This window comes from Lissotriton helveticus, chromosome 5_1 (assembly GCF_964261635.1).
Source record: "Lissotriton helveticus chromosome 5_1, aLisHel1.1, whole genome shotgun sequence".
In the NCBI taxonomy this organism is placed as follows: Eukaryota; Metazoa; Chordata; class Amphibia; order Caudata; family Salamandridae; genus Lissotriton; species Lissotriton helveticus.
The window spans coordinates 1,855,860,893-1,855,932,981 of NC_136065.1; positions in this window are offsets into that span (position 1 = coordinate 1,855,860,893).

Below are 72,089 nucleotides of genomic sequence, written 5' to 3' on the forward strand. Positions count from 1 at the left end.
TGGATGGGAATAATCTCCGCACCTGCCCACGTTTGCGGGGGTGTCAGTCGGCAAAGAATTGCATTAAATAGGCACTGCAGGTACGGACCCCATACCACTGTTTCAGATTTAAACAAGTCTCCGGGGATCCTATTCAACCCTGGTGCCTTATTTGGGAGGAATTTCGACAAGGCCGCTGTAACCTCAGGCAGTGAACAAAGAGGAATATCTACCTGGGGTACAGAGATAAGGTCAATATTCGACAAGCCCGTTGGTATAGCTTCCTCTCGAGGCTTGGAATACAATGGCTCAAAGTGAGAGCACCAAACCTCCTCCCCGAAGTTTGGGTCGATGGCATTCTGCCATCAACCGTACCATTCTTTACCAGATTCCAAAATCCTCTAGTGTCCTTAGCTTCTAGGGCTTTCTGCATGGCCTGCCATCTGTCAATTTCCCATTCTGCTTTTGCTTCTAAAATAAAAAATTTTAAAGTTTGCCTAGCCACCCTTATTCGTACTGGGTCACCCTGTCGCAAGTGGGTCAGCAGGGCTTTCTTTGCCTCTTTACATGTCCTATTATGCCAGAGGTTATCAGTTCTATTAGGGATTCTTTTACTGGTAGATACTCAATAAAAGAACGGCGCGAGAGTGTTAACCATAGCTACATGGTTTTCCCCCAGCGCTTCTAGCAAATCGATGGCACCATTACTATCTGCAAGTACACTTGCCTTATCTAAAAAAGGTATCATTGAATTATACAAAGACGCCTTTGCCTCTGGGGATTGCAAAACAGTGCCCCAGCGAATCCTTCTGCCACCATCAACGGAAAGCATTGCATGAGGAAGAGAGGACGTAGAGGCCTGCCCCTCTGCCAGATAATGCCATTCCAAGGTGACAACCAACGGGTTGTGATCACTTTCAGCACTTGGAAGTACTGTGAAGTTTACAATCCTATCCCACATCTCTACTTTGATCAAGATGTAATCTATTGTGGACGAGTGACCTATCCTCTCAATGGTATTTTTCCCTGGGTTATCAGCGGATAAGCGTCCATTACATGCTCTCAGGGAATAACTTAGAGTAAGTGTGGTCAGTTGCAGAGCTAGTGGGGTCCAAGCTCTTACTGGGTAATAATTACACACTGGAATACCCCACAACGAGTCCTCATAACACGTAACAGAATCAAAAACATTATTATGGGGTTCAAAACGGCAATTGAAGCCCCCACCAATGATGGGGACAACACCATCCGGTAGTAGAGAAAGAAGGTAGGAGAGGTGATCTACCACCTGCGAGGTCTGGCCATACCTAACCGGGCGAGAGTAAACGTTAATAATCGCCACCTTTGGGAAATTAGGGAGTGAGAGGATAATACAAAGTATATCCGGGCACTTGGTTTCCATGGTTTCCATAATCCTAACTGAACAGTCTAGGTGGCCACCAACCCAGATACCCAGCCCACCCGATGGCCTTCCCCTCGTACCCTGAACCGCAGGTTTGCAACATGTGACAAACCCCACTCTATGCATAGGCTTCAGTGCCCATGTTTCCTGAAAGAGGCAAATCTCATGAAGGTCCACGAATTCACCCCAATCAGGAAGATCCATTTTGGCACTCAAGCCAGCAATGTTCCACGAGAGGATTTTTAGCCCATGTACTATGGGTACATTATTACATTGAGGGTCTACGGTTGAATCCACTGTCTCACTCTGTATGGCCTGGTCAACCACGTTATCAGAGATAATAGTTTCAACAATGTCCTCACAGTGGGGAGAGATAAATCCGTAAATAAGATTTTACTTTGTACCTGCGGGGTAAGGAGTTCAACCAATGGATGCATTTGTTTTTAAGTTCAGAATAGGTCTCCTCCCTGTCATGTTCCAGGGATGGGACCCCAGCAAGCACAACAACATATAGGGACGATGCGGGGGTTAAATCTAGATTTTGTAGCGGCGCTTTCTTAGTACCCTGAGTCCTTAAACTCGTATGCAGAGCTTGGGTTCCAACTCTGTTACTAGTTGCAGGAGCTACCCCAACCTCACAACCAGTCGTAATCGTTCCAACCATGTTCTCAGTATCATTTACCCCCACACGTGGCCTACAGGATGAATCTTTAGTTGTCGTAGCCCCAGTGCTCCTGTTACAAACTGCTGGAGGTAAATTAGTCTGGGCTAGGAGGGGTGGGCTGGAGGGATCAGGGGACATGCACAATGCATTTGTTGGGGCCTCAGAGGACCCAACATCCCTCCCACTTAGATTAGTATGATCAGCAACATAGAATGTCTCGTAACGTAGGAGCCTTTCCTCCAAAGAAGAGAGTCTTTCCAAGAGGGGAGAGAACGATCTAACCAATACCTCCTCCATTTTGACCCAGAAATCCACACCAATCTGGCAGCGTTGGACATCATCCAAATTTGGTCAATTCATAGACTCTAAAATGGGCACAGGACATTGTTCTAATGTTATTTCCGCTTCTGATTAAACTGTCGCTCCTGTATTCATTGGTTTGCAAATTTTGGCATTTTTGTTTCTCTGGGAACCCCCACCCCGCTTTCTCTTGGCAGCTATCTCTCGAACTTGTGCCCCTGTTTGCAGTGAATTACTGGCAGACCTAGTTAGTGTACAGGAGGCACTAACAGGCTTTTTGATTACATTTGCAGTGTTCATGGGCACTGTTACAAGCTCCGGAGATGGAGAAACGGTCACAGAGGTATTCACTATAGTCTCTAGTTGTAATGCATTGCGTGGAGAAGTGTGGCTCAGGGGTTAGAGGCACCAGACCCGGAAGCTGAGATCGGTCCTGGACCAGGGTTCAATTCCCCGCCTCGGCGGGTCTTGGGCTAAAAATTCCACGGACTCGATAATTCTCGCCCCGGTGCCTCCTCGACTCACGGGTTCACACTCTGCGACTCTGGGCAATAGCTTGCTTAATCTCCACAACGGCCCCTCATGGCGGGATGCCTGACTTTCACCTTGTGGATACCCTGCTATCTCACAGGGGAATACCAGGAAGGGTTCCCTAAGCAAGCGCCGGGAAACCTACTGCGGGTAGCTGTGCGCTATATAAGCTCAACTACATTTACATTTAGGTAGCTGGCCGACGCCTCCTATAGGGTCTGATGGAACACTGGCAAAAGCTGGAGATTGTTCGGGTGACCTTGCATACGCTAGCACACCCAAGGACGAGTGTTTAGCTAGCAAGGGATCTAGGGTTAGGCGTCGTTCTGTTAACTTAATTTCGTGTTCCAAGACCGATGTCGCTCTGCTTAGAAACTGGTCCACAGTTCCCACCACTGATCCACTTGTAGTAGATGTCCTCCTATTACTTCCCCTGTTGGCCATCGCTAATTTGGAACCAGCCTCAAATCATGAACATCCAACAGTAATACTTAAGGGGTATACAAATAATGTATGGTCACCAACCTGACAGATCAGATGTCAGAGAGGAGGCCCAGCCCAGCCTCTACCGGTCTCGAACGGGTGCAAACGGGCCCGCCCCGGGCAAGCCCGCGCGCGTCCCGCGCTGCGGGAGCCCCAATGTGCTTAAAAGCGCCGCCTGGCTCTACCCCCATGACGCGTGAACGTGCGCCACACAGGGTGAGCTGGGAGTTGGAGTCCGGTCGGGTTGCAGATGGTCTGGTGGCCGGAGCGGGTGCAGGTGCAGCCGGTCCAATGGCGTGGGCAGGTACGGCTGATTCAAAACAGCAAAACAGCAAAGTTGTCCCGCGCTGCGGGAGCCCCAATGCGCTTAAAAGCGCCGCCTGGCTCTACCCCCTTGACGCGTGAACGTGCGCCACACGGGGGGAGCTGGGGTCCGGTTGGGTTGCAGCTGGTCCAGTGGCGGGAGCGGGTGCAGCCGGTCCGATGGCGTGGGCAGGTATGGCTGATTCAAAACAGCAAAACAGCAAAGTTGCGAATATCATACGCGATTAACAAAAAATCTATTTTGGACATATAACTTGTGTCACTAACACCCATTTCACAAACATGGGGTCAGAGTATCTCCACCCTGCCCCTTTATGTTAGCTTTCACACAAATGTTCGATCCCGGGAATTATTTCCGGATGATTACAATGGCAACCACAACTTTTTTTCCAGGTTGTGACCAGCCAATCAGAGCATTCCCATTGGCGAGCACATTCGCAATTAATCATGATAGTTGTGAAACATCTGCAGCCAGGCTATATCTGTAAATTTTGGCTTAAATTTCTCAAAAACTACTGGGTGGATTTGCACCAAATAACAAAAAAGCAAATCTGCGTAACAACATCCACCTTTCTGCCAAATTTGGTGGTGTTCCGTCCAGTGTTTTGGGCTGTAGATTTAACTATGTGTTCCTATGGGAATTAACATTACAAATGCACCCTTTTTTTGCACCCCTATTTCTCGGTCCCCACTGCGTAGATTACCCCCAAACTTTTCATGACACATAGAACCTACTCCAACAAATGTCATGAAGATTTGTCAAATTATGCCAAAGTTATAGGCAAGTCAAAAAATGCTTTTCCTAAGGAATCTAGGTCCTAACTATAACTGCATACTGCTGACCGCCACTTAGAGGCTCTTACTTCCACCCACTTAAACCCACTCACAGACCCATCTGGACAGTCATGTACCCACTCACAGACCCACTCAGATACTTATGCATCCACTTGTAGACTCACTCTGAGAGTCACCAACCCGTGTACAGACCCACTCAGAGACTCAGGCACCCACTTAAAGGCCCACTCTCAAATACATGCATGTACTCACAGACCCAGTGAGACACTCACACACCCAATGACAGACCCAATGAGACACTCATACACCCACTCATAGATCCACTCAGACATGCGTGCACCCACTCACACACCCATACAGTCAGTCACATACTCTGTCACAGATCCTGTCAGAGAGTTATGTACTCAGTTTCTTACTCACAGACTCATAGACTCACTCAGATGTACATGCACCCACTCACTCACCCACCCAGACTTTTGCATCTACTTACCGTCTCACCCAGACACTCGCCCTCCCAGTCACAGACCATCTCAGACACTCACGCATGTACCCGTTCACTCACCCACTCAGAGACTTATGCTCTCACTCAAAGGCCCACTCAGACATACACACATCTATACAGTCATTCACATGCCCACTCAGAGATGTATGCAAAATCACTCATACACTCAGAGACTCATGAACCCACTCCCAGTTGCAGAGACTCATGTACCAATTCACAACACCACTCAGACACTCACCTTCACAGTTATAGACCCACTGAGAGACTCATGCACTTACTCGCAGACCCACTCAGACACTCATGCACTCACTCAGTCACCTCCTCAGACACCCATTTAGAAACTCATGTATCTACTCACAGGTCCAGTCAGACAGTCATATACTTACAAATACACAAAGGCACTCATGCACCTACTCACACACTCGTGCAACCAAACACACACCCATTGAGACACTGATGCACCCACTCATAGATGCACTGAGAAAGTCACACAGTTTGTTAAAGTACCATTGATAGACTTATGCACTGTGTCACAGATCTACTCATATACTTATACAGTGAATGAGAGACTTACTGATTCAGTGATGAACACAGTCACAGATTCCACTGAAAGAGTTAAACACTGTGTTATAGAGATATTGAGAGAGGTATACATGCTATTATAGAGTCATTTAGATAGTAAATGTTGCAGTTATACATTTTGAATGTGGTGGTGGTGGACATTCACTTAAAAAACTAATGGTTACAGCAATGTTATATTAGGAATTAGCATTTAAAAAACCTTAGACATGCACTTAAAAAACGAAAAGTTACAGGGACACTATAGTTAGGAATTAGCATTTTAAAATAACCTTAGAAATTCACTGAAAAAAACTAAGGTTACAGGGACATTAAAGTAAGGAAATAGAAATAAAAATCCTTAGAAATTTGCTGAAAAAAACAAAGGTTACATGGACATTATCGTTAGGATGACATTTCACTCATACCAACCAGAAAAATTCAGCAGTTATAGTTAGGTAAGCTAACTATAACTCTCACCCCCGCAATGCACTGCTTATGACCTCTCATATTACATCACTCATGACAGAGTCAGTGACATCACTGATGAAAGACATCTCAAATGACATCACTGTTGACATCACTGATGGCATCATCCAACGACTGTGAGTATTTTTAAAAAGTGTATGAGAGTTAAATATATATACACCAAGGTGTATTGATGAATCAGTGGGTGTTTGAGTGCCTGTACGGATGATTCGGCGGGTGCGTGACTGACTGTATAAGTGAGCGATTAAGAGCTTTGAACACAACTACAGCACAAACTGCTGGAGAAATTACACAAAATTTGAAAGAAATGTAGATTTTGGTTTGCAGATCACACTTTCAGTTATTCAGCGTAAATCCGTTCAGTTGTTGTTGAGAAATGTCTGGATATCCGAATTTGTATATCTGTGGCTGTGATGACTTTTCAAATAATAACACGCTTGTGCAGGGAAATGCAGAGTTCTTATTGGCTGCCAACACTTCAACTAGGAACTGTTGGTAGCCATCTTGGGACTCGGCATGGGCCAAGTCCCACAAAAAAAGTTAAAAAAGAAAAGGGGGCAGAGTAGGAATACCCTGATGCCCAAGCCTTGGTCTTAGGGTCCCCCTGGGATCCCACCACATATGAAAGCTTTCAAAAAACTATTACTGAGAGGAGGGGATGTTCTTGCATACAGTTTGGAGTTGCACAGTGATGCAACCCTTTTGGTGCAGAATTAGGTCCTGCCTCCAGTAGGTACTCACGTGGGAACTCCCGCTTGACCTGCGACAGCACAGACGTCATTGAGGGAAATAAGTATAAGCAACATTTACTGTTTTAAGTGCTCATGATTGCCAAGAGAGACATAGCACAACTGTGGAAAGGGATGTCTCCTCCGACGCTGGGTAAATGGAAGCCCGAAATGGATAGATGTAGGGGGTCCGAAATGGCAGTATTGTTAGCTCGTGGTTGCCCCGTTAAACATAGGAAAATCTGGACCCGATGGGCGTCATATCAAGGAATTGAGCTTCCCCCTTTGCCGCCTGCGGACCCCTGATTAGAGCCCCAGTTCCTAACGTATATTGCTTGGATAATCCTGCACTATCTGATAACGAATCCCTATTCTAATTTATCATGCACTCATGTCTTGAGATGTAATAAAGTCTGTAAACAACAGGGAGGGACATTGGGAGGACAATATTTGACGGGGTCCAGTGTGCGTGTCCCATCAGTCTATATAGCAAAAAAGATGCACACGGTTCCCCAGGGGAATGGTATTAGTACAGTGAAGTAATCTTTCTTCCTCTCTCTAAGAGATACACGTGTGTAGGTATATCAAAATGAATCAGGGAAAGGTATCCCTTTTCGGAACTAGGGATGCCTCACACAACAGGCTGGCTTAACGGCTGTTGTCATATCGCCAGCTAGTCGTCTCGTGTCATCATCGACTTCCTGCTCCAACCTCAAGCCGGCGCTGCAATGCCTGACGGGTAGCACACAGTGCTACACTTTTGTGGAGATCTTTTGTTCCTGGCCGTTGATCGAGTGGGTGTGAGGGCCCAAGGTTGGGAAGTAGTGAGCGTGGGGGAATATGTGAATAAAAAAGGTTGGTATAGTCTACTCCATTCAATTTATTCATGTAGTTAACCACCTTATTAAAACAAGAGGGGTGCTGGGACACAAACAGGCTATGGAGATTGGTCGCGTTCAACCCTCGTCTGTGAACAGGTCAACATGTTTCATGCCCAGCCGGCTGCTCTACGTGTCAAACCACGTCGGGGCGTGGGATTAGGTGGAGAGGCTACTCCGCTGCGCTAATGAGACAATTTTCTCACAACGCAGGTCCCACGAGAACAGCCTTGGGGCACTAATACCCATCATTGAGGGGTAGACCTATGACGCAGGAACCCTCCCTGCTCGAGTCGGCAACCACACAGGTTGTATTCTCCATACTCCTCAGCCCACTCTGGGCTTATCACTAAGTTTATGAGCACACCCTAGGTCCTGAAGAATTGCCGATAGGGCATGAAACATGTTGACCTGTTCACAGACGAGGGTTGAACGGGACCAATCTCCATAGCCTGTTTGTGTCCCAGCACCCCTCTTGTTTTCATAAGGTGGTTAACTACATGAATAAATTGAATGGAGTACACTATACCAACCTTTTTTATTCACATATTCCCCCACGCTCACTACTTCCCAACCTGGGGCCCTCACACCCACTCGATCAACGGCCAGGAACAAAAGATCTCCACAAAAGTGTAGCACTGTGTGCTACCCGTCAGGCATTGCAGCACCGGCTTGACGTTGGAGCAGGAAGCCGATGATGACACGAGACGACTAGCTGGCGATATGACAACAGCCATTAAGCCAGCCTGTTGTGTGAGGCATCCCTAGTTCCGAAAAGGGATACCTTTCCCTGATTCATTTTGATATACCTACACACGTGTATCTCTTAGAGAGAGGAAGAAAGATTACTTCACTGTACTAATACCATTCCCCTGGGGAACCGTGTGCATCTTTTTTGCTATATATGTAATAAAGTCTGCAATTTGTTTGAATTGTACCTTTTGCATGCTCGGCAGGTGTTGGAAATTGGTAAAAATGCTAGAATTATCGTGATATTAATTATTTTTCTCCTACAGGTCATTGCAGGGCTGTCGCCCATCTTTCCACCAAAAATCAAATAAAATGGCTCCCATGCTTTTTAAAATGATAACCCCCGGGGTGGGCCAGGTCTACTATAAAAATGGAGGGGTTAGCATGGGGCCCCCCTCCAAGGGCTTAAAAATACCCTGAGGCCCACCATCTCCCAGGGCTTATAATTATAGTAAGGGGGACAAGACGGACGCCTGGATCCTGGGGACCACCACCTCCCCAGGGCTATAATTTTAAAATGTTATTGGTGGGCCGTGCTGACCCCTCCTGAGTCCCAGGGACCACCACCTCCTCAGGGCTATAATTTTAAAATGTTTTAGGTGGGCGGTGCAGACCCCTCCTGACCCCCAGGGACCACCACCTCATGGGGACTACAAACAAATTGACTTGGGGGGCCACGCGGTCTCTCGCCAAACCCCAGGGACCATCACCTCTCTGAGGCTAAAAGAATTATGGAGCGGGGGCCATGCAGATGCCCCACGACTCTTAGAACCACCATCTCCCTGGGGCTTTCTTATATTTAAAAGAAGGAGGGGGGCCTCTTGGCCCTGGGGAGCACCACATCCCACGGCTATGTCTTGAGGTACCCACCCCTGGGCCATAGCTGGTTTCTATGACTTAGCAGGAACTTTGACAGCTCCCACCAAGTTAAAGCAAACACTCCACTTCTAGCAAGCAAGAGGTGAGAAAATTTTCTCGATTGCTAGAAGTGGAGGTTTTGTCTGTCAAGCGAGCAGGGAAACAGACAAAATGATTGCTCCTGCACTGAGTGTGCTGCCTTTCAGTAGCTCCCTCCGTACAGAAGCAATGCCGGCTCTCGCAAGAGGTGGGGAGCTGGCAGGGACTGCTGGGGCCTTGAGGCTCCTCCGGCGGTCCCATTGCACACTGCTTGCCTGGGACACTCAGGAGAGATGTCTGAGCCCCAGGGTATGTGGTCCTCAGGGCCGAAATCAGCCCAGGAACACATGGCCATATGCAAATCAGTCTGACCCAGTGTCTCATGGGTAAGAATGATGATGGATTAAACAAAGATCAGTTGACTGGGGGTGAGTGCTTACAATGTTTAACACTAAGTCCACCATCCCCTTTGGTTTTGCTTTGTTCGCCCTAAGTTGGCAAGGTATGCACAGACGTGGGTCCTTTGCTCACTTTGCCACTGGATTCAAGCTAGCCTGGCTGCTGACAGCTGATTACCCAGAAACCGGTCCCAGGATGCTTGTTTCCGGTCCAGGGAAGACATGGCTTGACAGTTTAGCTGGACTGTTCCCATGAGGCACAGGGTCAGACTGATTTGCATTTGGCCAATCTGAACTGGGGTGGCGGAGTGAGTTAAAGAATGATGATGGATTAAACCCAGATCAGTTGACTACGGGTCAGTGTTTGATTTGCTCAAACGCTCCGTCCATCATCCCCTTTGGTATCTCTCTGTTCGCCATAAGTTGGCAGGGTATGCCCAGACGTAAGTCCCTTGCTCACTTTGCCACTGGATTCAAGCTAGCCTGGCTGATGACAGCTGATTAGCCAGAAACCAGTCCCGGGATGCTTGTTTCCAGTCCAGGGAAGACATGGCATGGCAGTTCGGGCTGGACTGTTCCCATGAGGCACAGGGTCAGACTGATTTGCATATGGCCAATCTGAACTGGGGTGGCGGAGTGAGGTAAAGAATGATGATGGATTAAACCCAGATCAGTTGACTGGGGGTCAGTGTTTGGTTTGCTCAAACGGTCCGTCCATCATCTCCTTTGGTATCTCTCTGTTCGCCATAAGTTGGCAGGGTATGCCCAGACGTAAGACCCTTGCTCACTTTGCCACTGGATTCAAGCTAGCCTGGCTGATGACGGCTGATTAGCCAGAAACTGGTCCCAAGATGCTTGTTTCCGGTCCAGGGAAGATATGGCTTGGCAGTTCGACTGGACTGTTCCCATGAGGCACAGGGTCTGACTGATTTGCATATGGCCATGTCTGAACTGGGGTGGGGGAGTGAGCTAAAGAGTGATGATGGATTAAACCCAGATCAGTTGACTGGGGGTGAGTGTTTGATTTGCTCAAACGCTCCGTCCATCATCCCCTTTGGTATAGCTTTGTTCGCCCTAAGTTGGCAGGGTATGCCCAGACGTTGGTCCCCTGCTCACTTTGCCACTGGATTCAAGCTAGCCTGGCTGATGACGGCTGATTAGCCAGAAACCGGTCCCAGGATGCTTGTTTCCAGTCCCGGGAAGACATGTCTTGGCAGTTCGGGCTGGACTGTTCCCATGAGGCACAGGGTCTGACTGATTTGCATATGGCCATGTCTGAACTGGGGTGGTGGAGTGAGCGAAAGAATGATGATGGATTAAACCCAGATCAGTTGACTGGGGGTGAGTGTTTGATTTGCTCAACCGCTCCGTCCATCATCCCCTTTGGTATCGCAGGTCATTGGAGGGTGCTAAGAAACATTATAGCACTGGGTGCCACAAGGGCTTAAACCGGCCTTGCCTGCCGTGGATGGCAATGAGCTAATCCTATACTTAAAAACTTTGATAGAAAAGCAGCCATTTTAGGTGAACAAATTCAAAGTGTCGCTCGTGTTGTAGGGTGCTCAATACAGAAGCTGCCCTCCACCTAAACATACGAACTACCCAGAGCTCTCTGCTTCTTTATTGCATATATATATATATATATATATATATATATATATATATATATATACACACACAAACACATACATATATATCTATACATATATGTGTGAACTAGGGAGCCCTTGGTAATTCCAAGTTTGGAGTGGAGAGCAATTCCTTTATATGGGTAACGGTTAAAAACCACCGACACACTAATCTGTTCACCTCAAATATCCATTTTTCTAGCACAACATTTAAGCGTAGGAGATGCATGGGAACTTTTCTAGAACTGAGTTAAGAAGAATGACTGGGGATTTGGGGATCATTTAGTGGAATTCAGTTGTAGTTATAATTTGGATTCTAAGATCTGAATTTTTGGATTCCCAATTAAAACAATCATACTTTCGAATGCATTTAACTTTTTTCACTATAACTTCTTTGCAAGGAACACAGCCAAATTAAATACTGCCTGATGTTGAATATTGGGTCCACTGAGCCATTTTGATCAAACGTCAGATTAATATATAGCGCTTGAGCTGCGCTTAATGATCTTGGTCAAAGTACAGCCAGTGCAGTTTTCCTGCCGTGGCCACTTATCGGCCATTGTTATTCGGATGGTGCAGAGCACTTAAAAAATAAATGGCATTCGATGGTGGCAAAGAGACCGAAAAGGATTCAATACAAAATAAAATAAAATAAGAGCCGTAAAACCCATAAAACATGTCCGTTACTATAAAGCCAGCCGATAAATCCTATCTTTCCCAATAAGTTCACCACCATAAAACAGCTTTTTCCATTATTTCCATCATCAGTTTGAGAGAAAATGCGAAGAAATTAAAAAAGGTGACTTACTAATTGCCAGTAAAAATAAAAAGCAGCGGATACTTTTATTACGGTTGAAGGAAGTCAGTCATATTAAGGTAAGATGTCAATTAGCAATTGATTTTTTTCTGACATAAAGGTGTGATTTATATCCTCATTTTAGTTACTATGCGGGAGTCATTTTTGGAAGTTCTGCAAAGTATAAGGTTAGAGAAATGATAAAATTGTGGATGAAATCATACGTTTGCGTCTACTTTCCACATACTAATGGGAGCAGTTGGCACATGCTAAGGCGGCAGTAGAACTTCCCAGCTAAGGCACTCTGAAACCCCAAAGAAATCTTGCAGTACTTGTGAGTCGTCGCCATTAGGGATGTTTGTAAACAGTTTGATTCCAGGCACCACTGAAGGGCAGTCCCCCGAAATTCATTTAGGCTATGCTTCAAAAAAATATTATTAGAATTCTTAATGGTGAAAATACTCAGAGCAACTATACATTTAGGCCCATAATTATCAAGGTTTTGCATCACCCTTACACCACGCAAGGGGACACTAGGGTGATGCAAAACCTAAATGAGATTTTTCAAGCCGTGCAAGGCCGCCTTGTGTGGCCCTGCATGGCTCGATAAATCCAAAGGGGCAGATTTACAATAACTGGCGCATCCCCAGGGATGCGCCAGTTATTGTGCGCCGCAGCTCCGCCACCCATGGTGCGCCGCATTTACAATGTGGCACACCATGGGGCAAATACGGCACAGAGGCATGACGCATCTTTGCCGTAAAGGCGGCGCATTGCTGGAGTTGCGTCGCAAGCACGACGCAGCTCCAGCAATGCTCTGGGGGGCAATATCTGTCCAATGCTGCGTCAAGCCTTACGCCTGCTTCAAGCAGGTGCAGGGTTTTGACGCAGCATTGGCCTAAAAGTGCCTGCGTGAAATCTTGTAGATTTCATGCAGGCACCTTTGCGAGGCGCACCTGCCCCGGAAAGCCCACCCTGCGCCGGAACGCCCAGAGGTGGCACAGCGCTTTACAACGTGACGCATCTGCCTAGATGGGTCACGTTGTAAATGGGTCGCAGGGATGCGCCACGTTTACACTGCTGTTGCGTGACGCAACGGCGGCGTAAACATGGCGCAAGTCCGACATAAATCTGCCCCAAAGTACTGTAATCCAACGCAAATCACTGCCTTGTGTTATACTGAGACAGGGAGGAGTGCCATGGGTGGAGCGTGGGTGATCCCATGCATCCACCCTTGCATTCTGATACATTCTCAGATTTACCAACAATGGTAGACCTGGGAGTGCGTCAGAATTGTACGTCTCCCCACCAGAGGTGAAATTAGGAGAAATATCTTTATTTCTCCTCGCTGTTTCCTCTTTTTCCAAGTGTGCTGTGTTCTACAGCACACTTCAAAAGAGGAACATGCTGCTGAAGATTGCTTTTGTGAAGAGAACTGGCACTTCCTGCATAAAAAAGAAATGTGCCTACAACGTAGGCACCCTTTGCTACGGTGCCTGCGTTGGCGATAGGCAGCAGTTTATGAGCCAGCACAGACAGAGAGCAGAAATGCGTAATATAGTGTTAAATACAACACATTCCTACCCTCTCACTTTCACGCAGCGGAGCGGAGCACAGCAAGCTGGCTTGCTGCGTTGCATGAAAGATTGGTAAATATGGGATATAATATCTTAGATAAGTGCTTTGAATGTATGGCCACTTGGCTAAATCCATCTGGTACGACAAAAAATGCACCCTCTAGTGATAGTGTCCACAAATATGTTCTTATTTATTTTCCGGGCTGAAGTAAATGAATCTTGTCTGCACACAAATGTGGAATATATTATGATAATGCAGTATTTAAAGTGTGAAGTGCTCATATTAAAAGCTGTGATAAAAGAACTTTAACTATTTAATGACTTCTTAAATTAACCCTATTTGTCTCATTCACGAATACGTCCGCTTTACGCATACATATCTAAAGCATACTTTAATTACCATAATGCAATATAGCCTATATCTCTCTGTTAGTGGTCCCAAAGCTGAGATGTAGACCCAGGCTGCAGGCGAGGGCCTATAACAAGAGAGAGGGCTTTTAACAACCGGTATAGCCCAAGGCAGAGGGGCTACAAGGTAATTAGAAAACGTTCATGGCACCAGACAGGGAGAATCTATGTCATATTCTGCCTAATTCCCAATCCCTGCTGCATTGGGTACAGAACAAATAAAGTTATAGGTACAAAATCTCTCTCGCACCAGTCAGGCAGATTTCGATGTGTTCCTCAGCGCCAGGAAGCCGCTTGGCCACAGAGCGCTTTATAAATTTCTTTTTCATTTCATTTCAAAAGATCAACAGATAAGAGGCGCAATTATAATTCAACTTATTTGCTTTCTCATAGTTGTGTTTTGTGTAGCAAGAAACAATGATACTTCATATCAAATGCTCCTCCGAATTATACTTTTACTCAATTACTTTTCTGGTTTGATCCCTGTGAGGAAAAGGAGACAAGGAGAACAAGTGTTAACACCTTCTTTCTTTAGACCTATTGGTTTTCTGGAGTCGGAGGGTAACGAAAGGAGGTGAGTGAGGTTATGCCTTGGCCACAAGCAAGCCAAGATTGTGTCTTCTTCCATAGTCTTTTGTTTCAGCCTGGTATGTGCAGGTCATCTTTCATCCTCTTATGCGCAGGGTGCAAACTATGCACTGACGTGGTGCAGGAGTGCTGTATGAGGTGTGTTTGGAAAGAGCCTATTGGCAAAAGTGAGGCACGGGTAAGGCGTAGGTTGAACGCCTCTGCTCAGAACTGGCCTCTAAACTCAACGGAGTAGAAAAGAAGATTTAGTGTGACATTGTTTATATGTATCTGCAGTAAACAACAAAGAAGAGTCTTTGTAAAAGCATGTGTATCTACAATGTCAACAAGAGTTCAGAGGCAAATAAGGTAAATCCAGATAATTCTGTATGCTACAGGTAGGGAAAATCCCATTTAAATCATCATGGTGGTCTCTTCCTGTCACATTTGTGTACTCAAGTATACATGTTGAGAAGGCTTGCCAGTGGGATCCTCTCCTCTGTCCCTATATCTTTAGTGCCTCATGTCTTTGCTCAGTCCCCTTTTAATACAGCTTCGGTGCTTGGCCTGCCTTCCCCACTCACCTGGTATAATGGCAGCAGAGCCTGGTCTCTTTCCACCTTTACCACTTACTTTGACTTTACAGCTTGGCTTCTACAGATTTCCTCTTTCTCACTGATGCTGTGCCTACTCATTCTGGTCCTCTCACCACGATACAGAATTTTAATTGTGTAACAGCTCAATATAGTCTCCACTCTTACATGACACAAAAGCACTTAGCACTATATATTCTGTGTGCCTTAACTTTATTCACATGGAGTGAAGCATTCAATGTACTTCTGAAGTGTATTCACAATAGAAAACTAGAGTCTTATAACATGTGCATATTGATGTTTGGTTTAATCATAAACACACGTAGTACTCACATATATTCACACTCATGTTTAAGTCGTACTACATTTGTTGAATGTGCGTTGCATTGATAACCATGAAATCATTTATTTACTTGCGCATTTATTGTTGTTGCATTTATTTTAAAGCTATACGTGCACATAAATTTATGTAGTCGAAATGCACCTTGTAGAGTTTAACCAAGCTAATTCAACTAGGCCTGAATTTCGCAATGTCTTTTCTTTATTGTTTGACTTGCATGCTCTCTCCTTTGCAGGTGAAACTTCAAGGCTCCGTTACCTAGAGAAAGTACTATTGTGTATTAGTGATGTGAAGGCATGAGAGAGAAAATCTAGGAAGAGAAGTGGAGAGCTAGCAAGCTTAAGAAGCTTCCGATTCATCATATATCTAGAACGGTGGGATACTCAAGGTTGTTTTAAGTGTCCAGGTTTTGTGGGATGAGTAGATCTGGAAATGTTGCTATTGCATAATATGAAGTTCAACACTATTAGTTCTTGGAGGGATGGTGAGATATGAGTGATGGTGTGTTTTAATTAGTGTTAACACTGTTAGAATTTAAAGCAGATCCTTTTGGACTTAGAGAGGGACAGACCTCTCTGCTTGCTCTATTCTTGCGAGTGTACACCTATTTGATGAACGATGGTTCCCTTAAGAAGACTTCTACTGAAGTTTTCACTATGATGACACCTTCCTGCATTTCTGAGTTCCCCTTATGACATTTCAATACAAAACATCCTTATTCTAGACTTCGAGCTTTACTGGATGACTTTAGAAAATATTCATGTTTAGGAAGGAGGAACTGAGTTTCTCAGAGGAACACCAAGTCATATTCTTCTGTGTCTGGATTATTCTGATTTCAGCTTTTATCAGCCTTCTGTTGGCAAGCCAGCATGCATATCAATGCATTAACATACTTGTTGTAATGCTTCATGTTCATGCTACGTTTCTATTCTGGCTATTCAGTGGATTGATAATTAATATGTAATAAACCCACTTAACTTTAGTTATTGATTTTTGGTCGTTATTGTGTGGCCAAATGGGTGACACAAACTTTAAATTGTTTATTTGAATGCCATCTCCCTTTTGCTTCTCAGTCAACCAGAAAGATCTATCAGGTGAGAAATGGTAACTGCTTCCTGCGCCCTCCCAATTGAGTTCTAGAAAAGTTCTCCAAAGGACTATGGGGCATATTAACAACGCTTTGCCGCAAAGCGCGCTTAGCGAGTATATTTTCATCTCGGCTATCGTTGAATTCCATTGACGAGATAGCACGTTATTAGCAACGGCTGTCTCCACAGCGATGGAAAACCCAGCGATAGAGGCGAAAAACTGGATTATCGCATGAATTACAGCAATGACCAAGCGTTGGTGGTCTCAGCCACACAATCCACCCCCCATTGAGTTGAATGGACAATTCAGATTTTGAGCAGGTGTAAAAAACCTGTGATAACAGCGGTTAGCACAACTTTCATCGCCGCTAACCGGGTCCCACGGTCGCATTGCTGATAGGAGTTAGGTGTGTTTGCGAGTGGATTCCTGTTGTTTTCGTGGGGCGCGCCTACTTTGCATGTCATTAGCGATAAACATTGCAGACATGCAAAGTGGCAAGGGACCCGGTCGCTGTCACCGGAAAGCTGTCACTAACAGCTGTTAGCGACAGCTTGTTAATTGGGCGATAATAATATTGCTGCTTTAGCAGCACTAAGTACCTCTAAAGCGGCGTAAGTGCCCTTGCTAATATGCCCCTATATGAGTAACAGAATGTGTTTTATACAGCAACAATGTGATGGTGCTGTTGATGTCAGAACTGAGGAGGCTTGTCAGAGCATGGGCAACATGGATGCAAGTGTGTCCCGCTGTCAACACTGTAGTCTGGCATGGCATACTCTGAAAGGTAACATTTGGCAGCACCAAAGAATAATGTGTTGTTGCCTGGACTTCAGATTAGGATCAAGAAGATGGCATGGTTTATACCGTACACAAAGTGCAGACTTGGCACTTTTTGCAGGGTTATCCTCAAACCTTTTGCTTCTTCCTCCTATTTTTTCCTGACATGTTTTTGCTGGCTTTAGGATTCTGGGCACTTTACCACTGCTAATCAGTGCTAAAGTGCATATGATCTCTGTGTAAATTGTGTTTATGGATTGGTGCTTCCATGATTGGCATATTTGATTTACTGGTAAGTCCCTAGTTAAGTGCATTGAGTGTGCCAGGGTCTGTAAATCAAATGCTACTAAGGGGATTGCAGCACTGATTGTGCCACCCACATGAGTAGCCTGTAAATGTATCTCAGACCTGCCACTTCAGTGTCTGTGCGTAGTTTGTTAACTGCCATGTTGACTTGGCAAGTGCAACCACTTGCCAGGCCCTAATCTTCCCATTTCTTACATGTAAGGCACCCCTATGGTAGGCCCAAGGTATCCCCCTGTGGGTGCAGTGTATGTTAAAGGTAGGACATGCGCTGGTGTGTGTGACATGTCCTGATAGTGAAATGCTGCCAATATCGTTTTTTCACTATTGAAAGGCTATCTTGCCCACAGCCTAGAACTGGAAATGCTTTGGAACATCTTACAAGCATAAATTCCTATTGGGACAAGATAGAGAAATAACGGTTAGGCTCTCTGAACTCACAATTTAATAACACATCTTTTAGTAAAGATAGTTTTTAAATTGTGTATTTGAAAATGCCACTTTTAGAAAGTAGGCATTTTCTTGTTTAACCATTCTGTGTGCCTCTGCCTGTTTGTGTATTGACTGTCTGGTTTTGGAGTGACAGGGGCTGGGAATTTCTCTGCACCTGAATAGGGCCTGTCTCCCTTGCACAATGCTGTCTCCACCCCCTGTGATCATACTGCACTAGAGAGGACAGAACTGATTTGGACTAGGCTCAGAGATCCTTGCACAAAGAGAACAAAGACATGGTGGGGTATAAGTATTAGACCTAAAACCACAGAATGTTAGACTACTTCTGGAATCAAGAGGAACCTTTGCCAAGAAGAAGAGCTGCAGAAACTGGAGTAGGCGTACTGACCTTTTGCTGTGCGCTGTCTGGGGTTGGCCTGCAGTAGTTGGTTCTGCAAAGGAAAGGACAAGGACTTTGCTGTGTGCTGTGTCCCCCTGCTTGAAGAAAATCTCCAAGGGCTTGAGTAGAATTTGACTCCTCTTTTGAAGTCTCAGGGACACAAATACTTCACCCCCAGCTTCCCCCAACTTCCTTGCTGGTAATTCTGAACTGCCAGGAGGTGCCTGTGCCTGTGTTGACTAGGGGACAATGTTTACATTGTCAGCATTCTGTCCATCATTTATTTGCTGTAAAGCTTTTCGCCCTAAGAGGGATGGGTATGCCCAGACATGTGTCCCTTGCTCACTGTGCCACTGGATTCAAGCTAGCCTGGCTGAAGAAGGGTGACATACCCTTTAACTGGTCCTAGGATGCTTGTTTCCGGCCCAGGGAGGACCTCGCCTGGCAGTTCGGTCTTGACTGTTCCCATGGGGCAGAGGGTCAAGACCGATTCACATATGGATGGGTCCAAACTGGGGTGGCGTAGTGGGCAAAAGAGCAATGGATTTAACCCAGATCTATTGACTGGGGGGAATGTTTGCATTGTCAGCATTCCGTCCATCCTTTGTGTACTGTAACACTTTTCGCTCTAAGTGGGATGGGTATGCCCAGACGTGGGTCCCCTTCTCACTGTGCCACTGGATTCAAGCTAGCCTGGCTGAATAAGGTTGACATACCCTGAAACTGGTCCTAGGATGCTTGATTCCGGTCCACAGAGGACCTGGCCTGGCAGTTCTGTCTGGACAGTTTCCATGAGGCACAGGGTCAAAACTGATTTGCATATGGATGGGTCCAATCTGGGGTGGCATAGGGGGCAAAAAGAACGATGGATTTAACCCAGATCTTTTGACTGGGGGAGAATGTTTGCATTGTCAGCATTCCAGTGGTGTAGCAAGGGGGGGCGGAGGGGGCGGTGCACCCTGGGCGGCACGAGTTTTGGGGGTGGCGGCAGCTGCAAAAACTCTTCGCCAGCACCCTTCCCCCCACTCTTCAGCGTGGCATGCGGCCTGTGGCGTCAAAAGGCATGGACCGCCATGGGGGGCAGAGTGCCGAGGTACACACCTGCAGCATTCCGTCCGTCATTTGTTCGCTGTAACACTTTTCGCCCTAAGTGGGATGGGTATGCCCAGACATGGGTCCCTTGCTCACTGTGCCACTGGATTCAAGCTAGCCTGGCTGAAGAAGGGTGACATACCCTGAAACCAGTCCTAGGATGCTAGTTTCCGGTCCAGGGAGGACCTGGCCTGGCGGTTCGGTCTGGACTGTTCCCATGGGGCACAGGGTCAAGACAGATTTGCATATGGATGAGTCCAAACTGGGGTGGTGTAGTGGGAAAAAAGGACAATGGATTTAACCGAGATCTTTTGGCTGGGGGAGAATGTTTGCATATACAGCATTCCGTCCATCATTTGTTTGCTGTAACACTTTTCGCCCTAAGTGGGATGGGTATGCCCAGACGTGTGTCCCTTGCTCACTGTGCCACTGGATTCTAGCTAGCCTGGCTGAAGAAGGGTGACATACCCTGAAACCGGTCCTAGGATGCGTGTTTCGGGCCAGGGAGGACCTGGCATGGCAGTTCGGTCTTGACTGTACCCATGGGGCATAGGGTCAAGACTGATTTGCATATGGATGAGTCCAAAGTGGGGTGGCGTAGTGGGCAATAGAACAATAGATTTAACCCAGTTCCGTTGACTGGGGGAGAATGTTTGCATTGTCAGCATTCCATCCATCATTTGTTTGGGTGTGCAGTCTAAATATCGAGTTTTTTATTTCGAATGGACATAATATCGACTCCAGAATATCGATATGGCATTAATATCGAGGTAAGTAATATCGAAGTTTTTTTTATCGATTTTTATGTATGTTAAAAAATATCGATAGATAAAATATCGAGTATGTAATATCGTTAGTAAAAAATATCGATTTTTTTAGTAGTTAAAAAATATCGAAAGTTGTGTTATCGACAGTCATGATATCGACTGTCATGATATCGACTAATAATATGGATATAAATAATATCTAATAGTTAAATGTACACTGTTTTTATGTTTTATAAATACATTTTTTGTTAAAATATATGTTATTTATTTATTTATTTATATAGAAATAATTTAAAAAATAATTAATAATTTTAATAAATAATTCAAATACTATAATAATTTCTAGGAGCGGGTAGTGGGTTTTTAGGGGAATAAGGTGGGAAGTATTTTAAATATAATTAATTAAATATGTAAATTTATTAATCGGTATTAATATTTAATTAATTGTTAATTAAAAAATTTTTTGAATATATAATATTTAATTGGTAATTAATTAAATTAAATACATTAATTGCTAATTATGCTCATTCAAATAATTTATGTTATGTAGCGGGTTGTGGGTTTATAGGGGAATAGGGTGGGAAGTAATTTAATTATAAATAATTAAATATGTAACTTAATTAATTGTTATTAATATTAAATTAATTGTTAATTAATTAAAATATGTTATTTATATATAATTTAATTGGTAATTAATTTAATTTTATTGAATAATTGCTAATAATGAAAAAGTAAATATTTTATGTCATGTAGCGGGTTGTGGGTTTATAGGGGAATAGGGTGGGAAGTAATTTAATTTTAAATAATTAAATATGTAATTTTCTTAATTGGTAGTTAAATTTAAATAATTGTTACTTAAATCATATATTTAAATCATATAAAATTTAATTGGTAAATAATTTAATTTATTAATAGCTAATTATGTGCATTTATAAATGTTATGTCATGTAGTGGGTTGTGGGTTTATAGGGGAATAGGGTGGGAAGTATTTTTATTATAATTATTTACAAAAGCTTAAATTATTAATTGGTAGTAATAATTTAATAATTGTCAATTAAATAATGTATTGAAATTATATAAATTTAAATTGGTAATTAATATAATTTTATTGAGTAATTGCTAATTATGTTATTTTAAATAATGTATGTGATGTAGGGGGTTGTGAGTTTATAGGGGAATAGGGTGGGAAGTAATTTAATTATAATCAATTAAATATGTAAAATTATTAATTGGTAGTAATATTTAATTAAATGTTAATTAAAAAATTAATGTTAATTAATTAAAATATAATTGGTAAATTATTTTATCTAATTGATTATTAGCTAATTATGTTACATTAATTTTTTACTTTTCTGTAGTGGGTTGTCTGTTTATATGGGAATAGAGTGGGAAGTAATATAATAATAAATAAGGAAAAAATAATATTTACTTAAGGTATACAACGTTTAGCACACAACTTTTAAAATGCAATACCTTTACAATTAAACTTTTACAACGCTAAAACCATAGCAACGCATGTATTTAGATCAAATGTTTTTAGTTTGCAGGTATTTTTACAACGCATACCATTACAACGTAAGTGTTGGTAAGTATATAATTATATTTAAAATCTTATAGCTTTGGATTGTTGGGTAAAGGGGTATTTTTAGGGTTCTGGGTCAGTTTTCAGTGTTTGGGTAAAGGGTTTTTTTTAGGGTTCAGGCTCAGTTTTCTGTTTGTCGTTAAAGGGGTATTTTTAGGGTTCAGGGTTAGTTTTCAGTTTGTGGGTAAAGGGGTATTTTTAGGGTTCAGGGTCAGTTTTCAGTTTGTGGGTAAAGGGGCATTTTTAGGGTTCAGGGTCAGTTTTCTGTTTTTGGGTAAAGGGGTATTTTTTGGGTTCAGGGTCAGTTTTCAGTTTGTGGGTAAAGGGGTATTTTTAGGGGTGAGGGTCACTTTTCTGTTTCTTGCTAAAGGGGTATTTTTAGGGTTCAGGGTCACTTTTCAGTTTTTGGGTAAAGGGGTATTTTTAGGGTTCAGGGTCAGTTTTCAGTTTGTGGGTAAAGGGGTATTTTAAGGGGTGAGGGTCAGTTTTTAGTTTTTCGCTAAAGGGGTATTTTTAGGGTTCAGGGTCAGTTTTCAGTTTGTGGGTAAAGGGGTATTTATAGGGTTCAAGGTCAGTTTTCAGTTTGTGGGTAAAGGGGTATTTTTAGGGTTGAGGGTCAGTTTTCAGTTTTTGGGTAAAGGGGTATTTTTAGGGTTCAGGGTCAGTTTTCAGTTTGTGGGTAAAGGGGTATTTTTTGGGTTGAGGGTCAGTTTTCAGTTTCTTGCTAAAGGGGTATTTTTAGGGTTCAGGGTCAGTTTTCAGTTTGTGGGTAAAGGGGTATTTTTAGGGTTGAGGGTCAGTTTTCAGTTTCTTGCTAAAGGGGTATTTTTAGGGTTCAGGGTCAGTTTTCAGTTTGTGGGTAAAGGGGTATTTTTAGGGTTCTGGGTCAGTTTTTAGTTTTTGGGTAAAGGGGTATTTTTAGAGTTCAGGGTCAGTTTTCATTTTGTGGGTAAAGGGGTATTTTTAGGGTTCAGGGTCAGTTTTCAGTTTGTGGGTAAAGGGGTATTTTTAGGGTTGAGGGTCAGTTTTCAGTTTCTTGCTAAAGGGGTATTTTTAGGGTTCAGGGTCAGTTTTCAGTTTGTGGGTAAAGGGGTATTTTTAGGGTTCTGGGTCAGTTTTTAGTTTTTGGGTAAAGGGGTATTTTTAGAGTTCAGGGTCAGTTTTCATTTTGTGGGTAAAGGGGTATTTTTTTGGGTTCAGGGTCAGTTTTCAGTTTGTGGGTAAAGGGGTGTTTTTAGGGTTCAGGGTCAGTTTGGGGTTTTAGGGTAGAGGGATAAAGGGTAGAAATAAGGTCAATTTAAATTTTCATTAAATTAATTAAATTTTAATACATTTTATTAAATTATTTTCTATTAATTTACATTAAATAATATATTATATAATTATAAATACTTATGTTGTAATGCTATGCGTTGTAAAGGTATTTGCTTTGTAAAAACATTCGTTGTAAATAAATGCGCTGTAATGCTATTTGCGTTGTTAAAATTTTGTTGTAAAGGTATGCGTTGTAAAAGTATGTGTTCAAACGTCATACATCTTTTATTTTATTGTATTTAATAGAAAAAAAATTACATTTAATTTATAATTATCAAAAAAATATTGGTAATTAGTTGTAAATTAGTATTAATAGGTAAGTAATAGAAATAACGATAGTTATTTAGTAATTTGGATATATTAATTATTATGTTAAATTAAATAGTTAATCATTTGTTAGCAAAATTATATTGATAATATTTTGTTATTTATTTATTAATATATGAAGTATTTACTTTCCCTACTGTTGCACCCATTGGAGTGGAAATAGTAATTAGTATGGGTTCAGTGTCCAGCACCTTCCATGACTTTACAATTGGTGAAATGGGAATTGTAATTTGTATGGTTTTAATGTGTAGTATGGTTTTGTAAGTTTATAATTGGTGCAGTGGAAATAAGAAAACATTTTTTATATAAAAAATTCGTATTAGTAGGATACTATATTAAAGTTTTTACATTACATAGAAAAATGTTGTTTTAATTATAATTATTGTTATTGTAGTACTTAAAAGATTAATACATTTTTACAAATATTAAAATTTAAAATGCATTTTTATATAGAATATTTCATATGCAATTTATATTTATATACAATAATAAAGAAGGAAACATACACAGGGTTAAATGCAATAAATGAAAAACAGTTTATTAACATTTAAAAAATAAATTGTAAGTAGAGATTTATTTTTTATTTCAATTGAAATTTTTAACTAAACAGTTTTTATTATCCCAAAAAATATATGAAGTGCATATATATGTTTTTAACACATAAATGATATTAACATAATTTTATGTTTATTAACATATATTGTAATTTAAATAGTTAAAGAAACAAATTGGTAATATGTACTTTTCATTTAATAACAATTATTTTATTCACATACACATTTATTTATTTTATTTATTTTATGGAGTTTGTAGAGCGCGCAGCTACCCCCAAGGGGGTGTCCCGGCGCTAAAATCCAGGGGTACCCAAGTGAAAAGGGGAAGTGAAAAAGAAGGAGATGAAGGGGAAACTAGAGTCCGAAGAAAAGCCAGGTTTTAAGTTTGGCTCGGAAGATGGTTTCAGAGGGACAAAACCTCAGCTCAAGCGGAAGGGAGTTCCAGAGTCTGGCAGCAATGACACCGAAACCTCTGCCACCGGTTCTGGACAGTCTGAAACGGGGCGAGATCAGGAGGCGGAGGTCATTGGATCTCAGGGATCTGGTGGAGCGGGATATCGAGACCCGATTTTGCAGGTAAGTAGGACCGAGGTTGTTGACGGCTCGATAGGTAAGAGTGAGGACCTTAAACTGGATGCGGCTAGCCACAGGGAGCCAGTGGAGTTTCCTCCGGTATGCAGAGACAGATTGACGGTACGGGATATTACCGATCAGTCTGGCTGCAGCATTCTGGACGATCTGCAGCCGACCAATCAGGTACTGGGGGGCCCCTGCATAGAGGCTATTGGCATAGTCCAGGTGGGACGTGATAAGGGCCTGGGTAACTGTGCGGCGGGAATCCATGGGGAGGTACGGAAGGATCTTTCTTATCATGCGTAGTTTCATGAAGCAGGCGGAAGTAACTTTGTTGATCTGAGTTTTACATGACAAGGAGTCATCAAATTGGAAGCCAAGGTTCCGTGCCGAGTGAACCGGGGATGGGGCAGGATCAAGAGCCGTAGGCCACCACCAAGAAGAGGGGATAGGGGTTTTCTGATTAAAAAACAGAACCTCTGTTTTGTCTGCGTTCAATCTAAGGTGGTTCGTAGTCATCCAGCCACTGATGTTAAGGAGGCATTGGCGGAAGTTGAGAAATGCGGAGTCCGAGTGGTCCCGAAAGGAAAACACCAACTGTGTGTCGTCAGCGTAAGAGACCACCCTGACTCCGTAAGATTCCACCACGTCCGCCAAGGGGGCCAGATAGACGTTGAAGAACAGGGGGCTTAGGGCGGAGCCCTGCGGCACCCCACAAGAAAGAGGTTTTTTCTCTGACTTAAAAGGGCGTAGCAGTACCCTTTGACTTCTGGATGAGAGGAAGGACTCGATCCAGCCGAGGGCAGTGCCACCGATGCCTATCTGCTTGAGACGATCCAGGAGGATGGGGTGCGAAACCGTGTCGAATGCCGCGGACAGGTCGAGGAGAACCAACATGGCCTCCTCGCCCCTGTCCACGCACTCCCGGATGGTCTCAGACACCTCCAGCAGGGCCGTCTCGGTACTGAATCCTGCTCTGAAACCGGATTGGGATCCATGAAGCAGAGAGTGGTCTTCTAGATAGTCCGTAAGTTGGAGCTGTACGGCTTTCTCCAGGACCTTGGCGGGTTTAGGAAGAAGGGAAATGGGACGGTAGTTGGAAAAGACAGCGGGGTCTGCGTCTGCCTTTTTCAGAATGGGAATCACCAATGCCTCCTTCCAGGTGGTTGGGAAGAAGCCATGGTGAAGGGAGGCATTCCAGACGGAGAGGAAAGGGCAGGCCAGTGAGGGCGCCAATTCTCCCATGATTTTAGCGGGGATCGGATCGGAGGGGGCACCAGATTTACAGCCGATGAGTAGTCTGATAGCCTCGTCCTGGTTGAGTTTATTGAATGCAAGGAAGGATGGAGACTCAGGGGGACTGATAGGGGAAGATGGAGTGACAGACTCTGTGGGAAAGGAAACACAGAGTTTGTTAATTTTATCCAGAAAGAAATCTGAGAGTCCCTCGCAAAGAACCTGACAGGCGGTGTTCTGGGGGGCCCTAGCCGGAGGGTTGATAAAGTCTTTGACGATGTTAAAGAGCGTTTTAGATGAATTTTTGGCTTTATTAATTTGAGCGGCAAAGTGGTCTTTCATCGCGCATTTTTTAAGTTTAAGAAATTGTTTTAGGGCCGTTCTGTAGAGATGTTTGGCTTCAGGGTCGTAATTAAGTCTCCACTTGCGTTCTAGAGCCTTACATCTGCTTTTCTCCTCCCGAAGGGGGGTGGAGAACCAGGGAGCCGAGGGTCGCGACCTGGTGGAGGAAATGGTTATCTGGGGGGCAATAGAATCAATTGCTTTGATGAGAGTAGAGTTCAACCTGGAGACATTTTCATCAATGTCCGGGGAGAGGTGCTCCGACTGATAGTGGAATAGTGGATCCAGGGTAGCGCAAGTGACCTTATGCCACTTTCTTCCCAGTTCCTTCCTATGGGCCATTGGGGCAGATTTGCGTCCTAAAGTGAAAGAAAATGGGACGAAGTAGTGATCGGTCCAGGTCAGAGGGAGAGGCTGAAGGACAGTGATGAACGGGAAGTTGGCGAATATGAGGTCCAGGGTGTGGCCAGCCACATGAGTGGGACCTACAACCAGTTGTTTAAGATTGAGGCTATCCATGGTGTCCACCAGGTTGGTAGCCTTGACGCAAAGCGGGTTGTCGATGTGGAGGTTAAAATCGCCCAGGACAATGAAATTTTGATGTTTAATAGATAGATCGGCCAATAAGTGGACAAGGGCAGTGAGGGAGGGGGCGGTGACGGGAGGGGGACAATAAACTAGAGTGCCAGCTAGGATTGCTGACGCGGAGTCGGAGATTGAGAAGTACATAGCTTCGATTGTACCTATTTCAGTAAGTTTAGTGAAAGTCAGCTGAAAAGAGGATTTGAATATGACAGCTAGACCACCACCAGACTTACCTCCGGCCCGATTCAGGCATTTGATGTCATAACCTGGGGGGGTAGCCAGATAAATATCCGGCGAGGAAGAGTCTGTGATCCAGGACTCAGTTAGGAAAAGAATATCCCATTCATCAGACGAGATGGACATCCAGATGTCATTGGCGTGACGGGGAAGAGATCGGCAATTGATCAGACCTGCTCGTAAGGTATACTGATTAGAGGAGGATGGCTGTGAAGGTGGGCAAGGGGAGAGACGAGGTTGGCAGGACGGGAGTGTAAAGTTGCATAGTGGGCAAAGATAATGAGCGGTTTCCAGGTGATTGGGGATGCAGCGAGGGCAGGTCGGGCATGAGCGCGTATTAAGTAGGTATAGTTGGGCAGTAGTCCAGCAGATGCGGGTGGGCTTAGAGGAAGAGGCAGGGGGACTGGCCCTGGGCCCGGTCCAGGCCCGGACGGGCCCAGACGGGCTTGCCTTTGGCGCGCCTTCGGCGCGCTGACGGCGCGCCCGCTGCGCCCGTCCGCTGCGCTTCCTGGCAAGGCACATCTTTTATGTCCGTGTGAGAAGGAGCATGGGGGTGTGGCCAGCTGAGGTGGGCGTGTCCGCCGTGGCGCCTCGCCCTCAGTGATGGCGGCAGGTAGCGTTCGTTGCAGCGCTAGGAGCGCTGTTTAGGTGCACAGGTAAGTGAAGTTTAAAAGCAAAGTATCACACAGAAAGGTTTTTAAAAGAACATAATTCACTCCCGGCTTTCCGCCTCAGGAGACTCCCAAATTAAAGTAACGCGCTTCCAGTCGCGCGCACTTTATAGTGTCGGGGAGGGGGCGTGGCCAGCTGAGGTGGGCGTGTCCGCCGTGGCGCCTCGCCCTCAGTGATGGCGGCAGGTAGCGTTCGTTGCAGCGCTAGGAGCGCTGTTTAGGTGCACAGGTAAGTGAAGTTTAAAAGCAAAGTATCACACAGAAAGGTTTTTAAAAGAACATAATTCACTCCCGGCTTTCCGCCTCAGGAGACTCCCAAATTAAAGTAACGCGCTTCCAGTCGCGCGCACTTTATAGTGTCGGGGAGGGGGCGTGGCCAGCTGAGGTGGGCGTGTCCGCCGTGGCGCCTCGCCCTCAGTGATGGCGGCAGGTAGCGTTCGTTGCAGCGCTAGGAGCGCTGTTTAGGTGCACAGGTAAGTGAAGTTTAAAAGCAAAGTATCACACAGAAAGGTTTTTAAAAGAACATAATTCACTCCCGGCTTTCCGCCTCAGGAGACTCCCAAATTAAATATATTGTCGTAGATAAATATGTACATTTCTTTTATAACAGTTACATTTTTGTTTTTTGACAAATAAATCATATTTTTTTAAAATTAATATTATGAATATTGAAAATATTTATAATATTAATTTTTACATAGATAAACACAAAAATACATTTTTATATACATACATAATTTTTCAACTAATATTTGCTATTTTTATAAACAAATTATTTGTAACAAAGTTATAGATGCAATTTTTTTTTACCTATAGATTATTTTCAAAATGTATATATAAATCATCAAATATTATTTAAAGTATCATATAACAGTTGAATAATTATTTGAAAGGAATGAATATTTAAGAAATAATTTTCTACTATTTAAATAATTATTTACACTTAATATAATACTCAGTGTATTTTTTTAAGTGTTGGAATATAGAAATTAAAGAGGATTTTGCTGTATACAGGGACTACTTTTTAACCGCGTAATGTTACAAAGGCTTATTTGGTGCTTCAACAGATCGCGGTTGGATGCTGCTTCGCGTTAGAGAGGGTAAGTTTGTTTTAATTGTATTTTACAAGTTAATGAAGTTATTGTTAGTGTATGTGTGGTGTGTTTAGGTTTATGTAGATAGGGTTATTAAGAGAAGATTGTGTGTTCGGTGTTAGGTAGAGTGTACGATATTTGATTTTTACCGCGTTTTAGTTGTAGGTGTGTGAGGTGAGGTAATATGTTTAAATGTTACTAAGATAATATGTTTGGTGTACAAATATGTGTATTTATATATGTATGGGTGTTTTTGTGTGGGTGGGTATGTATTTTATTTTTTCCAGGTTATCGTCGCGTTTTCCTGTTTTTGAGGAGGTCCTTCTTTTTCGATCAGAGTTGTGTGACGAGTATTATATACTCTTATTTTTGCACACAATTTTTTGGGATTTCAAGTTTTCCTGGAGCGTTTTTTTTTCAACATTACTTTTTTCGGGTTTTCTATCGTATCTCGTGTCTATTACATTGGAAAGGAGTCGCTATGGATTTGCTTGTATTTTTGCATTTTTTTTTGGGCTTCCATGGATTGTATGGGTTTTTGCAATGGTGTCGTATGGATTGTTTGGAATTGGATTACGTTTGAAGCTGCAACAGAAATGTAAGTATTTTCTAATAATTTTATGGGTGGGTAAACTGTTTTAAATTTTGCTTTACTTACGTTGTATGTAACATTTTGTAAATACATTATCTAAATACATTTTATATATGTTAATATTATGTATTTGATAATTTAATTGCAAATTGTTACATGTTAAAATCAAGGATTTTAGAAAAAAATGCTTAATTTAATGTGTATAGTTATGTAATGTTTTAAAGAATAGTTTTGGCAATCATTGATAGATATTCTAGTCCTTTGCTAGTTGGATAGAGGGTAACTTGACTTTGGAGTGTGTTATACATTTTTTTAGTTTCTTTGGTGAGTTTAGGTCCGATCAAAGTTACTGATTGCTCCATTCGGAGCTCCTGGTAACTCTGTTCTTTTTGTAAGGATTGTACTAATTTGTGAAGGGTAGGCGTTCCTCGGCCTGTAGTTGCTTGGAAGGCATTGTGCCATCCTTCAACTGCATTGTTTGTTTTAGCTTCCTTATTTAGTGTGCTAAGGTAGACATTCCACCGAGCTATTTGGTATTTGGGTTGTCTTCTATGGCCTGATCTGTGTAGCCTTCCTACCCATGTGTCTTCGAAGTAGACAAGCATAGGGCTTAGTCTTTCTTCGTTTCTTTTATAGTAGGGGCTGTCTATTAATAAGTTATAGTGCTCAGTTACATCTGTTAGTGGAACATAGGCTAGGGCGATGAGTTTTTTTATTTGATAAGCAAATGTGCTATCAGTGGCGTATTGGATACTCAAGGTTGATTTTTGTAGATGTCGCCAGATACATTGATTAAAATGGTAATAACAACCTTGTATTGCTGTGTGTGGGTATGTTTTAAGGATGCTGTTTATCATTGCTTTTTCAAAGTCAATGATAATTTTTTGTGGAAAATAGTTGTTAGTATGTTGAATGACTTCAGTTAGTATTTCTTGATAGGTAGCTTGCTGTTTGTTTGGTAGAAGGGCATAAAGGAATGGAATATTTGCATTTTGGAAATGACCATGGATGGTGTATAATTGATAAAAAGGTTTGGGGCATACAGAAAAAGTACCGTCCATCATCCAAGTTTGGCATTGGATAAGTTTAGTCATGTTGTTTGCTGTGGCAAACACTATCATTCTTTTATCTTTAGATTTGTTGTCATAGAGTATAAAATTATCTTTATTGTGAGTTACAGAGAGTTCAGGGGGAATTTGCACTTCTTCAAAAGTTTTTGGTGTGGGAGGAGTAGTGCATGTTGCTCTTTTTTGTCTAGCTACAGTTCTTTTAAGGGATTCGATATATGGTAATTGGCTAGAAGCATGTTGGGGAAGTACACTTAAATGGTGTTTCAGAATAGCAGTTGTTGGTTGATCTGTTCTAGTACTAGCTTCTTTATGGAATCTAGCATTTGTCTAATCTCTATTTCTGTTACATTGGGTGGGTGATTATGTTCCTTAGTATAAGTAACAGTAGTTTCCTGAGTTATAGCTCTACCATAACATTTGTTGGCATAATATTTCGTACACTTCCAAAACACTTTCAAATCTTTTTGTTTCTCTTGAGTGTAGACATATCCCATGTAACAAAGAAGCATTTTCCCTTTTTGTGAATAAATGAATTTAGCTCCTTCAGTCATGATAGTATTGTACTTCTAGGAGGTAATTAAAAGAGAATGTCATTACAATTTTTGAAAAAATAATGTTGTATTCTAATAATACAGTTTAATACATTTTTAATTTACCTGTAATTCTTTTGATGAATTCAAGTAGTTCTTTTCAGGTGTTAATGTTCTTTAAACTGTTATTTTCTGTGTATATCTTTTTGTACCTGTGGAAGTAGAGAAAATGTGTACAAATATTTTATTACTATTTATGATATTTTGATAGAGGTGTTTTAGCTAGTTTCTATTTAGTTACCTATCTATTAAATGTCTAATTTACATTTCAATTATATACTTACTTATTTATATTAAACTTTTGATGTCCAGGTGTTGTGTAGGTCTTCTGTATTTTCTTTTTGTCTGTAGGATAAGTAGTAAAAAAAAACATATTTTAGGTATTTGGCTTTTAAACATAGGTGTGAGGTTTGAGAGTTACATTTTGGATGGCTAATAATGTAGTAGTACTTACTTTAGATAGGTGTAGCTGTCTTTATGTTGAAGTCAATCAGTTTTCTTTCAGAAATCCTGCAGAGGTTCGTCTTCCTTTAGTTAGGAGATGTAGCCTGCATTTTTAGTTTGTTGTAATCTTGTTTATATAGTATTAGTCTAATTGTTTCCGAAATAGGATTGGTTGTTTAAATTGATAGTCTGTTTTTATTTGTGGATTTGAATTTTTTTATCTGTTATGCTAATTGCTTTCCTTATATGGGTGACGCCAATTAATGTTTTTGTAATGTGTAAGGCCTTATTTAGTATAGGTAATGTTATTTTTATATTTGTAAAGTGGAGAAATATATATAATTTGCAGTAAGAAATGTTTAGTCGTTCAAAACATTGTTTATGTATTATAAAATGTATGTTTGTATTTATTGTGTGTTATAAATGTTAGGAAAATATATAATATATTTTATACATTTATATAAACAATATTTGAATAATTATGATTAGTATGACTCAATTTTAAATAATAAAGTGATTTATTCAAGGAAGTAGTAATGTCGATATTTTAAAAAATCGATCAATTTGCTATCTATATTTTTGTATTCGATATTTTGACTGTTTTTCATTTAAATATGTGATTATCGATGTTTTAGAAATCAATATTGTTGTTAGTCGATATTGTTGTAGTCGTTGTTTTTTGTAGTCGATATTGTGGATTCGATATTTTTGTGGTTTGTTGTTTAAGTATAGGCAATCGATAATTTTGTTGTAGATAATTTGTCATCGATGTTTTGTCCACTCGATATTCGGTCTGTCGAGGTTATGTCAGTGATCCATTTGTTTGCTGTGACTGTGGTGGGTCTCTGGAGGTTGATCCTGCTGTTGGGAGCTAGAAAAGCAACCCAACTACAAGAAAATCGTTGCATCGCTCTTCTTGCAGTAGTATTACCGACGCAGCACCGTGGTGCGAGAAGAATTGCTTCGCCGCGCCGCTGCCAAAACTGACGCAGCACCTGTCGCCGCTGCAAGAATTGACGCATTGAGGGGTCGCAGCTGAAGAAACTGACCAGTGCCGCTCGACGCCACCGTAACAATCGCCAACGTATCCCGGATTTCCACACATCGTACCTGTGCGGCAAGTTTTCCTGCCACATCACCCGCAGATAAAAACCATCTCGGAATCGACGCATGACTTCCCCCTACAGACCGAATTCGACGCATCACTTCTCCTGCATGCAGCAGAATTGTTGCATTGCCTCCCCAGGGTCTCAGGAACTGATGCATCTCTTTGTTTTTTTAACGCTTCCCATCTATGCGGCTGTTTGGCCTTGTGAATTTTGTTGCAACTACAGGTACTTTGAGAGAAATCACGCATTCATAATTTTCTATAGACTAAGTTGTTTGAACTCTTTAAAATTCATATTCTTAATACTTTTATGTTGGATTGTTGTTGTTGATTTAAGATAAAGATTATTTCTTTTTCTAAACTGGTGTGGTGTCCATTTGTGGTGGTATCACTGTATTACTGTGTGTTTAGAGTACAAATACTTTACACGTTGCCTTTGGGATAAGTCTGTCTGCTCGTGCCAAACTTCCCAGGGAGTGAGCATGGGTTATCTAAACTGTGTATCCCCATTTCCCTGACATAAACAAGGGTCCCTATTTAGACAACGGTACCTACCTCTGCCAACTAGAGACCCCCATTTCTAACAGTAGGACACACAGACAAGCTCACACACACAGTCACAATCATAAACACACCCACACAAACACACACAATCAATCACACGGCGACTCAGGGTTTCACTTATCTTGCAGCATGTTCTCAATCTCTCCAGTCCGCGACTCTGACTACTCCGAGCATGAGGTGACGTAGGAAAGCAAACGACACCTTATCCAATCCAGACGCCTCTCCGAGCAGTGTCTTGTTTGACTACAGCCTCACTGCTCTGAAAGGCACTGAAGCCCTGTGCCTGCTCTCCAACCCAGATGGTTTGGAGAGTTTGAACTGCGCATGTCAGTTTGGCCGGAGTAAGGTAGCCGGCCAAACCGACATGCGCACCTCAAAGAGAAGGGGCCACTCGTCATTGCTGCCAATCAGTAGCAATGACGCACTAGCCCCGCCCTGCCCTCTCTATTAGGCAGAACACTGGAAAAGTTAAATGGTAATAAACCTATTTTTATTACCTTTTTATTTTTCCAGCTTTCTACACATCGGGTGAGGCGGGGGTGGCAATGCTCCTCTGATCGAATGGAGGCACAGCCACTGGGTAAGTGGTAGACCGACACACAGGGCCAAACAGTTGAGATTCCCAGAGAAAAATATCATTCCCTGTGCAGAGTTGAATCAGAAAGATAGAAACACAAGACTATTAGAATGTGACATCTTTGAAATGCTATTGCTCTAAGAGGAGCCTGCATGCCTGGCCGGTGGCCCAATGTGAATAATACATTCTGCGAGTTGGAGTACCATTTTTTTTATATTATAAGGAAGTTTAAAAATGACTATACACTGGGTGCAGATGTCAAGTACAACAGAAGTGGTGTCACATGTCACGTGTGGCCACTTGGCAGCTATATAATGTTTTTAGGACAATAGAGAGTCTCGCTTTAATCCACCCCTTTTCCCAGATGTTCCTACTAATATGGACGGGACCACGGTCTGCGGGGAAGGAATTGTTCTCCTGTGGCTGCCAGGGCCGGACTGGGAACCAAAACCGGCCCTGGCAAAGTGCTCGGCCGGCCCCGCCGAGCGCTTTGCTAGGGCCGGTTTTCGGCCGATTTTGTTGCAGGGCCGATTTTGCAGCTATGCTGCAAAAACGGCCCTCTAACAAAATCGGCCCCCTGGAGCTCAAACTGGCCTCCACCCTTGCGGCGCACCGGGGGATTGCCCGGTGCCCGCTATGGCAAGTCCGGGCCTGGTGGCTGCCCTTAGGTCTGAGTGACAGCCTTGAAACACATTAGCAGGAACTTGGCCGCGCCTACTTCCCATTTCATCTGCCAAAAGTCCCTTCTGCAGACTTCCGGAAACAGAGAGTCAAAATTACGTTGGGGAGTCAAAAGTGTGGAAAGCAGCCTTGCGCGCCAGTGGAACGATTACTAGACGCGCAAATGGGAAAGCACCCTTGGCCTGGGCTGGGTGGCACGTGAGATTTATCTGTGAGAGTTCCTGCACATTTAAAAGTATCCGAAGTGTGGCAAAGTACCTATTCAGACCCAAGGCTAAGAAACCATACTCAGAAAATGTGCAATGTGACTAATTGGTGAGCAGCAAAGAATTTTTTTTTTTAAGTCTCCCGCTCGTCAAGGGCAGTAAGAGATTGGGGGGGCCAAAGTCAAGCAGGAGAGTAATGGAAGCATGTAGTACAAAAATGTGAAGGGAAAAGGGGCGTGAAAAGCGCTAGTAGTATTTTCTTGAAACAGTGTGGTGTGTAAGGTTTCTGAAGGTGGGCAAAATCGTTTCTAATTCACTTTGTAAAGTTAAATGTAAAATTATCTAATTCCCAGAAAGAAAAAAAAAAGTTATGCAGGAGGAAGAGTGAAATTTTCATTTTGTGGAACAATTCTCAACCACTTTTAATGGAAATATCTCCTACAAGAAACTTTATTGCTTTGGAAAGTGTTCCACTGCAAGGTTGTTTGGAACTTACAAAATTGCAACTTCATGATAGTTGGAACTTTGCAGCTACAACAGTTAAATGTAAACGGTTTGGAGCCCTATTTACATATATTGTAGATGGTCTGGTAGCCCTACCGAATAGTAAAATCCAGGGGCCTCATTTATGAGAAATGACGCATCGCTGCGTGAAAGCAGCGATGTGTCACTTCTCAGTGCCCACTCCTAGCGTCATGATTGATGCGTCATATTTATAATATGACGCATAATGGCGCAAGGAGTTACAGATACGTCAGTATTTCTGACGTATCTGTGGGTGCAAAAGTGATGCATTGCTGGAGTGTGTCACAAAAGTGACGCAACTCCAGCAATGTGTACATTCACATGGGCAAGTCCCATGCTGTCAGTGCCTGCGTCAGTCTTACGCCTGCCATGAAGTAGGCGTAAGATTTTGACGCATTAGCGGCCAAGAAATGGCGCAGTGAAATCTTATAGATTTCACTGCGTCACTTCCATGACCCTTTCTTGCATCAAAACACCCCCCTTGCATACATTATACCTGGCGCAGGTATAATGTGGCGCAGGGGTTTACAAAGTGACGCATCTACCTAGGCGCATTTTTTACACCACTGGTGCATCACAAAAAGTGACGCACCAGCGGCGTAAAAGTGACGCACAGCCTCAACAATGAGGCCCCAGATGATTTAAGAACGTCCAGCTAATGTGCAAGTAATTTGCAGGAAAATTAATTGCATGTAAATTCCTATTATGAATATTCATTGTTCAGATCCTATAAACATGACTATATATTTGGTATTTGTTTGCCTTAAATGTGTGTCAGTTGTTTGTTTCTCTAGCTCAATATTAAACCTGTGGAGGAGAGTTTCATGTTATCGTATTTTTATATAAGTTGAATCTATGCCTGGAGCTTTATTGCTTTTCAAAGGGAGTGTATCCGAGCACCAGGCCTTCTCAGCACAGCAGGGCGTGAGTTCATTTTGTGAGCCGGTTGCTTGTGTGCAGACAATGTTCACCAGGCATTGCTCATCCCTCTGAGATAGCTGACAGTCCCCATTCCAGGAAATCTTTGCTGTTCGGTTTGCCAGGAGCCTCTAAGGCATTTTGATCATTTATTTCTATCACTGTGAATCTCTCCTCTCTGACATTTTGCTCTAACTGTCTCGTTCCATTCTCTTTATATCTATTTTTTGCCTGCTTTACAAGTTGAAACAAAACCCACAGGTTGTAAAGTTTTCCGTATTTTTCTTCTTCTTCTAATCTTCTGATCATTCCTAGATGGCATTCACCCCTGCACATTTTTTAATCACCTCGCATCTTTCTGAAGTCATGTGTGCCGCCCACCCCGGGGTTTCAATTCCCACCAGTTTCGGAATTTCGGCTCCTGCCAATCTTCTTTATTGTAAGATATACTCTGTACTACCTATTGCAGCTGAGGCGCGTACCTGGATCGAGCAGAATAATGATATATATGTTCTATTTTATATTTGATCTGAGTACCTTCAGGAGCAGGAATTGATGCACGGCCTTGAAAGGTCAAATAGGCAAAGGGCACTGGTGCCATATCCCCAACAAAAGTACTGTGTGCACATCAACAGTTTTGATACTATTTTGTGCAGAAATTTCACAAATTTACAACAAAGCCTTCCGCTTATGTTATCAAAAAAGTATACACCAAATTGTGGTCCATTGTAGCAGACCGAGAAAAAGCCTGAAGATGGTTACAAAGCCAGAATATGTGCACTGGAAACTGTAAGGGTACAAGGAGCTGCTTTGCTCAGGGGTGTCAATACTGCAGAAACAAAGGGGCTGTGTAAGGGATATCACACACACTTTGACCCCCTGGTACATAATACGTGAAGCCAAATCACATTTTGTATGCCAACACTTACCTCCCTGAGAATATGACTGCTCACCATCGCTGTACTACTGAGACTCAAGAGAGGAAGGGGTTGTACTTTGCCCAGTATGCAGAGCCATAGAAGGATGCATCTAAGGACACTAGAGGCTTGGGTCCAGTTTCCCCTGTTTGCCCCATGATCTCTCCGACAGGGTCTGACAAACTCTGGGGCATATTATCAAGAACGGCGTTAAAATTATCGCTGGTTTAGCGGCAGAAAACTGCCGCTAAAGCAGCAATAATGGGCTTGATAATATGCCCTGGAGAATTCCAATAGAAGCCCATGTTCACACCAGAACATGGGCTTCTATTGGAATTCTCAAGGGCATATTATCAAGCCCATTATCACCGTCGATAATGTTTAGCGCCGTTCTTGATAATATGCCCCTCTGTGATTTAAAATATCACCAACTGAGCAGCATGTTTGACAAGCTACGACAACTTGCCCCTTCTATAATCCCAGATCCTTTCTTTGTCATTCCTGCAGGAGCGGCTCCTCCATTATGGCGGAGGAGCGTCTCCCTACTCCTGAAAGCCAGCAGAGGCAAAAGCGGAAAACAAAATGATAATAAAACCATTTTATCATTATTTTATTTTTCACAGAGCCAGCCGAGTCGTAGGGCGGGGGCGGGGCCATTGCGACAAGAGTCAGGAGCAGAGAAGCAAGGTTGGGTCCAGCACCAGTACTCTTTTAATTTTTTTATGCATTATTTTGTCAGTGTTTTTTTAAAGTATTTCTCCTGCGTAGCCGCACCACTTGGAGTTGAGAGCAGCCTGTGCTGCATTCCTGAAAGCTGTACCCCTTCCCCTCGAAGCATATACTCCTGGCTCTGGCACTAATTTACATTGACTGTGACGATTCGGATTTGCATGTCTGTTTCAGAGGTCTTCTACCTGTTTTAGGCCAAGCCCCCAACAATTGGGCAGATTTACAAGCCCCTTGTGCCACCAGTGCATCACTTTTCGTGACGCACCGGCGGCGCATTTCACTGCCCCATATTTACAAGGATAGGAAAAGCCATCCTGTGTGACATTTCCTGTCCTTGTAAATACGGCCCCTTTACACGTAACACTTTGCGTGGAAGGGGCGTTCCATTGGTGTTGCTGTGGGTGTTCCCACGCAACACCCACAGCTGGAGAAATTTTGTTTCCTCTTTCAATGCGTGCTGCATTCTACAGGACGCATTGAAAGAGGAAAATGCCTGTAGTGATTGTTTTTTTGCAGGATCGTGCCCCTTCCTGCACAAAAACAATCTCCTTATGATGCAGGCATCCTTGCACCATGGGTGCCTGCGCCGGCACATGTTAGCTTTTGTGCGCCAGCACAGGGGAGAGCACACAAATGCAACGTATTATTGTAATTATGTCTCATTACTGAGCTTTGAAAGTGCAGCAGCGTGGTGCAGCCAAAGGGCTTGTGGTGCAGCGCTGCAACACTTTCTTGTAAATCTGTCCCATGATATTTTAGCAGTAGGGGCCCCCTCATCACAAAAATGTGTGTAAGTTTAGAATTTAGCATTTTTGAAACTGTTTTAACCCCAAGGTCTTATCTGACAACTCATTTTTCCAATAGCAAAACAATAATAGTGTTTTGTAAATTAAGATTTGTGAGTTGTAAATGTGGCCCATAATCACAGAATTCATGCAACACCCTTTGTTGGGAAGCTTTCTTTTAAGTGAAAACTGCACAAGGTCAGGGGATGCTCCTCCACTTTTCAGGACCTCCTCTAGTACCATGCAGCCGGATCCAGCAAACAAGCAGAATGTTGGCAGACCTGGCAACCACATCGTTCTTTGGGCAAGGTCTTTGCTCTGAAGATACAAGGAAATCAAATGGTATTCCCACTGCCATATATCTTTATTTTGTATTATCCTTCGAAAGCCATAGACCTCTCGTCCTTGACTAGAGCTGGGATAGCAATACACAACAACTATCAGGGTTTAATGGGCCAGATCTTCATTCAGGTTGTCAGACAGCTTCTTGACAGCATTATCACATATGCACTCAAGGGGTTGCAAAACTGCAACAAATGGTCTAAAAACACCTTTTTATTATGGGAAATGCTATAACAAATGGTAAAATGTAATATTGCCTAAGGCTCTGAAAATGCCAGCTGATTAGTAGTATCCAAATTGCTGTTAGCTAAAACGCCAGGACTCAGAGATATAAAGCTCTCAACTGGGGAATTTTGGCAGCAAAGTGCAAGGACAGTAGATCATCAGCATTTGCACAGCGCAGTATTGCCCTGTATAAGACCTCATAGAGCTCTATTTTCTCAGCTTATTTGCATTTAATGGTTCCTTTTTCTCTACTTATCAGGGTGTTCCTCCGCCTTCTAGAAAGATTCTCAGCAAAGACAGCGTCTCCTGGACCTTGAGCGACAGAGGTGACTCTAGAATTTAACCTTTTGATGCAACCCAACATTTGAATAACCGTAGTGGCTTGGTGGCTGCATTCTGAAAGGAACAGCATGGGGTTACTTTTCTGGATATTACATCCTGAGTCACTAATATTCCTTTCTCTTTTGGTGGTTTTTAAACCCACCCATGTTTCCGTAACCTTTCACTGTTTCAAATATGTGAACAGCTCAGGAAAGTGTTGCATGTATGCCCTACGTGTGTGTGTTTTTATGTGGGAAAGAAAGTCTGCTTGTCTGAGAGTATGAACCCCTGTTGAGTGAGAATGTGTGTATGAGTGTCATGCTGTGAGGCAAAACTCAATTCATATTTGGCATTGCTAAAAAAACTAAAGTAGATAGAGCATGAGGGAATAAGGAAATGATCCTTATTTTATTATTATTATAACATTTGGTATCACGCACAACTCACTCCCGGAGGAGTATCTCAACGCTGTACTTCTCAAAAAGGATAGGAAATTCTAAAACAACCATATGTTCAAACCCTTCTTAAAAACAGCTAAGTCTGAGCAAGAGTGGAGACTCAGGGGAGTCTATTCCAGTGATAGGAGGCTGTGTAAGAAAAAGATCTGCCCCCATATCTTAGAGAACGAATACATGGGATCACCAGAAGTGCTTTATCTGAGGATTTCAGACATCTCGGAGGTAGGTAGGGGTGTAGTCGAGTGGACAATTAAGCAGGACGAGACTTGTGAAGCACCTTATGTGCCAGACAACATAGTTTAAAGATAACACGTTTTTTAATCGACAGCCAGTGAAGAATCGGTAAAATTGGAAAGGACACCTGCATGGAAGAAGGTGAGATATTAGCCATGCAGCGGTATTCTGGACCACCTGCAGTTTGGACAACAGAGTTTTGTGTGCTGAAGTCAGCAGAGCATTCCCACAATCAAGGCAGCTGGAGATAAGAGGCAAGTATGACCACAGGGGTCCCGTTTTACTCTCTTCCCATGGGGCAATAATGACCCTAATTTGGGGTTTAAGAATCATCAGTTTAGGTAGAGGATGACACAGGTCACCCTAACATAGTGGTAACATCTGACCGCATTGGTAATCTAGTAGCCCTGTTTTTCGTCCTGATGAATGCCACAGACCCATTTGGGCCAAAAGCAGAAACATGTTGACGACAGAGGTGGTGATGGAGTAATAGTTCCCCTAATCCCCACACTTTTTATACTAAGTAGTACCCAGTGAATACATGTATTTGGGTTATTACATTGGGTTTTAAAATCACTTATTCACGGGCCTCACTTAGCTTATTACCTTATTAGCTTATTAGATGTGACTCCGTGTCTCCAGGTGTAGGTCCGCTCTCTATCAAACATGGTTTTTAGAGAGCGAGGACTGCCAATGATGAAGCATGACATCTGGTGGTGTGTGAGGACAGTCCTTTAAATTTTTGAGATGCATAGCACTTTACTGACCTAGTGCTTTGTAAGGATTTGGTTGCATTTTGTTAATGACTAATCATTCAGGGTAGCTTCTTTTGTGTGAGCATGACATGTTTGGAGGCCAAATCACACTGAACACCCCGTAGCCTCTAGTTCCCTCCTGTGGAGAATCCCAAAGTGTTATGTGTTGATATAGCTGTTGATAAGACCCTGGACTAGAGTCTTCCTGGCAGTATCTGGAAGCCACGGGAGAGCTTTTTATGAGCCTCATGGTGGCAAAACAGAGGCCACAGGTGGTGTTGAATTGATCTTTCATACAAAGGGAATGGTCTAGTTTCACTCCAAGATGTTTCACTACCTTCTTAGGAGAAGTAGCGGGCCGAGTTCTGAAGGCCACCATTCTGCAGACCATATCTCATTCACTTTGCCAAAAAACATGATGTCTGTCTTATCGCTGTTTAATTGGAAACAGTTATTACTAATCCAGGCAGCAATTTCCCTCATGCAATTTACAAATTTGCCTTTTACCTGTTCTGGGTCAGGGCCGAAGGAGATAAGAAGTTGAATATCAACAGCATACAACAGGATCTCTCCACCATACGCTTTCACGATATTGGCCATCGGGGCTCCATAGATGTCATACAGAGTTGGGCTCAGTCATGATCCCTGAGGAACTGCCTGATTCATAATCATCAGTCAAGACTCATAAGAATCCATGCAGACTCGTTGGATTCGGCTGGCAAGGACATTACTGAGCCAGTGTAACGCCCTGCCATAAAGCTCAGCCTCATGGAGCCTGCTGATTAGAATGGAATAGTAGACCATGTCAAATGCGGCTGACAAATCCAGCAGTATCAACATGACCGGGGATCCTGAATCTAGGGAGAACCTGATGTTATCAGCCATGCCCACCAGTGCTATCTCAGTGTTGTGGAACTCTCTGAAACCCAATTGTGAGGGGTCCAAGATGTCTTTATCTTTAAGAAAGGCTGAAAGTTCTTTAATAATAAACCTTTCTATAGCTTTCGCCAATGATGGTAACAGTGTAATTGGTCTATAATTGGAGAAAACCTGTGAATTTGTGAATGTGAGTTTTTTAAGTAATGGAGATACTAAAGCGCACTTCCATTCCTTAGGCACTTTGGCCATAGTTAATAAAATATTGTATAAGTACTTGACTGCAGGCTCCAGGCATGTTGCTAAACTGGCCATCATCCTAGGGGGACATGGGTCTTAAGTTGTACCAGACTTTAAATGGGAGAGCAATTCCGAGACCTGGTCCTGTGAGCAGAGTTTGGAGTTGTCCAGACTGCACCTGGATGTAGGATGTGGGAGGTTAAGGTCAAACTCATCATCAAGACCTTCAGAAATAACTGAACAATTCTTGTAAATGTTCTCTATTTTATCTTCAAAGATGTCTGCAAGATTGTTACACAAATCCTGGGAGGCCACAATAGTTGAGGCACAAGCAAAGGGTTTCACAAAATACCAAGCACTTTGAATAACTCTTTAGTAGAACTGACTGCTTTCTAAATAGTGGAGGCTAGAAATGATTTGTGAGCAGCCCTAATCTGATTGTGATAACCTCTAAGCCTGGATCAATATTCTGTTTTGTCCTTGGCAGATTTTGTGGTCCACCATCTACATTCAAGGCATTTACATATTGATATTTCTTGCTGCAGTGTGTCAGTGTACCATGGAAATGGACATCTGGTGATATATGATCGAGGGAGGAAATTAAGGAGTCGTGGTGGATAGACAGTGCTGCGTTCATATTTGGCGGCACTGAAAGTGAATCTACATTCAAGGCGTTTACATATTGATATTTCTTGTTGCAATGTGTCAGTGTACCATGGAAATGGACATCTGGAGGAAACAGATGAAGATAACCTAAGGGGTGCTATATGATCGAGGGAGGAAATTAAGGAGTCGTGGTGGATAGACAGTGCTGCGTTCATATTTGGCGGCACTGAAAGTGAATCTACATTCAAAGCGTTTACATATTGATATTTCTTGGTGCAATCTGTCCGTGTACCATGGAAATGGACTTATGGAGGAAACAGATGAAAATAACCTAAGGGGTGCTATATGATCGAGGGAGGAAATTAAGGAGTCGTGGTGGATAGACAGTGCTGCGTTCATATTTGGCAAAAAACACAGTTGATGGACAGAATGTAGAACAATGTCATACATTCACCCCAGTACAAGGATCTGGGCCTAAATCCATCGGTTTTTTGCACTCCACATCACCCTGGGTTAGACACTGGCTATATGCAAATCAGCTCTGACCCTGTGCCTCATGGGAACAGTCCAGTCCGAACTACCAAGCCATGTCTTTCCCAGACCGGAATCAAGCATCCAAGGACCGGTTTCTGGCTATCAGCCTTCATTCAGCCTGGATAGCTTGACTCCAGTGGTGTGGAGAGCCTGGGATTCACGTCTGAACATACTCAGCCCACTCGGGGTGAAAATTGCAAAAAACACAGTTGATGGACAGAATGTAGAACAATGTCATACATTCACCGCAGTACAAGGATCTGGGCCTAAATCCATCGTTTTTTTGCACTCCACATCACCCTGGGTTAGACACTGGCTATATGCAAATCAGCTCTGACCCTGTGCCACATGGGAACAGTCCAGTCCGAACTACCGAGCCATGTCTTTCACAGACCGGAATCAAGCATCCAAGGACCGGTTTCTGGCTATCAGCCTTCATTCAGCCTGGATAGCTTGACTCGAGTGCTGTGGAGAGCCTGGGACTCACGTCTGAGCATACCCAGCCCACTCGGGGTGAAAATTGCAAAAAACACAGTTGATGGACAGAATGTAGAACAATGTCATACATTCACCCCAGTACAAGGATCTGGGCCTAAATCCATCGTTTTTTTGCACTCCACATCACCCTGGGTTAGACACTGGCTATATGCAAATCAGCTCTGACCCTGTGCCTCATGGGAACAGTCCAGTCCGAACTACCAAGCCATGTCTTTCTTAGACCGGAATCAAGCATCCAAGGACCGGTTTCTGGCTATCAGCCTTCATTCAGCCTGGATAGCTTGACTCCAGTGGTGTGGAGAGCCTGGGACTCACGTCTGAGCATACCCAGCCCACTCGGGGTGAAAATTGCAAAAAACACAGTTGATGGACAGAATGTAGAACAATGTCATACATTCACCCCAGTACAAGGATCTGGGCCTAAATCCATCGTTTTTTTGCACTCCACATCACCCTGGGTTAGACACTGGCTATATGCAAATCAGCTCTGACCCTGTGCCTCATGGGAACAGTCCAGTCCGAACTACCAAGCCATGTCTTTCCCAGACCGGAATCAAGCATCCAAGGACCGGTTTCTGGCTATCAGCCTTCATTCAGCCTGGATAGCTTGACTCCAGTGGTGTGGAGAGCCTAGGACTCACGTCTGAGCATACCCAGCCCACTCGGGGTGAAAATTGCAAAAAACACAGTTGATGGACAGAATGTAGAACAATGTCATACATTCACCCCAGTACAAGGATCTGGGCCTAAATCCATTGTTTTTTTGCACTCCACATCACCCTGGGTTAGACACTGGCTATATGCAAATCAGCTCTGACCCTGTGCCTCATGGGAACAGTCCAGTCCGAACTACCAAGCCATGTCTTTCCCAGACCGGAATCAAGCATCCAAGGACCGGTTTCTGGCTATCAGCCTTCATTCAGCCTGGATAGCTTGACTCCAGTGGTGTGGAGAGCCTGGGATCATGTCTGAGCATACCCAGCCCACTCGGGGTGAAAATTGCAAAAAACACAGTTGATAGACAGAATGTAGAACAATGTCATACATTCACCCCAGTACAAGGATCTGGGCCTAAATCCATCGTTTTTTTGCACTCCACATCACCCTGGGTTAGACACTGGCTATATGCAAATCAGCTCTGACCCTGTGCCTCATGGGAACAGTCCAGTCCGAACTACCAAGCCATGTCTTTCCCAGACCGGAATCAAGCATCCAAGGACCGGTTTCTGGCTATCAGCCTTCATTCAGCCTGGATAGCTTGACTCTTTCTTGGTGCAATCTGTCAGTGTACCGTGGAAATGGACTTATGAACAGATGAAGATAACCTAAGGGGTGCTATATGATCGAGGCAGGAAATTAAGGAGTTGTAGTGGATAGACAGTGCTGCGTCCATATTTGGCGGCACTGAAAGTTTGGGGGGGAATTAAAAGCCTCCATAAAGGTAGCTGAGGTAATTATTTTCCAGTTTCAACGAGGTTTGTTGACCACTTTCCTACATTTTCTGTCCACATTCTTACACGGAATAGACAACATAATCAGATAATTATCAGACCAAATAACAGGGAGCGGGGAATCACATGTTACCTGCTCGACATTAGTAAAAATGAGGTCCAACATATGTCCAGCACTATGTTTCGGGCCTGCCACTATCTGTGTAAGCCCAAGTGATTCCAAGTCAGCTAGGAGCTGGGACACACTCCGATCATTGGTGCTTTCGATATGGTAGTTGAAGTCACTCAGTACTAGGAACTATTCGAAGGCCAATACATAAGGTGGAATGTAATCAATTAGCGCCTGGGCAAAGTCCCTTCAGAAAAATGTTTAAACTTACCTGTGAGTAGCTTCAGCGGTCTAGCCAGCAGTGCTATGAAATGATGTAAAAGGCACCAGCAAGGAAGGTGAAAGGTGGGAAGAAGCAATGCTCTCCCTGCAAAGCAGTATATGTTTTCAAGCTTCATTTTAATGGAAGTATAATTCGCGGGCAATTCCTACCTCTATGCTGCTGTGTCTTTGATTGGAGGAATGTTGGAGTTGACACCTCCATACATTGGTTTGCTACTCTGACTGCTGCCTTCAATCAGAGAGTCCTGTTTGCGATGGCCCTGATTCTGAAGAAGAAGCGGAAGTAAAAGTACCGCAGACATCCGAATGAACAATGTGAAGGGGAAGTCTTTCTGTGGAGCTCGCCCCTCCTGAGGTGAGTCTACACCACCCTCACGGGGGGCACGCCCCACAGATTGAAGACCTCTGAAGTAAAATAATTCCACCCAATAGGTTGTACCCCCACTGCCCGTCTAAATTCATATGAATCAAAATGGGTTTATATCTTTCCATAATACATTCTTTAACCTTAGACTGCTCAACAGAGTTCTAAATGAGACAGACGTTGATATGTACATGGGAGTGATGGTGGTCTCGAAAAGACGATAAATACACTATAGTGGTGCTACTTACATGTCTTTATGATCCAGATCGGACTGAGGAGAAGTTGGGCTCATTCGATTAAATAACTATTGCCTAATCCAAGGGCTAGAGTGAAGACAGGTAGTTATATATCTTAGCAGTACAGCATATTTATGGGAATAAGACAGCGTTTGCATCTCTCCCTGCTCCTTTTTTCTTTCACAACAGAGCCATTTTCTGTTGCTAGAACGGAGGGGCAAGAGAGGGGTAACCTACTGTGGTATGGGATACACACCATATCCCTATACGCTGATGAGCTGAGGCTGTATGTTCAGAAGGGGATGGTGAAGCTCTTACTAACTATGAGCTACTATCACAGTTTGGAGACTCCGCAGGGCTTTACATCAATAGGTCCAAGACATACATTTTTTGCAGATTGTGCTAGGAGAATTAATGCCTCCTCTGCGGGTCCTAGGGATGACATGGGCACCACATCCTTTTGCATTTTTGGATCTGAATTTACACCTAGCAATGGATCCCCGGGATGGCTTCTTGGGCTCAGCCCTGTGAACATTGAAGGGGAATGTGGCGTTCTGGTGATCCTTCCGGTTGACGATTATGACCAGATTGGCTAATTTACCCATATATAACTATTTTAGCCATGTTGTTACTTTCTTTACTAACTTACCCGTATGGGTCCTGATGAAATGGTTTAAACAAATTGATTCATTCATTAGGGAGTTGATATTGGACAGTGCCTGCCAGTATTTTTCGCTAAAGACCCCTTTTTCAAGTTGGCTTAAGTTGGTCGGGCTCCCCTTCAGAGACTAATCTGCTTTTTTCAATGCATGCCAGCTGACATAGTGGACTGAAGCTGGAATACTCACAGTTGGGGATTGTTATTGAGCAAGGGAGAATATTTTGCTGGACACGTTCTTAGAAGAGCATTGGTTGGCTCACGAGCAATTCTTGAACTATGGATCCCTAATGCGATCCTTTGCATATGTGTGGAGTGCGAGCACAGTTAAACCCCTGTAGCATGATATGCTACAGCGTCTATTGATGGTGGAAGCAGGATTTAACAACCGGGATGCAGTTAGGCACTGATTGGAATTGAATATAGGGGCTTATATAGACAATAATGAATGGGAAAGAATTTGAGCCCCCCAGGCACAACTCTCTCATGCTGCTGCTCTGTTTTCTCCCTGTTTTTCTGAGTGCTTTTTCCTGCTTTTGCCTTGTTTTTCACAGCTTTCTCCATGAAGCAGCTAGCAATTCCAGATCCTCGAGACCCTCAAGAATATATGATGTTACAACACATGCAATTACAACGCATGCTTTTACAACACAGTCTTTACATCGGAACTACCATTACTTTGCATGATTTTACAACACATGCCATTACAATGCATTTTAAAAAACTACTTTTACACTGCAGGCCATTGAAATGTATACCATTACAATGCATACCACTACAAGGCATAATACTTTTAGTGCAACAGCAGGGTAAGTGTTGGAGAGTGTAGGTATAAAAATGACTATTCCCACTCCAGTGAGTGCAACACCAGGGAAAGTGTTGGATAGTGTAGTGGTAAAATTTACTATTCCCATGTACCCCAAAACCAATACCCACCCTAATACAAAAATACATTCCAATACTTACCTTATGTTATGTTGTAATGGTATGCGTTCTAATGGTATACATTGTAATGGCATGCATTGTAATGACATGCGTTGTAACGAAATGCATTTTAATGGCATATGATGTAAAGGCAGCTGCATTGTAACAGTTGCATTGTAAAGGTAGGTCGTTGTAATGACTGCATTGTGATGGTTATTTCCCGACCCTTAAGCATGATATGCCATGCTGTGAAAATCCTGATTGATTGACTAATTGATTGATTGATTAGCCTGCATCCAGAAGGTCTCCAGGAACACTAGGCTCAGGTATATGCAGTTTAATTGCACCCATCAGACAAATCAGTCACCCTGGAAATAAGTAAACTATGAGGGAAGATCTTAAATCTTGTCTGCGATGTAGGTCATTAGCAGCAGATTTCTTACATGTGGTCTGTAGCTGCCCCCAGACTGGGGTGTATTGGGAGCAGATCATTCCCTTTTTGAATGAAACTCTAGACAGGGAGAGTGTGCCTGCTGGGGGGTGTGGTTATATCAACTAAAACTAGAAAGATGGGCAAAAGATTAATTGATTTGGCATTAGTGTCAGCCAAATGACTGATAGCAGCCACATGAAAAGTAGGAGAAGAACCAAATTAACTACTGCACTTCGTTTTAACACAAAATGGATATGAGGCCTGACCACATACTCTGCTGCAGAAATGTTTTTTTTAAAATTTGCTCTAATCACTAGTATCAACACCAAGATTTTTCAAAAGCCCTGTGATTTTAGCGAACAGATGCCTCAGGCCAGCACACCACTCTGAAAATGGGTTTGGCTCCTGTGCAGTTCACCAACTGCCACTTTTATGGGCAGATCAATAGCTTGGCAACTGTCCAATAAAGACATATCGAATTATGTAGTGACGCTCACAACATTTACAAATAATTACTGTTAAAGAGGAACCCAAAACAAGCATTTGCAATGCAATAGGTCTCGCATTAGGAAAGTTTGAGCAATTAGTACTGTAAATGACACATTTTTTGTTTATGTGTTGGTTTTGAAAACAGCGAAAATAATAGCTTTGTCATTTACAATGCCAATAGTTATAATTTTCGCAAATGTGCTGTATTTACGTGACTTAGATGTATTGATATTACAAATAACAATGGCTTTTAATTTTTTTAATTATTAATACTTAAATAAAAGTTACTGTAATTTATAAAGGCAATAGCTTACACTTTTGTAAATAACTTTTGTGAAGATTATGTTCAGTGTATTTTATTGTGATGAAAATCCAAGAACAGAAGTGAAATATTAACCTCTTTTTGTGACATTTGTAATAAAGCTTGAAACATTGAGAGAACATATTTGAACCAGTAGTTGTTGAATGGTTGCACAGATTGATGCTGTGGTGGGGCTGAGTGATGTTGTGGTGATGCCGAATGATGCTGTGGCGTTCAGTGATGCTGTGGTAGCGCATAGTGATGTTGTGGTGCCCCTTAGTGATGCTGTGGTGGTGCTGAGTGATGCTGTGGTGATGCGATAGATAGAGTGAGTGTGATAGATAGATAGAGTGAGGGCAATAGATAGAGGGAGGGTGACAGATAGATAGAGTGAGGGAGATAGATAGATAGATAGAGTGAGGGCGATAGATAGATAGACAGATAGATAGAGTGATGGCGATCAGTATATAGATAGATAGATAGAGTAAGGGAGATAGATAGGTAGATAGATAGATAGATAGATAGATAGATAGATAGATAGATAGATAGATAGATAGATAGATAGATAGATAGATAGATAGATAGATAGATAGATAGATAGATAGATAGATAGATAGATAGATAGATAGATAGATAGATAGATAGATAGATAGATAGATAGATAGATAGATAGATAGATAGATAGATAGACTGAGGGCGATAGATAGGTAGATAGAGTGAGTGAGGGTGATAGATAGATAGCGTGAGGGCAATAGATAGATAGAGTGAGGGTGATAGATAGAGAGATAGAGTGAAGGGGACAGATAGATAGATAGAGTGACGGTGATAGATTGAGTGAGGGCGAAAGATAGAGTGAGGGCGATAGATAGAGTGAGGGCGATAGATAGAGTGAGGGATATAGATAGATAGATAGATAGAGTGAGGAGATAGATAGATAGATAGATAGATAGATAGATAGATAGATAGATAGATAGATAGATAGATAGATAGATAGATAGATAGATAGATAGATAGATAGATAGATAGAGTGAGGGCGATAGATAGATAGTGAGGACAATAGATAGATAGATAGAGTGAGGGCGATAGATAGAGTGAGGGCCATAGATAGATAGATTGTAGATAGATAGATAGATAGATAGATAGATAGATAGATAGATAGAGTGAGGGCGATAGATAGAGTGAGGGCGATAGATAGAGTGAGGGCGATAGATAGAGTGAAGGCGATAGACAGATATATAGATAGATAGATAGATAGATAGATAGATAGATAGATAGATAGATAGAGTGAGGGCGATAGAGAGATAGAGTGAGGGCGATAGATAGATAGAGAGATAGAGTGAGGGCGATAGATAGAGTGAGGGAGATAGATAGATAGATAGATAGATAGATAGATAGATAGATAGATAGATAGATAGATAGATAGATAGATAGATAGATAGATAGATAGATACATAGAGTGAGGGCAATAGATAGATAGATAGAGTGAGGGCGATAGCAAGATAGAGTGAGGGCGATAGATAGATAGATTGAGGGCGATATATAGATAGATTGATTGATAGAGTGAGGCCGATAGATAGATAGATAGATAGATCAATAGATTGATAGATAGATAGATAGATAGATAGATAGATAGATAGATAGATAGATAGATAGATAGATAGATAGATAGATAGATAGATAGATAGAGTGAGGGTGATAAATAGAGTGAGTGCGATAGAGAGAGGGCGACAGATAGATAGATAGACAGAGTGAGGGCGATAGATAGAGTGAGGGCGATAGATAGAGTGAGGGCGATAGATAGATAGATTGATAGTTAGATAGATAGATAGATAGATAGATAGATAGATAGATAGATAGATAGATAGATAGATAGATAGATAGATAGATAGATAGATAGATAGATAGAGTGAGTGAGTGAGGGCGATAGATAGATAGTGAGGGCAATAGATATATAGATAGAGTGAGGGCGATAGATAGATAGTGAGGGCAATAGATAGATAGAGTGAGGGCGATAGCAAGATAGAGTGAGGGCGATAGATAGATCGATTGATAGATAGAGTGAGGCTGATAGATAGATAGATTGATAGATAGATAGAGTGAGGGTGATAGATAGATAGAGTGAGGACGATAGATAGAGTGAGGGCGATAGATAGAGTGAGGGCGATAGATAGAGTGAAGGCCATAGACAGTGAGATAGATAGATAGATAGTAGATAGATAGATAGATAGATAGATAGATAGATAGATAGATAGATAGATAGATAGAGTGAGGGCGATAGATAGAGAGATAGAGTGAGGGCGACAGATAGAGTGAGGGCAATAGATATAATGAGGGCGATAGATATATAGATAGATAGATAGATAGATAGATAGATAGATAGATAGATAGATAGATAGATACATAGATAGATAGATAGATAGATAGATAGATAGATAGATAGATAGATAGATAGATAGATAGATAGATAGATAGATAGATAGATAGATAGATAGATAGATAGATAGATAGATAGATAGATAGATAGATAGATAGATAGATAGATAGATAGATAGATGGATAGATAGATAGATTGAGGGAGATAGATAGATAGATAGATAGATAGATAGATAGATAGATAGATAAATAGATAGATAGATAGATAGATAGATAGATAGATAGAGTGAGGGCGATAGATAGATAGATTGATAGATAGATAGAGTGAGGGCGATAGATAGAGTGAGGACGATAGATAGAGTGAGGGCGATAGATAGAGTGAGGGGGATAGATAGAGTGAAGGCGATAGACAGATAGATAGATAGATAGATAGATAGATAGATAGATAGATAGATAGATAGATAGATAGATAGATAGATAGATAGATAGATAGATAGATAGATAGATAGATAGATGACAGAGTGAGGGCGATAGACAGATAGAGTGAGGGTGATAGATAGACAGATAGAGAGCCCTGCAAAGTTGTCACAGGAAATGATGTCATCATGATTGCACTTGAAATATGTGTAATGAAAGAAAGGGCGTTACCGTGAACAAGATCTCAGGGGAGAATGAAACGCGTTGGTGTGTTTTTCCACATGTGGAGTATCATGAAATAAATAAGCTTAAGTATTGAACAATCGCTACCGGAGTGCGACCTGTTTTCGTTGAAAAAAGAAGCTGTGCATGATATATATACATATATATATATATATATATATATATATATATATGTATCCAAATTCCATCCAGCGCTCGTAAGCAATGCGCACTCAGAAGCAGGTTGCTCAAGAATGTTTTTATTCCCAAATAACGCTACGCGTTTCGACACTAACTTGTGTCTTGCTCACACGGTAAAACTCAGACATCACCGGCATGTTAAATAAACATACATGAGGGTATGGACACATTTTGTCTCAGGTCACATGGTTCTCTGTGAACCCTGATCCGCCATTATAGAATGGTAAAGACCATCGTAAACCGTTGTACACGCCGTTCTATCCTGTTCATACATTTCACAGGTTAATCAATTACATAAACATTTAGAATGTATTAAATAAGACGGCATTGAATAATACTGACATTTCATCCGTATTAGAAAGTATATATAGAACATAGAATGTACAGAAACATTATTTTTCAATTAGCCAATACTTTTGCCGCCATGTTACCAGAGTCGGTAAAGATTACCCCTTATATCAAACATGATTAGTAATCATTTATGATATCTCATTCACTCGGTATAGTACCCATTAAAGCACAAAAAAGTAACATGCCTATAGTTGAAAGATACGTCGCCATTTTGGTGAGGTTTCCACTCAAGATACAAGATATCATTGTGAAATTTAAGGAAGAGCTTAAGAGCAGATTAAAGAAATATGAGGATGATATTAAATATCGGAAACATAGAAAGCTACATAGGGACTGTGGTGATTACGAGAGCGGGCGTATCCTCACGTATAGCCCTAATTATAGCCCTAATTATGACTACCTCTATAAACAACAGGGAGAGGGAGTCAAGCAATCAGAAAAAACTATTGCTGAATTGGAACCATCTACATTTATCGTTAGAAGTGGTTCAGATACCGATACTTCAAGGCAAACGACAAGTACGGCATCAGAGGTGGAAATAACAAAGAAACGAGCGTCTTTTTTAGACGAGTTCCGGGTACTAAGAACCAGACGGAAAAAGGACGCAGAAATAGTTCAACCACTGTCTTTCCAGAAGAACCAAACAAGAGGATGACCAAGGGGAAGAGCAAGAGGCAAGGGAGATCACGCCAGAGAAGACTCAAGCTCCAGCAGAGAAGAAAAGAACAAAAAACCAGTGGGAAACAAAAGAGGTGGTTACAAGAAAAGAAAGTAATCATGCATGAACAAATGGTAAACAAGACAATAATTAACCTGTCATCAAGGACCTTAACATTTAAAGAAAAACAAACTTTATGTTTAGGATTAACCTTTTGTCCCACAGAACTGTTTGACTATGCAGATACCAGGGTAGATGTTTTTAAATTCATTAGAAAATTGAAATTAACTAAATGGCACACCCTGGGTACTAATAGCACAGGTATTGAGAAAAATGTGAATAGTGAATTGATGGAACCACCAGAATTAATGGTAGGGGATGTCGACATGTTACAAACTGTGTATTCCCTGGGCGAACTTCCTTCTAATGGTGATGATGATATTCAAGTGGTAGGCCTTAGAGAAACAAGAACAGATAGGGCCCCAAATACGTCCTTTAAACCTAAATCTGTCTTTTGTCCCATGTTGCCCCATGACTCAATTGACACCTTTTATGAGGTGGTTACAAAGGAACTTATTAAATTCAAACACAGAAAGTATAATTCTGCCAAAGGGAAATTTAATGTATCACTAGAACAGAGAGAATTTATTTTTTCCTTGGCAGAAGATCGTAATGTTATTCTGAGACCTTCGGATAAGGGCGGAAATATCGTCCTGTGGGGGAGAGACATGTATTTAAAGGAGGCACTCCGTCAACTTGATGAAAACATCTTTTATTGTAGAAGTAACATCAGAAACTACAATGAAAGCATAAGAGATACATGGGATAAACTCATGGAAAGGGGCAGTGAGCGTTTACTCACTTGGCAGGAATTTCGATTTCTAAAAAATGATTATCCCAAACTGCCCATTTTTTATCTCCTGCCTAAGGTCCCCAAAAATTCCAATGAACCCCCAGGAAGATCAATTGTTTCCTCTATTGGAAGTGTCAATGAAAACTTATCTAAGTACATTGATCACTTCCTTAGAGAATATGTATTCCTTTTACCCTCATATACTAAGGATACCACTGACTTCCTTAATAAAATCAGTACCATACAATGGATAGAGGGATCTCTACTCATTACTATGGACGTCAGTGCACTTTACACTATCATTCATCATATCCAAGGGATGGAAGCTAATTACCATTTCCTTAAACAAAGAAGTATAGGCTATCTTGACCATACTAGCATGCTAATGCAAATGATGAAAATATGTCTCAGAAACAACTTTTTTATGTTTGATGGGGACATATTTAAACAGGTCCGTGGTGTAGCTATGGGCTAGGTCTTTGCTCCTAGTTTCGCTAATCTCTTCTTAGGTAAGTGGGAAGAGGAAATTAGGAAGGATGCTAATCTTACAGATGATTTTGCTAAAGTTGGTACCTGGATCAGATACATCGACGACTTGTTCGTTGAGTGGCATGGAACATATCAGGAAGTGGAGAGCTTCATTAACAAATTGAATATCAATGAATATAATATGCATCTCACATATAATATCAACTGTGAATGTATAGAGTTTTTGGATACTGAAGTTAGAATTGAGAATGGTAACCTTGTTTCCAGTTTACATAGAAAGGAAACTGCAGGCAATAGTTTACTTCACGCCCTCAGTGCTCATCCAGAGCCATTAAAATGGAGTATACCTTTTGGGGAGCTACTGAGGGCGAGGAGAAACTGCAGCAGTAATGAGGGCTTCAGTTTAGAACAAGAAACTATGCTATCTAGATTCAGAGAGAGGGGCTACCCGGAATGGGTGTTGAAAAAAGCAGTTCTGAAAGTAGCAGAAATAGAGAGATCCCAAACTCTTATGCCAGATAATAAAACTAACGAGGACGGAGGTGCTACTAGAATCATCACTACGTACCATCAGGGATCTGATAAGATTCGCAAAATCCTGCCTGATAATTGGCCTATTCTTAAATCGGACCACATCATAGGGCCACACCTGGGAGATAGACCATTAATTACATACAGAAGAGGTAGGAACCTGAGGGATATCCTGGTGAGAGGAGATATCAGTGACAACAAAAAACAACATATACAAGGTCTAAAAGGTTTTTACCCCTGTGGACACAGCAGGGCATGCAAACAGTGCTTTATGGTCAAGGAAGTTAATATACCAGGCAACCCCCAACCTAAGAAAATCAAACAATTGCTTACTTGTAACTCGAATTATGTGGTATATGTTTTGGAATGTCCGAGTCAAAAGAGATATGTGGGGAGTACTATTTGTATGGCTAAAAAAAGAATACAGGAACATCTGAGAGCTATAACACATGTAGATGCACGCTACCCAATTGCACGACATTTCAAAGAATTCCACCAATCTAATACCTCCCTACTTAGTTTCTTTGTGGTGGAACAAGTAAACAACATCGGAAAGAGAGGAGGCAATCGTGAATTGGCATTGAGAAAACGTGAATCCAGGTGGATTATGGACCTCGAAACTAGATCTCCGGGGGGTCATAATCTCAATGAGGAACTTACAACTTATTTACACGATTGACAGATGCGCTAGTATGAGTAAGGATATTGAATATATTGGTTAACATAGAGTATGTTACTAATTTAATGATAGGTCTGGTATACTTACTGGATAAGCATGTATTAGAATGTTCACAGTTTAATGTATATACATTTTGTGCAATGTTGATTTTAATTTGTATTTATGTGTTTCTTCCAGGGGAAAAGGAAGGGAATACCCACTTCACTGTTTTGTGCAATTCACAGTTTCTCTAACCTTTTCTTCATTTGGATCGAAGATACCACTAGTAGAGTAAGATAAGATATTTCACTTTCACTTTTGTGCACTTATTTTAGTTTTGAACCCGGCTTATGTTGGACTTACATGAACTTGGAATTTTGGCCTTAACTACATAAACTTGGAATTTTGGCCTTAACTAATGTTTAATACCAGCCATCAGAAACATTGTCAGATAGTCACTGTTTATGAATTTCACTTTTTCGTGGGGTCACTTTTTTGTATGAAGTCAGATTAGAGACCAGTAATTTTGGGAAATAGGTACTTACCTATCTTACATATGTCCGTGTAGAAACAGTCGAGGACCCTCTAGAAGGGAGTAATGTTGGAATCATGAAAATATGAACTCTCCCATTAGAGGACATCTAGGTTTCCCTTGTAAAATTGGGAAATTAGGTTTGGACTGATTTAGACACTATAATAGTTTTTGCGTTCAAAAAGGTACTAAACTGAGTGAAATTTTAGAAATGTTTACAAATCTAGTTATGAGTGGAAACCTCACCAAAATGGCGACGTATCTTTCAACTATAGGCATGTTACTTTTTTGTGCTTTAATAGGTACTATACCGAGTGAATGAGATATCATAAATGATTATTAATCATGTTCGATATAAGGGGGAAGCTTTCCCGACTCTGGTAACATGGCTGCAAATGTATTGGTTACTTGAAAAATAATGTTTCTGTACATGTATGTAATTTCTAATACGGATGAAATGTCAGTATTATTCAATGCCGTCTTATTTCATAAATTCTAAATGTTTATGTAATTGGTTAACCTGTGGAATGTATGAAAAGGATAGAACGGCTTGTACAGCGGTTTACGATGTTCTTTACCATTCTATAATGGCGGATCAATGTTCACAGAGAACCATGTGACCTGAGACAAAATGTGTCCATACCCTCGTTTATGTTTATTTAACATGCCGGTGATGTCTGAGTTTTACCGTGTGAGCAAGACACAAGTTAGTGTCGAAACGCGTAGCGTTATGTGGGAATAAAAACATTCTTGAGCAATCTGCTTCTGAGTGCGCATTGCTTACGAGCGCTGGATGGAATTTGGATTAAATTGGAACGGCATTTGGGCTTGTTGTTTTTATGCACCACCTGACCTGGGAGAGGACCTCAGAAGGACCCTTCGTGAATTGGAATATATATATGTATGTATATATATATATATGTATTCCAAACAAAGGTTGCCCAACTTGGAGAAGCCACACCCGGGGGGGTTAACACACAAATGCTGCCGGTGGTAAACTACCAGCCTGTCACACACCAATCCTACTGGCTTGCCAAACGCGTTTCGGGCGTCATCCCGCCCTTGATCACTGGCTGCTCAACGAAGGACAAACACAGCTTGATTTCATGCACCTGTTTTATTCCATTATGCGAGTCCCGCCCACATGGGCTCAAGCAAGGCATTATGGTACTTGCAGTGCCTGCCACGAACTCAAGGTGCAAACCCCAGTGGGTGCCGCAGTCCTTCAATTGAAAAAATGTCTCTTCCCAAGTGGGTGGAAAGGAATGTGCACAGAGTCGTCAGGGTACCAATATTTACCCGCAGCTCAGGCCCCCCTCGGTCTGATCACCACTCACGTTGCAGAGCAGTGTGGATCCGCCATATGCGGCGGCGGGGCCTCTCCGCGAGCAGACTAGCCGCAATATGTTCCAAACAAAGGTTGCCCAACTTGGAGAAGCCACACCCGGGGGGGTTAACACACAAATGCTGCCGGTGGTAAACTGCCAGCCTGTTACACACCAATCCTACTGGCTTGCCAAACGCATTTCGGGCGTCATCCCGCCCTTGATCACTGGCTGCTCAACGAAGGACAAACACAGCTTGATTTCATGCACCTGTTTTATTCCATTATGCGAGTCCCGCCCACATGGGCTCAAGCAAGGCATTATGGTACTTCCAGTGCCTGCCAGGAACTCAAGGTGCAAACCCCAGTGGGTGCCGCAGTCCTTCAATTGAAAAAATTTCTCTTCCCAAGTGGGTGGAAAGGAATGTGCACAGAGTCGTCAGGGTACCAATATTTACCCGCAGCTCAGGCCCCCCTCGGTCTGATCACCACTCACGTTGCAGAGCAGTGTGGATCCGCCATATGCGGCGGCGGGGCCTCTCCGCGACCAGACTAGCCGCAATATGTTCCAAACAAAGGTTGCCCAACTTGGAGAAGCCACACCCGGGGGGGTTAACACACAAATGCTGCCGGTGGTAAACTGCCAGCCTGTCACACACCAATCCTACTGGCTTGCCAAACGCGTTTCGGGCGTCATCCCGCCATTGATCACTGGCTGCTCAACGAAGGACAAACACAGCTTGATTTCATGCACCTGTTTTATTCCATTATGCGAGTCCCGCCCACATGGGCTCAAGCAAGCCATTATGGTACTTGCAGTGCCTGCCACGAACTCAAGGTGCAAACCCCAGTGGGTGCCGCAGTCCATCAATTGAAAAAATGTCTCTTCCCAAGTGGGTGGAAAGGAATGTGCACAGAGTCGTCAGGGTACCAATATTTACCCGCAGCTCAGGCCCCCCTCGGTCTGATCACCACTCACGTTGCAGAGCAGTGTGGATCCGCCATATGCGGCGGCGGGGCCTCTCCGCGACCAGACTAGCCGCAATATGTTCCAAACAAAGGTTGCCCAACTTGGAGAAGCCACACCCGGGGGGGTTAACACACAAATGCTGCCGGTGGTAAACTGCCAGCCTGTCACACACCAATCCTACTGGCTTGCCAAACGCGTTTCGGGCGTCATCCCGCCCTTGATCACTGGCTGCTCAACGAAGGACAAACACAGCTTGATTTCATGCACCTGTTTTATTCCATTATGCGTGTCCCGCCCACATGGGCTCAAGCAAGGCATTATGGTACTTGCAGTGCCTGCCACGTACTCAAGGTGCAACCCCCAGTGGGTGCCGCAGTCCTTCAATTGAAAAAATGTCTCTTCCCAAGTGGGTGGAAAGGAATGTGCACAGAGTTATCAGGGTACCAATATTTACCCGCAGCTCAGGCCCCCCTCGATCTGATCACCACTCACGTTGCAGAGCAGTGTGGATCCGCCAAGAGCAAAAAAATACAAAGTGGATCTGGTCTTGGTCAGAGAAAGAATCGCATTTACATGGGACATGATCCATTGGCTTGTTCCATTTCGGATAATCACCCAGAAGGAGGTGCATCTGATTGAATCGAAATTTTGTGAGAAGCCACCGGTGGTATGGTCTATTCACTACCCTCAAATAAGGCTGGATGGTCATGGTTGAAACAACAGTGTAGTGAGCCCTAACAGTTGTTTTCTCTATTTCTTGGGCTTCACGAAGCATGTCCCTAGACTCTATAAAATGTGTTTTAATCCATGTGGCATCCTCTTTACATAGCCTCTCGGGATTACTATACAAATCAGGGCGACCCAAATGAGTAGCAACAGACTTAATATAGCTTAGCCATTTTATATCTTTAACTCTGTCTCTCCCCATGCAGTCTGTAATAATTTGTCGGTTTAGCATCAGGTTCGGGTTCAACCACATTTTCACCCAAAGAAGTAGTGGGGCCAGGTTAAGGGCATCCTCAATGTATCCTTGCCCTAATTCTGTCAAGACAGAGAAGATGGGTGTAGACTGTGGTAAGCCTAATAGTGAGCGCATGGACCTATTCTCTTCCTTCTGAATCAGTGCCAAGTCCCTGAATCCCCAAATCCCAGCCCCATATCTAGCCAGGGCCAGAGTTTTGGCTCTATACAGTTTGAGGATGGCTTCAGTTGGTTTACCCCCCAGTCTCTTAGCAAAACTCAGTATCGCAGCAAAAGACCGCCGTATAGCCATTGCTTTATTTGCGACCTGCGGGGTCCAGTTGCCCATGTCATCGAAGATGACTCCAAGGTATGTAAATGTTTTGACTTTGGATAAAATCACTCCATTGCATCGTAGGGTTTTTGTGGTGTTTTTACCTTTCCCAATGGACATAACGTGCGATTTTTCCATATTTACAACCAAGTCTAGATTTTCCATAAAAGCCCCAAACGAGTCAAGAAGCAACTGTAAACCATTGGGGGTTCTAGCAATGAGGACCGTGTCATCGGCATACATCAGTACCGGCAACGGTGACCCTCCCATATTGGGTATATCTGGGGTAGCTGTTTTTAGAACAGAATACAGGGAGTTAATATACAAAGAAAATAACATGGGGGCCAAAATGCACCCCTGTCTAACCCCTCTTACTGATCTAAACCCAGTGGTGCACTTGCCTTCTGTAGTCATCCGTACTGATGCAGTCAGGTCACTGTGCAAGAAAGCTAAAAAATTAATCAAAGCAAGGTCCAGACCCAGCTCCGCCAGAATCGTCCACAGCTTCGACCTATTTACTAGGTCGAACGCTGTGGACAGGTCCATAAAAGCTAGGTGAATAGACCCGATGGATGCGACAGTGTATTTACAAATGGTCATGTATAAATTAAGACACTGCTCCTCAGTCCCCCTTCCAGTTCTGAATCCATACTGAGTGTTGCATAAAATTGCATGTTCCTTTTCCCACAAATTAATTTTGTTTAAAATGACTTTACCTAGAATTTTAAATGAGGAATCAAGTAGCGATATTGGTCTATAACACCTGGGATCACCCCTTTGCCCCTTCCTAAAAATTGGTATAATAACCGATTGTGACCAAGTGGTCGGAATGTCAGACAAATTCATACATGCTAAATTAAAAACATTCGCAAGTACTATAGACCATATGTAGGGATGTGCTTTATACAAATCAGCGGGGACCCCATCCGGGCCTGGGGCTTTCCCGCCGGCAGTATTTTCAATTGCGTTTAATACTTCTTTTACCGTTACCCTTAGAGGAGTGTGTGTAGGTAAGGTATCTATAGGTGTAGAAGGGGTAGTAATGGTCTTACTTCCGTAGATGTTTTCAAAGTGATCTAGCCATTGCTTCTCGGTGATATTAACTTCTAATGGCTCATTCTCTTTGCCACTAAACAATGGAGAGTTCACTATAGACCAAAATTTTGCACTATCCCTTAAAGTAAGATTCTCATAGAGTGCTTCCCAGGCTGTGTGTTTTATTTCTCTTTTACGTGCCTCGGTCATACTCCTATATTCTTTCCTTAGTTGGGACACTTCAGTTATGTTACGTGGCTTACATTTTAGGGCTTCTAAGAGTTTTTTATGTGCCTTTGAGCAATCGGCATTAAACCATCCCTGTGCCCTTCGTGGCTTATCAGCTGGTTTGCTTGTAAGGGCCTTAGCAACATTTTTACATATGGATTCAAAGGCTTTTGTGACATTTCCTCCTGTGGTCAAAGGGTCCCTGCATATATTTAGTTCCACACTTACTTTATCACACAAATTGGTAAAAAATTCCTCAACGTTAATCCTAGACCATTTGACTCGTCTACCTTGGTCATGGGCCCGGATGACAGTGGGGTAGGTTAACTGTTGGTCAAGATTTATAATGGTTGGTTTTAGATTAGTCAGTTCCATAACGACCGGATTATGGTCACTAAATGCCGTTATAATGGCATTGTATGAGATGACATTTGTAAGAACACTAGGTGACCCAAAAATATAATCAATGATGGTATTACTCCCTCTTGCACTATAAGTTACCACTCTGTCTTTCGGATTCACAAAGGCGGGTTCAGACATATCCATATCAATCAACAGTTCTTCTAAGGCGCCCCCTTTTGCAGAGTGTTCGAAGTGCAGATGGGTCAAATAGTCATCATCACAGGAACTGCCGTCATAACAGTTGAGTTGACAGAGATGTGTGTTAAAATCACCTAAAACAATATAATAAACCAAAGTAGATTGACTCTTCTTATAATTGTTTAAAAATTCAGCCAACATTAGGATATTTTCGCTTTATTTGCTTATCATTGACCTAATATGCAGATTAAATACACACATCATTTCTAATTTCATACTTTTGATGCTTCCTTACTAAGTTAATTCTTTCAATTTTTAATTTATCGTTTTAATTTTTTAACTTTTTATCTTTTTAACTTTTTGACTTTTTAAAGTGACAAGTGCAAAAATGATATTTAGGTATAAATTGATTTGGGAATTGGTCTCAATGCATGTATAAATACACGGCCTCTGTATATTTTCTCCCTATTTTTCAATCCCTATTTTTTTTAATATATATATATATATATATATATAATATATATATATATATATATATATATATATATATATATATATATATATATATATATATATATATATATATATATATCAAAAGAAATCCCGACCACCGATGGCTGCGGTCATAAACGGGCACGGACCACCTTCTCCTCGTCACCTTTCCTCTTACTTATGGATCAAGTAAGAAACGCCAAGACACCATATAGTGTAGCAGAGCAGAAATTTATTGCAGAATTGCCAGAGCAAGTGCCCTCCCTGACGCGTTTCGCTCCGCGAACGGAGCTTGGTCACATCATATATATGTAGTCACAAAAAAACCAAAGATTGAAGTAAAGTAATGTTATAGGGAGGTTTGGTAAAACGATAATTTTGTGCTGTCTGGGTCACGAAGGCTGGTACCTGGAGCACTGAGAGTCTAACGGATGGCTCTCCGGTGCTTGGAGTAATACCTCCCATGGGTGGCATAATGCATGCTTCAGCCCATGGGGGACCTCAGGGGTACCTATGCCCTGGGTACCTTAGTACCATATACTAGGGACTTATAGGGGTACCCCAGTATCCAATCTGGGATGTACCCAAGTATTGAATATACCATTTTAAAGGAGAAAGCAGATAGACTGGGGTCCTGATTAGCAGGATCCCAGTCAGACTAGTCAGTAACAGCTTAGCACCAGGCAAAAGAAAAGTGTGGGTAACCATAAAAGCAGATCCTACTATTGATTATTCTTTCTCTTGTACGGGTATCTATTACAAATTATCTCTAGAAACTTGTGAGTTTGTATTGAAAATTGCAACACCATAATAGTTTGCATTTTTGCCTGAAATTGATACACAATGACTGTCGCTTATATGTTCTTAGACAGTACTTACCAGCATATAAACCACAAGGTTTAGGGTGCTATCTGTCCAAAAGAGTATTTTGATCTCTCGCATGGGGAATGAAGCACTATACAAATGCATTTCCAATATAATACAGTACAACCAACCATCCTGCTACTCCCTGAGCCAACTCCTATGCCGTTATCATGTGGGGGTGGTACCAGAATAGGTACTATCATCCTGAGTGCTACTGCAGGTGTATTACCCTGGTTAGCTATCACAGTAGAGGGACCTGTGAGAGGTAGCTTCTTCAGTTCTGTCCATGACCAAACGTCATGAAGAACTTCATCTCATTATGTTAAGACCATTCAGCCAAATATTATTGGCCTCTGATATTCACTAATAGTGTAATAAAAAATTGAGTATCAGGAGTTGGATAGGGACCTTTGTTGGCAGCTGAGGTTAGTAAGTAAAAACATGCTTCAAATGTATATTGTGTGTGTACTTACAGGTGAGAGTGTTTTTGAGCGAAAGAGGGCTTATTTATGTGTAAGCATGTGCATTGATATGTGTGAGTGAAAGTGAGTTACAGTCAGGCACAGGTACTGAGTAATAATAAGCGACACTGATCGTCAGTAAGTGAGTATGATTGAGTCAAAGTGAGTGACTAGGAGTAAGTGAAAGTAAGAATGACTGCAGACTGCAAGTGAGTGACCGTGGGTGAGAAAGAGTGCCGGTAGGTGAGCGTAATCGGGAGTGATAATGAGTCAGTTGGTGAGTGAAAATAACTTGGAATCAGTGAGTGGGAATGAGAGTTACTGATAAAGAGGGAGCAGAGTAAAAGTGAGTGAAAGTCAGAGTAATCATGAGTGAATAAGAGTAACAACGAGTGAAAGCTGGTGTGAACAAGTGAGTTAAAGTAAGAAAGAGTGTATTAGAGTGCCACTGAATGAGTGCAAATGATTGAGAGAGCGTGAGTAGGTGAGAATGAGTGTGATTGAGTGAATGTAAGTAAGCGTGAGTGAGAATGATTTAGAATCTGCTTTTGCCCTGTCATACAAAGTGTAAGTTGTGGCTTATAGAAGCATCCATGGTAAACTACTAGCAATAACATACTCAAGCTATTCTTAGCATTAACATGACGGACACCCGTGACAAAATACTGCCACTGGCATATGGGCAATCCATGGCAAAAGCCAGGCATTGGCATATTGGAGGAACTTCTTGGCATTAGGTCACCTGTGGAAAATGGCTGGACTGGCATACTGGAAGTAAATTTGGCATAATTAGCACCCAGGTGAAATTATGGTACTGGCATACTAAAGGGAATTCTTGGCATATGTGGCACACATGGCAAAATGCTGGTACTAGCACATTGGGAAGCAATTCTTGGCATACAGGAGGACAGCTGAGGCATATGGGGGGTGGGGAAGCACGACAAAATGCTCGCCATGACAAACTAGGGGTCAATTTTAACATAAAGGCCAACCACTATGTTTAGATGACATTAATGACATATATTGTATGTGGTTTTGACATAATGAGGTACCCATGGCATATGGGGACTTCCATAAAAAATGCTGACCTTGGCACAATGGAGATCATTTTTGGTATATAGGGCCATCGTCAGCACATTTCGCAAAAATGGATGTAAACACCTGAGGCACGTCAGGTTTCAGGGCCTTGACGCACCATGTAGGGACATGTATATATTTTAACAAGAGCCCTTTTAAAGCCCATTGGCTTTTTATGCAAACGTATATGAATATTTTTCTTTAAAATGCACTTTTTGCCCACATTTTTTATCAAACTTTTCTCAGGAGATGAATTACCCAAACTCTCATAGAAAAGTTCGAGCTCACGAATTTTGCTGCTTATAATTTAGGTTTGTAATACACTACACCACTTTCAAAGATCATTTCAGCACCGTCATAGAGGTGATCTAAAAACAGGCATGTGTTTGTGATGTTTTATTAATCACGATGCTATTATATAACTTTAGCAGTGTCAATCTGTGGAGTTGGATCCTCGTTTGATTACAACACAATCTTTGTGATGTTGTTCAGGTTAAGGTCAAGTGACATCTCTTCCGGTGAGCTTCAAAGGTCATATGATGTCACTGTTTTATGGTATTAAGGTCAAAGAGTGTGTAATGCCACTTCTGCTGCCCCTGGGTTTCTATGTGATTTGACATCCATGTCCCATATATTAACTCAGAGTTTGTTTGAGTAAATATATGCACTGAAGATGCTACAACCACAGGTCATTATTTCAACTTTATCTTCACACATTTGATACTAAGGACATACTAAGGGGGTCATTATGATGACGGGTGGACTTAGTCCGCCCGCCATCATACCTGGATCCGGGACCGCCCGCCATAAGGGCGGGGGTTCTGATCATCAGGGCATTAGGATGCGCCCGCCACACAGGCGGGCGTATCCTGTATATGTACCATTGCGGCGGGCGGAGCAGAAATCTCCGCCCGCCACAATGGTAAAAGTGCAAGTTGTGCTTTTCTAAGCGCGACATGACAGGCACCGCGTGGTGCCTGCCATGTTGCACTTAGAAATGCAGGGGGGTACCATAGGTACCCCCATGTGCACCCCCCAAGCCACAGACTCCCAGGGGGCCCGCAAGGGGCCCCCGCAGGGAGTCTCCGCATGCCTTTCCGTGGCGGCAATGCCGCCACGGAAAAGCATCAGCAAAAGCCCATTGTAATATGGCGGGCGGTGTCTAACAGACACCGCCTCCATATTAATCATTTTCCGCCCCGGCCGCAAGGCGACCGGGCGGAAAACAGGAGGGCGGTGTTTCGCACCGCCACGGTCCCCTCCGCCATCCTAATATGGCAGGGGGGAATTGGGCAATAGATGTCGGGCAGATTCCCTCCGCCAGCCTGGCGGTGGCCACTGCCAGCCTGGCGGTGGAAGTCCGCCCGACATCGTAATGGACCCCTAAGTATGTACACTGTGATTTGCATGCTAAAATGGCTGACGATGCAACAGGACAATATACAAAATCATTACATGATAAATAAAGAACAGCATTTCTGAATTTTAGATTTCACATTCTGGTGTTGCTTTGTCTTCTAGTACCTGCCTGCACCGAACAGTTTACATAGTGAGTGTGCAGCTAAGTGTGCAGCAGTGTGCACTCCAGTACATGAACAGCTCTGTCTCTGGCGGGGCTCTGTGAAGCCTTAGCCTCACTGGGATCCCTTTGGTTTAGCAGCAGAGGCCAGGCCCAGAAGGTAAATCATGCCGAGATTGCATGCTGTTGCTACAAATTGCAACATGTTCCCACTGGCAGGGCCCAGGTCCAGGTCTGGAAAGTGTTTCTGTTTGCATCTCCGACGGGCCTGTCTTGTTGAAAGCAAAAATGTCAATATTTAGAGAAAACAGAGTTAAGGAGACAAACGCACAGTGCTTGCCTCAGGCCAGCACAGACCTGATGTGGTGGTGATGCTCCGCAGCACGTGGTGAGACAGCCCAGAGTCTGTGGACGTCACAATGTGATTGTCTTCTGCGACATGAACGTTATGATTCCACTGCCCATGTTATCAATGTGAAGTGCTTTTGGAAACTGGCCTGCTCTCAGGATAGTCCTATAGCTGCTTCCTATAACTAGTGGGCCCTCTCAAGACCTCTGGTCAGTAATCACGATAAGTGATCAGGATCTTTAAAAGATAGTTGAAAATTCAAACTGTGAAAATGGATGGTGGTCATTCCTACATGGCAGGCCGATCCATATTCCTTATTATGGAGTCCACAAATGGCAAAAAAATATATAAAAGGGGTCACCCTCCCTACCAAAATTCGCACTGATGACATGGGAACTGGGTGCATGGTCTACCCAAGGACTATAACCCATGCCCTAAGGCCTCTGTCTACACGGAAGCAGTGGTTAATTTGTAAAAAAAACAGAAGTGCCAGGCTCTCATCAGAAAGCAGCTTTGACCAGCTAATTTCTCGTGTTAGCGCTGTCTAACACAGAACCAACAAACCCTACAAGTGGGGAAAGGATGTGGGGAGAGGATGTGGCGTAATGGCCAGAGGTGTCAACGTCAGAACTGGGTAACCAGGTTCGAGTCTCGGCATCAGCGAAACATTCTGTGATTATGGGTGAATCACTTAATCTCCCTGTGCCCACCAAAAATGAATATTTCCTTATCTGGTGCTCAAGCGCTGGTATTGATGATTAAGTGTCGGTGCTGAGCACCAGAAACCACAGACTCAAATTAAGCACTGCGGGGAAGGTGTAATGTTCCCTCTCGTTCTTCTATTTCTATCTTTGCTTTCTCTCTCCTATTCATTTCATTCCGTCTTTTCTCCTGTGACTAACAGCCGCTCCGTTGTGGGTCCGTAACTCTCCTTCTTTTAAAAGACTAATTAAAGTCTTATTTTAATATACATGAAACCAGACTCCTTCTAGCATTTATTCCTGGGTACATTAATTGGTACCAGGAGTGGGGTCAAAAGAGAAACCTTTCTCTTTCTCTTTCCACGTTTAATTTCATCGAGGAATTTATGCCCAGCGGATGTCGGAAGCTTATTAAGTTTGTCTCTTCAGATGCCTTCACCAAGATACGTTGTTGCTTTTCCGACCAGCGCCTCTTCCTGGATAATTGGTTTCATCGGACTCACAGCGTTAAGAAGGAATCCTGCGAACTGTCATTGCACAGCAGGTCTGTTCCTCATATTTATTTGCGGCGTTTCATTACTTTTAAATTAGGGCGTTAATGCTTTTGCGCTTCAACGGTGGTCAAATTCTGCTGTTGAAGGATATTTTGGCAGCGTGTGCTATTAAGACATTCAGTTATTCAATGGCAAAGCCAGCGCGAGCTTTTGATCTTCACGCGCTCTGCTTCAAATGCGTCCTAGCAACGCTCGGCTTGTGCCTCCCGAGTCAGCGCTTTGAATTTGCATATTCTCCTTCCTGTTACTCAGCAACCACAGCGCACTCTGCAGACTGTGTTACACGCGCTCATCTATAAAGTCTTCTAGCAACTTTACTGACATCATAAAGCATATTTGTGTTCTTTTGGAACTTTTCTTACACCATTGCAGAATCATTCTACAAGCTTCCATTCTAGAATTTTCCTGCTTCTTGCAAACAAAGTCCATTATTTCAAATTCTATATACCTCATTGATGGTCCGTATTCTACTGCATTGTTTCTACATTCCGTCAATTCAAGGGCTTCTAGAGCATGTTTTGTGACATCATAATTTTATGTCTTTTTTCCTAGTTTTTATTGTAGTATTATTATTTTTGTTTTTTTTTCAAAGAAGCTTTACTATTTTTTTTCACCATGTCTTCTTCTGAAAGCGCTCTACATCATCCACCCTTTCTTCAGAAGCCAGGCAAACCTGAAATTGTGTGGAAACAATGGATTCATATTTTTGAAAACTACCTTGTTGCCATTGATGGGGTTGAATATTCACCTGAACGGAAACATGCTCTTCTTTATAATCACTTGGGTATTGCTGCTCAGAAAATTTTCAATAATTTACCTCCATTTTCTAGACCTTCTGGTGACGGCACCTGGAACATTTACATTGAATCAAAAGGAAAACTTAAAAAACTATTTTCTGATTAACCAAATGTAATGTTGGAAAGACATAGCTTCTTTAAAAGAAAGCAAGCCAGTGATGTTATGTTATGTTATGTTATTTACTCTTATATAGCGCTCAAATCACCCTGGGGCATCTCGGCGCTGCCTAGAGAAACATCACTGATAACGGAGCTGAGCTAAGGTGGTGTTAATACAGGAAGGCTTTTAGTTGTTTTTTGAAGGTTCCATACGACGGGATATCCCTCAGGGCTTTAGGCAGACTGTTCCAATACTTGGGTGCCAGATAGGAAAAGGCCATGCCTCCTGTACGTTGAAGAATATATGAATATATTGCTGCTCTTCGAGTCCTTGCTTCAACCTGTGAATTTAACAATTACACAGATATCTCTATAAGGGATCAATTTTTTTTCAACTGTTTCTCAAAGAAGATACAAGAACGACTATTAACATGCCACAATCCCTCTCTTTCGGAAGTTATTGACATTGGGAAAAGCATTGAACGTTCAATAATTTCTTCTCAAGCCCTAGCAGACCAAGAGGGTCATTCTCCTATTTCCTATGTCTCAGAGAATGCTGAATTTGCATCTATTTCCGCTATCAAAATTAACAAAGATATTAAACGCACTTTTTGTTTTAGGTGTGGTTCTAAAAATTACATTGCCAATTTTCCTTCGTGTCCTGCTATAGGGAAAAAATGTGGTAAATGCAAAAGGTTAGGTAATTTTCAAGAATTGTGTAAATCTCGTCGTTCTTTTCAAAATGCTAGAATTCATAATGTTGAATTACAATCTCCATCACAATCTCTTTCCAACCCAGCCTGTTTCTTCTGTTCCTGAGTGCACTAATATGTTTTCAAATCTTCTGTTGTCCATTGATGAACCATCTGATTATGATCGACCGCTATGCCAAGCTTTCATCAATGACAAATGCCTACAAGTTATAGCCGATTCGGGTGTACCCCTTAACTGTATTAGCTGATACTATGTTTTTCAATGTTTGGGGTCATTCCATGCCCTTGCAATCGCCTGATATTTCTCCAAAAGCTTTTGGGGAAAAAGACATTGATCTTCTTGGTTTCTTTATTGGGTCCCTGAAAATTCTTGGTAGATCTACTGAAACTAAGATTTATGTTGCACTCAGAGGCAGAAAATTGGTTGGTTGGAGAGCCCTAGCTAGATTAGGTATTATTTTAAAGCCTGACCATAAAAATCCAATTGTTTTATGAGATCTTCCCATTCTTACTATTGACAATTATTCTTCTCCCATTGATTTACTCAAAAAATAATTTCCTTCTGTGTTTGGTAGTAAAATTGGCACCATTAAAGGTTTCGAACATGTAATCAGACTAAAATCCAATGCTACACCAGTTACTGACAAGGTCAGATCTGTTCCTATCAGCGTCAGGAATGATCTATAAAAACAATTAGAAAGACTCACTGAAGATGGTATTATTACCCCTACTGATTCCTCTCAGTGGGCATCTCCCATTGTGCTCGCTAAAAAATAAAATGGAGACCTTCGTCTATGTGTAGACCTCAGGTCTCCTAATCGTAATATCACTGTTGATTGCCATCCCCTTCCTCACATACAACACATGCTCTCTAACATTGGTCATGCTAAATATTTTTCTAGCATCGACCTCCGTTCTGCATATCACCAAATATCCCTAATATCGATTCTCAAGAACTTACTACTTTCGTTACTCCTTTCGGAGCTTACACATTTTTGAGGTTGCCTTTTGGCTTTTCCTCGGCAGCCACAGTGTTCCAAAAAGTCATGGATGTTCTTTTTAAAGATATTGAAAATGTTCAAGCATATCAGGATGATATCTTTGTTTTTACTGAAACCACTGAAACCAAAGAAGCACATTTGGACACTTTACACAAAGTTTTTTCTATTTTAAGTTCAAGCGGTGTTACTGTCTAACCTGATAAATGCACATTTTTAGTTGAACAAATATATTTTTTAGGTCATACTAATACACCAGAAGGTATTAAACCAAAATTTTGCAATGTTGAGGCCATTCTCAAAGCTCCGCCTCCTAATGATAAAGATGCCCTTAGATCTTTTTTAGGTCTTTGCGAATATTATGCTCGCTTTGTACCTGAGTATTCTTCTTTTGTCCAACCCTTGAGATCTCTTCTCAAAAAGGGTACTAGTTTTGTTTGGTCCAATGATGCTAATGCTGCTTTTGATAATATCAAAAAGCTAGTGGTTAATGCTCCTGCACTTAGTCCATATGTTCATGGTCATTATTGCACAGTGAGTGTTGATGTCAGCCTAAATGGTCTTGGTGCAGTTTTCGGCCAACAAAACTTGGGTAAAGACCACACAATGTATTTTGCATCAAGGTCTTTATCTGATGTGGAGTCCAAATATTCAACTATTGAAAGAGAAGCTTTAACCTATGTTTGGGGTGTCTCAAAGTTTAAAACTTATCTTTGGGGCAATTCATTCACTTTATACACTGATCACAAACCACTTGTTTATCTTTTACAAGGAGACGGTTTAGGAAAAGCTTCGGCTCGCCTTGTACGTATTCTTTCAAAATTGCAAGAATATAATTTTACTATCAAATATATACAAGGTGGTAAAAAAATTTAGGGCGGATTGTCTCTCTCGGTTACCTCTACCTTCAACTGATGATACTGTTATTGAATTTGACTGTGTTGTGGCTTCTCTTGAAGCTTCTTCTCCATCAAATGGTGTCATATTTGAAAAAGATTGGCTGGAAGCCACCTCCACTGATCATGATTTAAAGAAAATCTCAGATTTCATTGTCAAAGGTTGGCCTCCCATTCGCAATATTCCTCATACTTTAAGACCTTATGCTCAAGTATCTTCAGAATTATCTACAGAAAATAACATTTGTATTAGAAATTGTTTATTCCTCCGTCCTCTCTCAGGAGTAAACTCATGTCAATTACACACACAGGACATTTAGGGGTCACTGCCACATGTAAAAATCTCAGGGAAAATTATTGGTGGCCTTCTTTGAATGCTCAAGTTTATTCTATTGTTGATATATGTCCCCAATGTGTTGTCTCTGATAAACATTGGAAAACAACACAAAATCCCCTTTGTCCAGTTCCTGTATCAGAAACTCCATGGACGAAAATTGCTTTCGATTTTGCTGGACCTTTCAATCTTTTGCCTAGTACTTCTAAATGTTTGTTAGTCCTAATTGATCATTTTTCAAAATGGATATATTTTTCTTTTGTTGAATCAGCCTAGACCAATTCTGTTTTGCAATTTCTTAAAAATGTTTTTTCTCTTGAGGGCCCTCCAAGAGAACTAGTTACAGACAATGGTACTAACTTTGTATCCAATTCTATGCACGATTTTCTAAAGTCTATGGACATTAAACATGTTCAAATAGCTTTATATAGTCCTGCTGCCAATGGACTTGTTGAAAGAGCAAATCGCTTTCTTAAAGAAGGTGTTCAGACTGCTCTATCTTCTGGTTTAGACTTTATTATTATTATTCTTTATTATTATTTATTTATTTAAGAT